This window comes from Siniperca chuatsi, linkage group LG9, assembly GCF_020085105.1.
Source record: "Siniperca chuatsi isolate FFG_IHB_CAS linkage group LG9, ASM2008510v1, whole genome shotgun sequence".
NCBI lineage: Eukaryota > Metazoa > Chordata > Actinopteri > Centrarchiformes > Sinipercidae > Siniperca > Siniperca chuatsi.
The window spans coordinates 18,747,415-18,819,503 of record NC_058050.1 but is presented as its reverse complement, the minus strand read 5'-3'; the positions used below and the strand labels follow the sequence as shown (position 1 = coordinate 18,819,503).

At 39.4% G+C, this 72,089-nt stretch overlaps 1 protein-coding gene across 1 annotated transcript; it reads right to left on the bottom strand.

Annotated features, from left to right (window-relative positions):
* Positions 1–33,553: 33,553 nt before the first annotated feature.
* Positions 33,554–38,020, bottom strand: sox4b (SRY-box transcription factor 4b). Its single transcript, XM_044206939.1, has 2 exons — positions 36,158–38,020; positions 33,554–36,124 (listed from the first exon to the last, which is right to left on the bottom strand). Exon 1 carries the CDS (start codon positions 37,408–37,410, stop codon positions 36,169–36,171), a length of 1,242 nt encoding a protein of 413 aa, XP_044062874.1. The 5' UTR covers positions 37,411–38,020; the 3' UTR covers positions 33,554–36,124; positions 36,158–36,168.
* Between the last annotated feature and the right edge of the window lie 34,069 nt (positions 38,021–72,089).

Sequence of the window (72,089 nt, the reverse complement as noted above, 5' to 3'; positions counted from 1 at the left end):
TGAGGGTGCTTCACACGATGTGAAAATCTACCTGATTAGCAGGTTGTTCAGGCTTACAATCACATCAGGTCATACACATGTGCTGTGACATACTTGAAACACCAGTTGTTTTTTTTAACTGTTAATGGAGATGCAAAATCCTTGTCAGCTGGTGCCACGTGTGTGTTTGTGTGTGTGTGGGGGGGGGGGAGTGTGCAGGTGTGAAACAGAATCCTGGAACAAGATCAAGTGACAAGATAAACTGCATAACCTTAAATTGTGTATACATGTCCAGACTTGTCTGGAATGATGCAGAAATTGGTAAGGTTGATCGGTAATCTATTGACAAAATCTGTCCACTTCAGAAACTGCTAAGAAGGCACAAGCAGGTAGAAATGAAAGAGTTCAAATGTTCACTGTATCACTCATCTTCACAACAACCTTATTTCAGTGTAACATTTGGTAACACTTTACTTGGATATTCCACCTACAGTATTTGTAACATTTCAACTGTTGCACTGTTGTCTGTAGATGTTTAACAGATTATCAATAAAGTATATGTGACAATTCATGAACATACCCTACCTAAGATGTGTTTTGTGCCTAAACCTAAACCAAACCTTTATTTGTGAAACAGCTGAATCGTTGAATCTCAACTATTAGGCTGTTGAAATGTTACAAATACTGTATAAACAGTAGGCGGAATATCCAAGTAAAGTGTAACCAACATTTTAATTCTATGTTAAAACAAACCCTTCCTTCCTTCCCTTCCTCCACTAAAAGCAACACGTAGAATAGGTAATTTGCCAATGACTCCCAAAGCGACATATGGACGGTTGGAGAGTACCAGCGACAGGTATACCGGACCTTCATCATCATGGTATCAATAATAAACACGTGGTTAACGTGAAACGGTCGCAGTTTGGTTAGGTTTCCTGGGTAACATTCTCCTGGGTAAGTTAAGTTACGTCAAGTTACATCACATGACTTATTAACGTAACTTAACTTGCAAACATAAGTTTAAAAAAGTCAACGTTGACTTTTGGTTTCACAGGGGACACGAACAGCAGTCTCCTTGGTGAAAGTCCTGTGTTTGACACATCCATCCCCCCTGGACTCCTGCTTACGCAGACTTTGTCGCTCTTTTTACTACCTCACCTGACTTCCTCTTTTGCTCCCTTCATAATTACTACGGCCACTAGAGGTCGCCGCCTAACAATAAACGTAAATATAGGTCGTGATAAGCTGCTTGCACGGACGACCTTTACGGCCATATTTTTGATGAGGACAATCTGGGTAGATATGATGTGAGTATTTGTAATTGGAATACTGATGACCAATGAGGTGATATGGGTGTCCAGAATGTTTCCCATGAGCCACATAAAGCCTTTCATCCACACATATGGAGCTATTTACATAGAACAGGTGGTGGGGCAGTGAAGACTAAAGAGTCTGACACACATACACACACACACGTGCACATGGTCTCGTTATCTCTGCTCTCAGTTAATTTATGGTCTTAGATCAAACATTAGAAAATGATACACCTGACACTCAACCACACATCATAGAACGAAATGGATGAAGGCTGACTAACATCTGTCTTGTAATTTACAGTTCTCTCATCACTGCAGATTATACAAAACAATAAGGCACGAGGACCTGTCTAACGACCATATACCGCATGACGTTACCACAGTGCAGTCGTGGAAAAAGATGGAAGTCAGAGTTTCGCACAGCTGTTTATGACTTATAATTATTGTCATAACCTTAACTGACATTCAACACCGCATAGCCTCATTGGTGTACATGTTCTCACCACACTGTCAGAGAGCTTTTCTGTTTTGTTTTGTTGAGTTCATTTCCTGGCTCTCATTTGGTGAGTCATGATCCATCTTTGTCCTGACACCCCTGAAAAGAAATGAGCAAGCAAAAAAAATTAATGGATTTTGGATGGCTGGCTAGATGAATGCAAGGATGGACATCTTAATCTTTGTCATTTTTTATCACATTTAAAGCACAAATATTCAAGTTTTTTACATTCTTCCCCTCTTTCTTTCTTTCTTTCTTTCTTTCTTTCTTTCTTTCTCACTCTCTTTCTCTCTGTCTGCTTTTCATTTCAACACTTTTAAAATCAATAGAAATCCAGCCAAATGTAAAAATAACCATGCCATGAATGTAAATTTCAACAATGTCATTTCCCTCTTATTTACGCCACTCTGAAGCTGCTGCCGCCACAGGAATGACAACCCTTGTTGGGATTCTGTCGCATCAAGCCAGCAGATTTGAATGCTAAACCCATTAGCCAAGCATCACTCACAGTCAGAGCTGGCAATGATAAATAACCCAACCAGAGAAATCTGATTAGGAGAGATGGAGGCAGGGGATCTGAAGGAATGACTAACAGCAATGTCGCCGTTATCGGAGCTCAGTCAGATTGGAAATCACACACCGAGAAAACATGAAATGTTCATCTGCAATCGGTTGTGTCGGCTGTTTTCCTAAAACACGGGTTGGGATCCAAAATTGGGTCTTTGGTGGGTTGCAATTAAATGAAAGCTGAACTTTGAGTGTATGTTGCTAAGTTCTGACACGCCAAAGTCACTGATCTGCACAACAAACAGGCTGGTTAATAGGTATATTTTAACCTTGAAGAAACTGGGAGTTTTTGGGTGGTAATGTTGCCTTTAGGGTGAGGCTGTGGTTGAGTGAATCATTCACATTCACCTGGCAGTCAGGCAGGCACTCAAATACACTGTTTGCATACTGCCTTTAACTCTGGCTTTGTTTACTATTTTCATCTTGTTCTGGGTGATAATCAATAAAACTGGAGGAAGATGATGGATTATTCATCATATTTAGTTGATATCGACTTAAGAAAAGAAAAATGAAGGGCACAATGTATTTTTGAGATTAAACAGAGGGACAGATTTCATAATCAATTCTGTCATGACACATACTCTGCATGTTAATACAAAATTTGGTGAACACGTAAACACTTTTTGTCACCCTAGTGACCAAATTTACTGCAGCAAACACAGAAAGCACTCACACCACATTTAAGGATTTCCTTGACCTTTGAATTATTTACTCATTTTGGTGCAACTGGGCAACTGGGAATATTTCAAACTGCAAGCTGCAGTTTTAACTGATGCTTATTTGACACAATTTGTTATCATGTAACTTACTGTGCTCTTTGTTGTACCGCCTCTGGTTTTAATAGCAGACAGTCATGCTTCACTGGCTATACAAGGACTGGCATCAGGTGTGTTTTGACTCTGCACACTACCAAACTCTCAACAGGGGTGATGGTTACCAAAAAATAAGCCACACAAGATTAGCTTCTGAGATGTAGTTGAAATAGTTTGACATTTTGGTAAATATGCTCATTCATGTTTTTGCCAAGACTTAGATGAGAAGATACATACCACTATCATGTCTGTGCGTTAAGTACCCGGCGATCAGCTTAATTTAGCATTAAGACTAGAAGAAGACTATCTTTGTCCAAGATTAAAAAAAACACCTATCAGCACCTCTGCACCTCGCTAACTAACATGTTGTATTTCCTATGTTTATTCTCTACACAAACAGAAATGTAAAAAGGATAATTTTGTGATTTCACAGGGTATATGTGCTGTATATACTGCTGTATACTGTGTTTCTTTCTTGCAACTTCTTTACATTCTTGAGCCTGGCAACCTCACGGTGACAAAACTCCAAGAAGTCACTGTTCGACCAAGTAATAGGACAAGCATATATATGACTAGAATACTAAGAATATTACAGCTGGGCTAGTCTCATTAGGGTGCATAACATTTAATCAACTTGTTATTTGAATCCAGGTTGTAGCCATCATCTCATTATTTTGTACTGTCTTTTTTTCTTATGCCTCTCTGCTGCACAATAGAAAGTAGTTATATCTTAACTATGAAAAGTGCTATTAGTTTGTCTTTGGTCTGTTTTTTAGAGCCCCACTTCCAAGCACTGTCACACTAAAAAGGTCAACCTGGACTCAACATGCAGCATTTCAATGAGACAATCGATTCAAACCCCTTAACCTGGTCACTCGGGTCAGATATACATTTACATTCATTATAATAACCCTTAAGGTCAAACTGAATTCAATTACATAATTTATCACTATATAGCAATTAAATCCATGGCCAAGGTGATTCTGTTCAAATGAAGGTGTTGTAATCTTTTTAATATCGTAAGTGAATTTCAGGTTAAAATAAAATCTATGTAATGAATGGCCACTGACTCTCAAATGGCAGAGCAGGGGTATTTTAATCTAGCAGTGACTGTACAGCATAGAGCAACAACACACATCATGATACACAATACATTTGATTGCATATCATCATTAGCAAGATTTTTCCCCTGCAGCCCAGGACACACAAGCACATCAAACCATCAGTCCTGGTTAATTATTGAGAGAAAATTCAATTTACCAGTTCACTGACAAGCCCATATACCTTCTATAGCCAGTTGCATAAGCGTTCCCTGTGACAAACAATTACACAGACACACACACACGCACACATACATCGATTGACCTTTCTCGCTGCGTGTTATTAATACATGCAGGTCGTATTAGGAAAGGTTAACGAGCAGTAAGGCCAGCACCGCTCACATGGAATACAAACAAATATAGTAGAAGCCTAACCCTACACAGGTGAGAGAGAGGGTCATGTGACATTTAGTTCTTTTGAAGGATATTTACATTCATGTAATTGCAATCACTGCACAGTACACACACCGAAAATAATAACCTTGATGGCATTAATAAGTGACAACAGAAGAGGTCAATGGTTTAGAGAAGACATGACCAGCATTTGTTGTGAGTTCAAACCATTAGCACGCCAAAGTGAATTTTATCTTTTTAAATAATCTCTGATAAAAAATTTTTTTTGCAGTTCTTGTTCTAGAGATTGTAGATATATTATTCTGTTGTGGCTTTTCATGGTTCTGCTTGGATGTTCAAAATGTCCAAAAACGTTAATTAAACTTAAAACGACTCATCATCTGCTCTTAGCAGTATAGTTGAGCTGCTCTATTCATATTTGAAACTCTGCATGTCCCAGAAAATAACAAGTTTCCTCTGAGGAAAATTTTCCACAGGATTCTAAAACTGTCAGTGCATCATGAGGTCCACCTTAGTAGCCTTCAGACCTTTCAACCACATCTCATGATCTTCATTCAGGGAATGGAGCTGGCACAGATGTCATCAAAAGAAGTGGTGATATATATACGTATATCTCTGTTCAAGGATGGTCTTTGGCGTCAGATGTAACCCTCTCTGGTTGAAAGTTTCAAGCCTGTTTCTTCTCTGTTTCACACCCAGTATCACTGATGGCTGTGTTGTGGTCAGAAATGTGCTTCCTTAGCCATGTAACTGTACCCAACAGTGATGTCATGGGGGTACTGGAGTATACCTGTACATCAGTGCAGCAAGTTGAGAAGTTAAACAACTGGAGGTCAGCAAGGTTACTCAAAACACCACAAAACCATTGGGGTGGATGGCTTGGCATACAGACTGTCTAACTGGCACAAAAGACTGTGATACACATTCTGTTTCCTACTAACAGTCAACTTTGGTTTCTTTCCCTAAACCTAAGCAAGTAGTTTTATTTGCCTTAACTTGACCAAACCTTAACCATAGAGGTGGCAGATAAGAAAACACTCATATGAATTGTTTTTGTAACAGTCATATGGGTGTGGGAGCGCCAAAAATCATATGGCAAATGACCAATACCTATTTTGTCATTTAGGTATGTGGACATGTTGGACTAGAGCAAAGTCAAGGGCTGACACTGTGGGCCCCCCTCAGTACAGCACAGGGAAAAACCTTGTGTGGTTGCACAGAAAATACACTATATACATCACCAATGATCTGAAGCTGCTCTCTTTCTTTCTTGCATGTCCAGAAAAATGTCCAGTCACACAGTACATACATCCCAAGTGACCTGAAATATATCTCTTTTTCCTTCCCACATCATAGAGCGGCCATGCATGGCTCGAAGCTTTAATAGTCTTGGAAACTACTTAAAAACATGTGGATCCACAAAAAATAAATGTAAGTCACAAATGACTCTCTCTCTCTCTCTCTCTCTCTCTCTCTCTCTCTCTCTCTCACACACACACACACTCTCTGTCTCTCTTTCTAACTGGGTCAGTGTGATGATGGTGTCAGTGTCTGGACTCACCAGCAGCATATTTGCATCAGTCATCCCAACTAGACCGTGAAGAGAAGGATTTCCCTGCTCAGCTGTGCCAGTGAGTCAGTGAAATATACCCTCATAAAACCCTGCTGGACTGAAAAGAGGCCTGGGGAAAACTTAGATCTATTTAATAGGCTGAACTTCAGGCTCTTTGCTTTTGGCAATGCAGACACATTGTAATGATGCTTATAAGACATGTAGACATCATTTTATAGATGTGTTTTTTGAAGTACAGATGAAGACATTAAGCCTCTGCTATGGTGAAAGATCACCGTGGTTACATTTCCAAATCTGCACTAGTTAAAAAATCTGACAACTCCAAATACTTGCAGCCTTATCTTATTACTGTGCTCTTGTTTCTGTATTTACAGTTAGATAAAGTGATGATGATTTATACACAATTTTCTACTAAAAAGAGGGAAACTACCTTCCAGGTTTCTCTTTAACATTTGCAACTTTTGCTTTTATTTTATTTTTGTCTCAAAATCATGAGAGCAAGGTTGCTATCCTCAAATGCATTATCAAATTTTCATAGCATGAAATGAAGAGTGGCAGGAAAATCATTCAGGGCTGTGAACTGCATCAACACTTGTGATGATATGCACTTAATTCTGCTGAGACACCAAAAGGTTTGAGGCTTTTAGGTTAGAGAAAAACTCAGTGGTGCAGCCAAAGCTATGCAACCAAATTCAACCTCTAATTAGGCCTGCTTATCCAAATTTAGAAGGCCGTGGTAAAAAGAAATTCCATGATATAAGCAGCCTCGGGACATCCTTGAAAATTTTACTGGGATGGCAACTTTGGGGCTTAATTAATTGAACAGTCAGGCTTGTTGGGTCACATCAAAATAGCTTGGGTTAGCATTACAAAATTGTGATGAGGCTGAAAGGTGGTTAATTAAAGTCACAGTGAGACCTGAGCATAACTCCAAGCTGCATATCCAGTTACAGGGGGCCACCTTGGTTCATTGTCTCACCGCTCTGACAGTGAGGTCATGCAACATCTTGAAGAAAACACAAGTGTGGTCATTCTTCCAGTTTGCTTGATGGAAATTTTTTAGAGAAAAACATGAGACAAGGGATTGGTACAAACATTAAGGTTGAGATAAAAGTCACTCTGACTCATCACCTCACTGAGACTCCCTTCCCACCCCCTTCTTTCTCACTGAAACCTCTCTCTCTTTCTCTCTCTCTCTCTCTCTCTCTCTCTCTCTCTCTCTCTCTCTCTCTCTCTCTCTCTCTCTCTCTCTCTCTCTCTCTCTCTCTCTCTCTCTCCCTCGCTCTCTCTCTCTCGCTCTCTCTCTCGCTCTCTCTCTCTCCTGCTCTCTCTCTCTGAAGTTTCTGATTATAACTTCCCCAAGTTTAAAACTGATGTTTTGTCTATCTTTTTTTTCACTGGACTTGGGTCAGATGAGAGTCAGCCAGCTGGGCCTTGATCCTAAGCTCATTCTCAGGTAAACTTTCAACTAGAAAAGACCCCTATTGCTACTTTCAACTGTTCAGCTCCCTACTCTCCTCCTTCTCCTCCTCCTCCTAACTGCTGCAAAATGCTTTGTTGATAAACACTGGTCTGTCAGAGGATTTTGCTCACCTCCTCGCTCTATTTCAGTAATAGGGATAAGTGTTGTGGTGTGCATGAATTTGTGTGTTTGGTTTTGTGTGTATACAATGATGTCCACATACCTCTGTACCTGACAGATGAGTTTAAATGCCACACTGATATCAGATCTCAATCCAAACTCTCTCTAGAGCCTTTCTAATGTGGACGTTAAGTTGTTCAGCAGGGTGCAACACGCTCATGCTAAAATGCATGAATACACACACAAGCAGTGGTGATGACAAGAATACAGCACTTATTCTGTCATTATCAGCCACTCGCATCCTCAGACTTAACTTGGTGTTCAGAACAAACTGAGAAATCACTCACACACACACACACGCACACAGACACAGACTCACAAACACATTTGATCAGTGGTACCACTTGCTGTGCAAAAAGGACAGTTCTTTTGCCAAGGCAACATGCTGTTGGCGAACACTGTGAGAGGCTGTCGTAGAGTCTTCTGCTCACTTAGCACTTCACACACAGTCTGTCATACTCTGTGTTACTCACTCAGCAAAAGCATGAAGTGTGCGCAAGTGTTTTGTGTGACGGGCCATACAAAATAGATAACCTGAAAGAATGTAAGTAAAAGAAGAAGAAGAATTGATTCTAAGTTTTGAGGCTTAGTTGGTAAAAGCCCAGAGTTTTTGAACGAGCACAGACTGAAGCCAACAGGATGCTTGATAACTGATGAATGACCCCCGCAGGTAACACATTTAAGTTGCACATATTTTATTCTGGCTTGCCAAGTGAATATAATGTTGTGTAGCATTAACCACAAGGGGGCCACTAATACAGTATGAATGCCATTTTAGCCCCTTAATGTCTCTGTAGCACACAGTTAGCATAGTGTTAGAAAAAATTTTAAAACTATGTCGATATTAAAAAAGACACACACACTCACATATGCTCAGACATCATTCACTTCCTTTAGCTTCCATGTTGATTGTGCTGACACAAATACACCCCCCACTCACTATCACCCTCACATATGCGCGCACACATCAAACATCACTTGTACAACTGACATGATGCACTGTGTGTGTGCGCACATGAAAGTCAGTGAATTTGAGAAAAAGAGTGTGTATTTTTTTGCAAAATAGGTTGCACTCACTAAGGCTAATCTTTAACTTTAGTCTAATGATCCAGCGTCTCTCTCTCTCTCTCTCTCTCTCTCTCTCTCTCTCTCTCTCTCTCTTTCACACACACACTCACAAAAACACACTCACGCCATCAAAGCCCCTACCCATTTCCAAGCATGTAGGAGTGCCAACATTCAAGGGCAAAACACACACATGCACACACACACACATACAAAATACACACAGTGTGACATCACTTTCACTGCAGGCATTGTGATAGCACCTCACACTGTTTAGCACTGCTTTGCCAAAGCCTCTCTCAGGTATCTCTCTCAGGCTTCAGGTGGGTGATGACAACATGTGTTTGTATGTGCAGTCACTATTAACATGGCGTAAATGCTTTTACACCATACATATCTTTAATCAGATCATGCATAACCGGAAGCCTGCCTATGAATGATTTAGGGATATTGTAATGTAGATAAGCATGCCATTGTGTTACATCTGTATAGTTGTGGTGCCCAGATAACCATTGTCAAAGGTCAAACTTTGTTTTCATTACCTTTTTCATTTATTATGTGCTTAACAGATACTGAAGTAATTTGAAATATGATGATCGTAAACCTGATAAAAGTGGAATGGAGGCTCTGGTGTCATAGTTTGTCAAAACAAAAAAAGTCTAATCAAAGCAATTGTTGTTGTTTATAAATTGTACATATAAAATCATTTTCAAAAAATAAAATGCAAAGCGACAGAAAACACAAATCCCCCTGAGGGCAGCTTAGATTGGAGATTAAGTGCTTATGAGCTTTCATGGATATTTGCGTGCTGGGAAGTCAAAATATTTCACCAAAACTAGTTGCTGTTCAGGCATCAGTCTATCTGCTTTCCTGTTTTTCTCTGAATGACCAATGAAAGTCATCCTGCATATCAGTGAGGACTCACAGATCAACTGACTTGAAACAATTGAGACTGAGTCCTGTCACTTTCTGCCCCCAGCACAGTGTCAGCCAGGTGTACACACTCACATACACATAAACACAAACAGTATACTGTGACAAAAAGAACCAGTGATCTTCGTCATGATTATCAGATCAACAACCTGCTGCAATGTTATCACTTTTAATTACTCTGGTGGTGACAGCTGCTGCAATACCACATGCCACTGTGTTTATATATTTGTGTTTATGTCTGTGTGTTTGCATGCATGTTTTCATGTTCCTACATAGTGCTAGTCTCAGTTATGTCCATATACTGATTGATTCTGAGGGGTCTGCAGTTGCCAGGGATACCTAAAAAAAAGCTAAAAAGAGTAAAGTACTTGCAAGGAACTACTCTGTTTCTGAAGCTGTGACACTGTACCTTGTAAAAATAGAGACTGAAGAAGAACAGTGAAAAAAAGGCTTGTCATTAGTTGTGTTTAATTACAGCTAGACAAAAACAATTCCATATACAGTCTTGATTGATTCTGAATGAAATCTAAATGTAACTAATGTTACACTAAATCTCACTGAACACAGTCACATATCACGTAACAAATGTTCATACATATGTACTATTCTCTCAATTACATTAGTTCCTAAATCAAATTTAATAATTTACATCTTTAGGTCCACACGCTACCCTCAAGTCAAAGTTGAATAAAGGGTAAATACATATGAAAACATATACATAAAAAGCTGCTAGCTTCCCAGATGTGATTAATGAAGTGAGAGTCTCTGTCGACCCCTCTGACCTGCACCCAGGCCGTATAGGACAGGAGCCATAGAGCCCTGAGGCAGTGTGCATGTTTGTGTGTGTTAATGGGTGAATGAGAGAAAGAGATGTGCGTGTGCATGTGTGTTGCCTGTTTTCATGTGTGTGTTTATGCATATACATATGTTCATACTGTGTGAGCAAAATGTGTGTGTGTGTGCATTTGCAACATAACCTGAGGCTGTGACAGACGGACTCTAAACCACGTTACCCACACACCCCACTGCCTCGCTTAATAGTGCATGAGATAAGAACATTTGGACTTTAAAATGCCCCCCACCACCAACCCCTCCTCCATGGGAAATTGAGTTTTATGGCTCCCCACAATGGCTCCAATGATTTGGACTGTTTAAAGGAAATTCCATGTCAACAATTTGGAGATGTCCTGGATGAGTTGACTGGGAAACCTAATGTAAACACACACACACTCAGTAGCTCAACAGTACGGTATGGGTGAAACTGCATGCTTTGTACATACAAACATATGCAGCAAGCAGAGAAAAACATGTAAATAAACAGACGTGCACTGGCACAGATGCACAGGCAGATACATTACACACATGGACATGATAACATGGACACCAAGGGAAACAAACAAGCTGGCATACACACAGACAAAGCAAAAACACACTACATCACAATTCATCCATCCAGATCTACTGTGTACAAAATATAAGGTCCACCTGCTCCTTCCATCATATAAACTGTTCAGGTGCGGTCTATCTGAGAGGCAGATCATGAAAAAGGAGTTGAGTTAACAGTAGAAAAGTTGGCTACATGCTGAAAAGTAAGTCTAGTTTACTCTCAACAGTGTTGATATAACAGCAGGACAATTTCTTGTGTACAGAGCCAGATTAAAGTCAGCAAGCTCCGTGTTTAAAATTACAATCTGCTATGGACTACAAAACAATTAAAGTACCTTTCCCAACTCTGGAATTGTGGTTTAATCTTCCTTTGGCATTACTGGTGCAGTTAAACAAGTGTGGTAAGCAAAATAATCCAAAACTCACTCAAAAAGTAATAAATCATCATCCTTCCAATGCAAGTCTGAGGTAATCTCAGGAGTGAAACCTTCTGAAGCAGCAAATTCTCACAGAGATCAGATGAACACATGTGACTCTGCAAGACAGTGACTCAGTCAGGTGGAGACAGAAGCAGTGCACACCTGCAAAAAGAAAGGCTGAGCAACAAACCATTATGGACATGGAAAACTAGCATCTAGCAAAAGGAATCAGAATGAGAGAGAAACAGGCATTAAAAAAAATCCATCGTTGGTAAGAAGACACTTGAGCACATTTATGCTCAAATGCAGTAATTTAGACAGAGAGAGGTGGAGAGTGGGAGGAAGAGGCAGAGGCAGACAGAGAGACACAGACAGAAACATACAGAGAGAGAGAAATCGAAACAGACATGCTGCCAGGCAGGAAGGCAGCCAGATATCAAGAGAAACAGTGAGGAAGAGAGAAAAAGACAGATAGGCATCCCAACTGTGACAGGCGGACCTTATTGGTGCAAGGAAACTTAAAGTGCAAATACTGAAAGACAGCAATGCATACCAGCATGAAACAGAGAGACGGAGAAACACAAAGAGGCAAGAGGGATGAAAGTCAAAGTGTAACTAGAGGGGAGAGAAAAAGAAAAAGTGACAGAGGAGGTAGCGCAAGTAGGGTGTATGAGTGAGAGCTTGAGATGATGAGAGAGACATACACACAGGCTGATAGAGAGTGCATAACTCAGCAGGGATTCTTACATGCTTGTCCACAGTCCAACAGAAAAAAATACTCCACATGACAAGGACAACTTTTCTGTCCCTCCACACTCTCTTTAGCTTGAGACTGTGAAACAGGCTGTAAACCAGCCTGTCAGCCACCCAGATTACCAGCCGTCCACACTGTAAAAGATGACTGCAGCAAACCATCAGCTTTGATGGATTAATAGAGTTTTTACAAGGACATTACAAAGGGACTGCTCTAACTTCAGCTGAGCCTGTGTGTCCCAGAATGCACTCTTTTTTGAAAAAATAATGATGCCACTTAGACACAAATAAGATGCTTTTGTTTTCACAAGGTCTGACAATATTTTTAGATCCTTTGGAAGCTCCTGGGACAGATGAGTCAGCACAAAATGACAGCATGTTATCAGTCTACCAGACTAAGACACTGAGTTCCTCTGAGACAAGAATAATACAGACTAAAAGTCTGGAGTTACACTTTCAAGTGAATGCAAATTGGTACCTGAAGTTTTAAGGAGTAATGTTACAATTTGAGGCTGACACGGTCGCTGTCATTTTCAAATTTGCATTTCTGTCTAGCGTCATTTCTGTCAGTGTGGAGCCAAGTGAACTGCCGGTGAACTGAAGAGGAGGCTGGCTCAGTGTTCTCACTGTCTATTGTGGCACGACACCATCTCACTGTGCGTGTGTGTGATAGAGAAAATCAGACAGAAGAATTAAGTTGGAAAAAGAGATAAAGAGGCAGAGAGGAGGAGAGGAGGAGAAGGCCAGTGGAAAAGAAACATCGAATAAATTAGAGGGGGGACAAACAGATAGCAAGAAAGGGAGAAAAATGGAGGGAGAGAGTGTCTGAGAGAAAGTGTAAACACCTATTTGCGAGCGTCCTTGGGTCTGCGTGCTTTCATACTGAATATCTGTGTCTGAGTGGCCACAGTTCACTGTGTCAGCATTACCATACACAGCTGAGGACATCAGAGAGGTTACTAAGTAGCTGGTAAAGCAGCCTATGTCTATCTGCATACAAACAACAGCAGCACAGAGACTGACAGACACACACACACAACAAACACAAGCAGCAGGAAAAAGAGGGGCTCACAAATGAACAGAGATTCACTGATGCACAATGAACACTTGCACGCTCGCACGCATACTGTCAAGGCTGGAAGTGGATTATCTACCCAACCCAACTGAAAAGTAGTCTGACTGGTGCACAGGGATTAACTCTGTATGTGCAAGAATATTCATAGATTTTTTTTAGCCAGAACAAGGCCAGTCAGGTTCCTCTAGGCTGCCTGAGGTGGTGATGTGTAGGCAGGTAATTTGGAATAAAAGTAAATGAGTCATTTTAATGGACAATTAAGTTGCATGTGAACATTCTGAATTCCCTCTAGGCCAATTAAGGTGTTTGCATGTGGCCACTTTAATTTGGAAAGAGAGCAAATCAGTCCTGTGAAGAAGTTATTAGCCTGAATGTAACATTCTAGTTCTAGTACAGCAGTTACACTAGTTACATGAGGACTGTCCATTTACGAAGAAATAAATTAGTTTGATTAGTTATAATTTAGCCGACAGTACAGGTTTATATAATAGGGATTTTTTAATTTTTGGATGGTTAACTGACCATTTTGTGGTTTTCCAAATAAGGTTAACATGCCGACAGATTTCAGGGTCACTTGTAAATCTAGCCTCTGACAGCTATCTGAAAGATAACACTGCCTGTCTGTCAGGCTAACAGACTAATGCATAATTGAAAGCATGACTCATGCTTACTCTGCTCATTTCTTGGCTGAAGATGAAGCCTTGACCTTGTCTGAAAAGAAATTTGTGTCCACTGTGTTTCAGCGCAGGATGGTTAGTCTTAATAAGAGCAGTGAGCAGTGGCTTAATGTTGAGGTGTTGTGAACATTGCCACAGGCTACACCAAACACTGTGTGTGGTCTGGACATGTGTGTGTGTGTGTGTGTGTGTGTGTGTGTGTGTGTGTGTGTGTGTGTGTGTGTGTGTGTGTGAGATAATTTCAGAGTCTAAGATTGTCAGCAAGTCACACACACATACAGTACACACAGTTTGAGTCAGAATCTAATTTTATTCAGCAAGGACATTTACAAGTACCATGAATTTGACCTTGTGAACTGGCACTGGCAACACAACATAGTACAGAATAGCTAACAGCTGATGCATAGTAATTAGATGCATAATAATAAGAGCAGGGCATGACTTGGCCTTATTCAGCCACATTCCCACTAGAGATTATGCATTGACCTCATATGAAAAGACCTGAAAAGAAATATGTCAGCCTTTATTCTCCACTGGATCTTTTATATTGTCTTATAAAAGACAATTTTACATTAGTGGGGGATTACTGCAGGTGAAAATAACAATTTAGTTACCTTGTCACATGGTAATATATATATATATATATATATATATATATATATATATATATATATATATATATATATATATATATATATATATATAATAAGTATTATTTAATTTATTTATAAAGGCGCAGTGTGTAAGATTTAGTGGCATCTAGCCAGCCATTTGAATACCGCTCACCTCACCCTCCCATTCCAACCATGTAGGATAAACTATGGTGGCCATGAAAAACGTGAAAGGCCCTATCTAGAGCCAGTATTTGGTTTGTACGTTCTGGGCTACTGTAGAAACCTGGTGGTGCAACATGGCAACCTTTGTGGAAGGGGACCGTGCGTTATTTTTTTTCCCACCAGCTTTCCACCAGCACTCCCTCTGATTGGCTAGTACTCGTTGCTTCATTGGTTCGGGTGGGGTTAGGGTTAGGGACAGACAATCAGAGGCAGAGTAGGGACGGGACTTGGTGGAAAGCTGGTGGGGGAAAAAATAGCACACCCGCTCCCTCCGTAGACGTAAACGGCTTATTCTAAGGTAATGAAAACACAACGATTCTTATTTTCAGGTGATTATACACTAATGAAAACATACCTTTGAATATTATAGTCTATTTCTGTCAATAGCTCCTTCTAAATGTTACACACTGGACCTTTAACTGTTGTATGCTTTGTCATGCTTTATAAGAAATTGGGCGTGTATCCAGCAGTATTCAGCATACAGGCTGTATCCAGCATGGAACTACTACATTATTGAGAGCGGGGCATTTGCTTGGGCTTATTCAGCCCATTTCCAGGCACTCAGATTATGTCTCGCAATGGACTGGAAAATCGTGCCAATGCAGATACTCTTACGGGAAGGCTTTCATAATCTGCCTCCAGGAAACCCAACATATTATATTAACCATCACATGGCTATACTGTAAAAGGCACGCCCATACACAAAGATTCCCGGACATGACTGATCTCTGATTATTTAAAAAAAAGTTAGGCAATCACTAATACATTTTGAGTCATTTTACTGTATACTATTACACCATCATGCATCATTATAATTAACATGGTATCAGCAAAATGTGCTTCTGAGAAGAGAATAAGATTTAGATGGCTAAATCAGGGGATATAAAGATAGGAATAGACATGTTTGTGGGCACATGCATATATAAATTGTTTTTATGTGACTTAGTTGAGCCTGAGTTAATTTTCTCATATTTGTTTAACCTCTTTAAGGTTTGTTTTGAAGCCACCTATATTAAACTTCCTACGCTTGTCACAACAAAAGCATGCGTCTATATATGCTAAAGTATGTGTAAAAATATTTTACCACATACAGTATAAAACCTGCCTAAACAGCAGTTGCCAGATATTGTTAGTGTCCGTATCAAGAGCTCAGAAAATTTATTTGATAGGGAAGACAAAAAAACTACAAAACTATAGTTGCAGACTGGGGTTTTAAAACAGCACAGCTGTCTACATGTGATCTGTTATTTCTCCATGGGACAGATACAGCAATGAGCCAGAGGATGGAGAGATATTCATCCCACACTGAAAAAAAAAATAAAAAAATCTCATATTCCTGAATGCAGAGTTGGTTGTATGCATACACAAAGGGGTGTGTTATACCCACAAAAAGGCAGAGACTGGGACAGTTTAAAGTCTGATATCTTAGCTAGTGTTACAGGACATTATCTGACTTATCACACCATATCCAGCTAAGTTCAAAGATATCTCCATCAAAACAGATCTGATTCAGCACTAGTCAACCATATTACACAGTCCTGACAAAAAAAGATATGAGACAAGATAATATTTTGGATTAGCCTGCTCGGCTATCACTGCCCCAACCGTGGCAAGCATATAGCACACAGCATCACATAAATACGCACAAAGATATTATTTTAGGTATTCAAGTCAAAATGCTTCCTGTTTAATGGTTGCCTCACTATAATCTGACAGCTATATCTGAAGATTACAGCTCCTCGCAGTACCTCCATGAAAATAGCTCTAAGCTCTCAAATAGCCACATTACCGTGGATTAGCATTATTATAATTGGAAAGTACAATAACAACTTTAAACACCTGTTTTATATTTGGTCTTACAGCTGAAGTTCCCAAGTAGAGCACAAGCTGTTAGAGGGAATTCACTATGCTTGATATCATTAAATAAGTAAGGACAAAAATATGGGATTGTATTGTATCATCTAAAAAAGGAGGGAAAGACAGAAACAAATTCTAAAGTGACACTTCCAGGGCAACGGGACTGGAGTTTGTGCTCATTTATTGCATTCCCTGTAGATTTTCGGTCATGCTCCTGTGGTATTATCTCCTAATGAAATATTTCTTATTTTGCTGTGATCTTTTTTTGTTTTGCAAAGTAAATATTGACTGTCAAAATATTACACATTCTCAGGAAATCAGGGGATGCCAGTTTCAAACAGAACATTTTCCTTACAGTTAACAGACTGTAGCTGGAGAAACGTTAGTTTGTGCTTAACTGGGTTGTGACTGACAGTTAAGGCAGGTTACTATCTAATGTAGAGAAACATACTTTCTGGCTGACGGAATGATTTTGAGGAAGCAAATGTGGAAAGGTGACAAAACATTACTATAGATTTGTTTGCAATTAGAAAGCGGGTTTAGTGATAACTTTGAGTTTGTTAAGCCTGAGATGAAGGAAACTCTGGGTTTTCAGTTCCAGAAAAAGAGGTAACTTAAATTCTGGGTCAGTTACCATGGTAACTTAAACTCTGTGACCCTAACCCTTCAACAAACCCTGAGTTTCTCTCTGTCTCTTCTCTGTTACAGAGCCAGACACGCCATTTCATTTCCTCTTTGATTTAGTCGGTATCAACGCGTGTATCGAAGCGTACAAATTAGTGGAGGTTTACTGTCAGAATCTAAATCCTGGTTGGATATTAGTTTGTTACTAAGGACTATCTAAAGTTACTGCTTTTATACGCTGTCAGTCATTTCTTTGAACAGCGGTTTTTGCCCTCACATTTAAATATTACCCAGCATCAAGTCAGCTCAGAATAAAACCTCTTCATGTCCTTCTGTTTTTATAATACTGTGACTCTGAGCACACAAGACAGCTGTCAGTTTGTAACAGCAGTTTTACTAAAATGTTTATTGCACATAATGTGTAATCTCAGTTTAAATTGAAAAAATCGGTATGAGGCTTTAGAAACGTAGGATCAATGAATAATTCTATCACTCATGATGTGATTGGTCGCACTGATGGAACATAATTCCTATAATATGGGAGATTATATGTTAATATTTCTGAATGCCACACAGAGCGAACAGGTCGTGTGTCTGCAGGGTGAGCTGCCGCCGGGCGGCCCCTCCATGCACACCGAGCTTGGAAAAATGATTGACTCAGCCAGGACTACTTGGTTTTGGCGGCTCTGCATAGCCCAAAGACACTCCAGCAGCAAAGAGTGGCTCCGGAAGAGGAGTGACACTGAACAGCAGCAGTGTGCTTACCAGGGAAAATACAGCTCACAACCCGCTGCCTATCAGCACCGCTGTTTGTTTTACAAACCAACTGCAAGAAAAACACAGACACAACCAGAGCTATACATAATGCAGCCTCTATACTTGACTCAAACTGTTAAGTCATAGTCCTTCAGAATTAATGTTTCCCTTTACTCAACACTCTGATAAACAGTAAATTCATCAAATTTAGTGCCCCATGTTGCTATTTTCCAAGCTATACAGAAGTGGGTGTGGTTTCATCGAAACAGGGTTGGAAAAACGATAGACGGACAGGCACCCAAACAAGCTCCTTTGATTGGCCAAAACGGTTCTGTGATCTCTGAACAGTGCCCGCCCCTCGCTCTACAGGTTCACAAATCAGTTTTGCTCCACATTTCACTGAGATATGTGGTGCAAAAGTGAGAGCATGCAGAAGTTTGTGAGTTTGTGAGTGAAAAAAACAGCATTTGAGACTCGTAGCAGCAGATTCAAGCAGTTGTAGTTATTGTCTTGTGTTTGTGCTAAAAATATATCCAAGGAGAAAATATTCTCAAGTATTTTTCTGTGACTTCAAATTTACTGATACACATGTGTGACTATTTTCTGCAACTACAGATTCCACTGTCACAGGTGCTCAGTTGTTTTGCTCCAATAATACCTTCATAAGAACCCTCCTGTCTTCTCATCTCAGCTCTTGCTTTCCCAAAATTACACATAACCTGGAAAAATGAACATCACTGCTTTGAGTTAGAATGGAAACATTGCACAAGTATAAGGTATAAAAGTCTGGTTGCAAAGGTAAGCTTTAGCTGCCCACTGCCCAAAGTCAAGGACAGTTCCTATTATGAAACTGCTACGCCACTTCCCAAACTCATAGCAAAGGAGATGCAACAGCCATATCAGTGACAAGTCACAACTATTAGCAGTGGTGTAATGTAACTAAGTACATTTTCTCAAGCACTGTACTTAAGTACAATTTTGAGGTACTTGTACTTTACTCATTTTATGTTACTTTATACTTCCACTCCACTAAATTTTGGAGGCAAATATTTTACTCTTTACGCCACTACATTTATTTGATAGCTTTAGCTATCAATTATTACTTACCAAGCAGTATATAAAGTAAATTGCATAATGTGTACTTTTACTTTTGGTACTTTAAGTATATTTTGATGCTAATACTTTTGTACTATAACTTAAGATTTTGATATTAGGAATTTTACTTGAAACAGAGTGTTTTTGCACTGTAGTATTGCCACTTTTACTTAAGTAAAAGATCTGAATACTTCTTCTACCACTAACTATTAGCAACAACACAGAATATTTACATGTTTTTTCACCATAGTAGTCAAACCTGGAAATGTTTCTTATATACAAATCTCTGTTTTGTTTAACTTTTTTGTTAGGGTTGACACTGGCTGCTTACCGTACTATACAAGAATGCCAATTTTATCTAGCTGAATGCTACTGTGTATCGCACTGAGCTTTTTAGATTCAGATTTCAACTGAAGGGAAAAGATTACTGGGAAAAGTCAATACTGTACAATACTGTAGTACACAGAAAAAGGATATGCACATTTGTATGTATACAGTAAATTTATTTATTTGGTCACAGATTTGAACTTGTTTTAAAAATAATTCTCATTCAAGAATTGAGCTAAAGCAAATGGGAAAAACTGTAAAATATGACAGTCAAGGTGCCATCATCAGCTAACTCCCACACACCTATGTCATGTCCTGCGCCAGTGGAGAAGAAAGAAGTGGAGCCACAAGCTTTTGTGTGGGGCAGGGGAATTTCAACCAAGAACAAAAAACCAAGGGCCATGGGCAGCTATCCTAATCCTCCCACTCTGGGAGGCTTGACATAGCGTAGAGTGTGCACAAACAAGTTTGTACTTGGTACAAAAGGGTCAGAGGGATAACTGTGTATGGAGAAAAGGAGTGATATAGCCAGGTCATGTACTCCCACATAAGAGTGAGCACCCAGCACAGAGGACAGTCAAACCATTCACTAATGGTGGGTCTTACTCCTCCAAGTTGATGGTCAAGCCGGGTCTCCATCATTGGCAATTTTGCTTTCCATAGCCCAGTGCCGAAGGCTAGCTTCTCTTCACTCACTGTGCTCTGACACCGCTAAGGATCAATTAGCTTGAGATAGATGTCATTTCAGTTAGGCTGTACAATACAGTACATGACTGAACGTTCTTTCCTTCACTCAAACACAACATGATCCTTTTCTACACCTAACTGGATCAATGCACCACTCACTGAGTCTTGTTTCTGGTTTTCAAACTGCCAAACATGGCAACATCTGTACAAACAATTTCAGATTTCTACAAAACTATCCACTAAAGAAATAGAAATAGGCCTTGCAGGTGAAATGTTATGTGATTAGTCTTGTACATATCTGATACTTTTAGGCCTATTGTAAATCTCGTGAAAATGACAGCTTGTGATGTGTAGTCTGCAAGGCCAGCAAAAGGCTGCCAGGGCGTGCATAGGCACGGGCACAGGCATGACTATGCTCAAAGTTGATGTTATGGACCGTTGGCCACACATGACCAAATTGCTATTTGGCAAAAGGATTTATAAATATGTTTTACATAGGCTGGTAATCAGGATTCAGAAATCACTGATGGAAAGTGATGGTAACTGGAGGAGGGGGGGTGTGGCAGATAGTTTGGTGCTAGTGGTTTCTGGCATAAAAAGCAGCGGGAGCAGTTAGGTTCAATCTTTAAAAACAACAGCTTGCACCTCTAAAAAAAGTAAAAAATTGTCTAAAAATAGTTAGATAACTAGCTTGGACAAAGGTAGCCATTATGGGCGAACAAATCAAAGAGGTGAGTGTCACCTATATGATAACAGGAAAAGCTGGGGGTGGGAACAAACAGCAATGGGTGAATGAAAGGAGATGTATTAAAAGTGTTAAAAGTTAAAAGTGTGATGCAAAAACAGAAATAAGTGTATACAATAAAAGCTGTCACCAGAATGATTTACTGAGTCTTTATCTTAGTATTAAACCACAGTAAATCACAGTATTAAAGCTCACCAGTACTGATATCACTTAGCTGCACTGAGCCTCCTGTATGCAAGCCAGTGTTCATCCTCTAATGGCACATGGGTGTGTGTGTTTGTGTCTATAAAATCACTGCTTCTTAATCTCCTAACTACCAGACAATAACAGATTTGTCTGTGATAAAATCCTAGTCTTTACACATGTGTCTGTCTGCCTAGCAGGCTAGCAAGTCTATCTTCACGTGTGTGTCTGTGTGTAGTTGCTCTGTGTGACTGTGTTCCCATGTGGGTATTACTGATGCATGCATGTCCGTGTGTATGTGTGGGGGGGTGTTTGTGTGAGGAGCAGATTTAGCTTTGATAAAGCCCCAGTCTTTAGAGGGATTATCAGTCCATCCCCAGACAGCAACATGCTGTGCATGTATGGAGGTAATAAGTGAGATATTGTGTCCCGATATCTATACCTGGACTAGGACGAAAAAGGAGTGGAAAGCAATATCTTCAGGGGCAGTTAGACCTGCTGCGCAACACACCATGTGAGATCTCATTCAGTGAATTTTGATTTGGCGCTTACCTTTGTTTTTTTCTGACTGATTTGTCATGCTATTGTCTGCAATTCAGTTCTGACTTCACGAAAATCGCAGAGGGCAAATGTGCAGCGAGCACACAATGTGCACAAAACAAGACATTAACATTTAAACCCAAACATAAAATAACTAAATAGGAATCTACATCACAAAGCCGTGCCCTCATTTTTTTTCAAAAATCTAAATCATTGCTTTTAAGCAGTAAAAGCAATAACGTTTTTAGTTTGAATTCAGTGATTTCACCATTATTTAACATTATACAGCAACTATTTCTCTTTGCATGATTTGGATATTTCAAACTAGGACAAAATCCCTCAAAAGGTCATACGCTGTTGGATGCAGGCTGAATGGTTTTCAGGTCAAAGCAGTAAACTAAATCTGTACAGCTAATATTTGTCAAAGCAAACCTTGTGTTTCTGAGCTCATAGCTCATTCAGATGTTACCTATCTGGGAAAAGACTACTGGCTGTAAAGAATAAAGAAGCACTGCAGGACTATATTTTCCATAAACTCAGTCACTGTCAGAAATAAAATGACTACCCCACTCTGTCATTCTGAGAGAATTACTATAAACTGAAGAGAGACAGATATAAAGAGCACTGTAAAGCTTACTATTTGTCTTATTCCTGTCCTTTTAATCTCTCTTTTTTGCTTTTCCCCTTCCCTCTCAATCCGTCTTACTTCCCCTCTCTTGCTTTCTCTCTCTCCCTCCTTTCTTTCCATCCTGTCATCTACCCCCATGTCTCTTTTCCTTGCTTCATCTCCCTATGTTCCCTCTCTATCTCTCCTCCCCTCCTTCAAACGCTCTGCCTTGTGCACAGTCATAAAGAAATAATTTATTTCTGTCCCCCAGTGCGAGTATGTATTAGCATGCCAGCAGAGCACGTTAACTTATCTCGCAGCTACAGGCACTGAGTGGTAAAACTAAGCTCTGATAGTTTGCAAGAGGATGACCACAGAATGCCTGTAGCTTGGAGAATTAGGACTGTCGTCACGATTAGTAACGGTGGGCCTAATGTTTTACTGCACTGTAATTTACTGTACTGTACCAACAGTGTAGTGTCCTGTATGACTCACTGATATGCACAAAGGGAATGTCAACCCAAATTCATCTGGTTGAGAATATTAAACAAAATTATTATTGAAGCCATTTTTGAGTACTTGCTCATCTTTGTCAATTTAGTCTCTTTTTTTGTCAAGGCACATAGTACATAAAACATACAAAATCTCTTTGAGCGGCTGTTCCACTTTGAAGATCCACCTCGAAAATGATTTGTCCATCTGTCACTGCTTGTATCAGAGCATCAAACATTACGTTTCACATACACAGTAGTGGGTCAGCAATGTTTTATGTGTAAGTATCGAATACTGCAAAAACATACCTTAACTGGTATTTGTTGTCATTTTGTCGTTTGATGAACCAGAAAATATACCTACTGTACACATACATGTATTATAGTGATTTATACAAGGGACCACAAGCTGAAATGACCACAGGCTACATGCAATGAATGGTAAAACTAAACCTGATAGCGTTCCTGAGAATGACCACAGGATGTCTGAGAGAATTAGTCTTATGGTAGTGATTTGTTATTCTAGGCCTAATGTTGTATTCTAGTCTAATGCACTTTGCATAACATCAGACCAGCTCACGAACATGCAATGCATTACAGAAATATAACTAGAAAAAAATATATAACGCAGACTAAAACACATTGATGTCTGTAGGATTAGTCTCAATATACTACTTTGCTCCAACACAGATTTAGATGTGCATATGCTGCAGAGAAAGAGATGTGTGAAACCATTGCCCATTTTAGTGAGCATTCCAGCTTAGAGGGATATTGAGACTTCAGAGCTAGAAGATGCCACAGATTGCTGTGCTAATGTTGTCCTATGTAACTCAATGGATTAGGTTTAGAAGCTCAACTCCCACTGGGACGTCTATACAAAAAAAAGCATGCTCTCATAAAGCGTCCACCAAATGGCAAATATTATGAAAACTGTACTGTACTTGATAATAGCATTACAGATAAGCAATGTAATTAAGCTACACACAGTGGAATATACTGTATTGAAGCAGAAACCATGCCTGTGCAACGCCTATTAACAGCTCAGTGCTGGGCCTGTCACAATGATTAGTTACACTAAACTGGATGTTTCTGTTTTACTCGCAAGTTCATGGGTACTGGATTGAATCTGCACACTTTCACATTAAATGAAAAAGCCAAAGTTGCACATTCTTATAGACCGTGCATGCAATTGAAATTAGTAAAGCATGTGCTTAACAATGCAGACATCAATTCCATATTTAATGTTACAAAAACAATTTTATGTACAACAATGGAGAAAAAAGTTGCTCAAGCATAAATTAAGGTAAAGATTCCTGCGTGTCTGGTGGATGGTCTCTCTCCACATTTTGACAACTGAACAGCCCTTTTCTCTCTCTCTCTCTCCCTCTCTTGCATCCTCTGTCCTGACTTACTGTAGACACATGACTCATCAGCACCCATACTCTACCACTGACCTACATCTGTCCCACCTGTGTGTCACAGTGTTGACTGACCCACATTCCCACTGATCCAGTCATTTACAGGCTGTGACCTGAGCCTGTTCAACAAGAGCAGCAGGAGGCAGGTAGGCCTGAGTCTTAAAGCGCAACGGTTAACAAATGCAGGTAAATTGTTGTTAGCTGACATAGATACTGTCAGGTACCTGTATGTTCTTTTCCCTATAAATTTGATGTTTTGAGCTGAATTAAGATAATCATTAAGGTAATCTTTTCTAATTTATTTTCTATAATTTAGTATAAAAGCATACATTAATTCACTGCCACATAAAAAAGAGAGCATCTCTATCAGTTGGCTGTGCTTACCACTTTGATAATTTCACATTCTCATTTAAATCTGATGTTTCAAGGGCTGATGTATTTTTGGCTAATCATTGATGTCAACAAAAAAAATGTCATCTCTCCTTACTCCTCAAGTTGTTCCTTGCATATGCTTACAGTGATGAACAAGCTATTTCTGAGCTGACATGGTAGATTATCATCAGCGCCCACAGCCAAGAGCAACATCTCTGTATTTTCTGCCTCCCTCTGCAGCAGAGTAAGGCATGGTGAAAATGTGATGCTGCAGGACCATGTGGACTGCCATGCACACAGGCTGGAGGTGGAGCTTGGATGCTGACAAGTGCCATTGCATGCTCTCATTGGCTCTCAATGACATCATTGATAAGGAGTGAGTCTTGCTCGCTCTCTCTCTCTCCCTCACACTCATATATAGTAGAAGCATAGGTTAAGACGGCTGCTTGCATCTTTTATTACTTTTTCCAAGATTTAACAGGCTGGCCTAAATTAACTGCTGCATAAAAACAGGCACAATACAAATCAGAATCAGGAGCTCCCTCTCTCTTGTTCTGCCCCCTCAGTGAACTAAAGGATTTGAGGAAACATTTCTCTGGCTGGTGTCCACTAAACAAGCTAGCGACTACACCACAGATCACATGGCAATTCACGCAAATGCGGTACATTTGTACATCGAACACTGACATCGCAGAACATCTCAAACCAAATGTAACACAGAAGAACTGATTGTGAACAAATGAATTAGGCCAAATGGACTGCACTGGATAAGTCAAGTCTGCTGAAAGTAAAACTTTGCATATGACACAGTGAGGTTGCATACAATATCTGATCAGCCAGGAAATGCATGCAATCTTGTCATTAATTAAAAGATAAAGTAGTGGTGTATACTGGTATAGATTATCAAGAAATATGCATTTGATCTATCATTAGCTGCCAACATTCAATTTATTGACAATTTAATTATACTATACATTTGCAGTAAATAGGCTAGTGGTCATGTAGCGCCTAAAAGTTTGAAAATTGTCCATGTTCATGAGGCACTTTAGGCACTTTATTGGCCAAATGTGTTTCTAACTGTGTGTTCAAGTATATGGCAAGTGTTTACAAAAAAAACCCAGGCTATGGCTATTCTGTATCTATAAAACTAAATATTTAATTCCCACTGGTCGTCCAAACTTCTTATATTTACTTCATTTCTGGGCAGCAATGACTAGTGACTGACAAAAGCTAGTGAATGACATATTCACATTATGGTTATCTCCAAAGTACCACAGGTTAGATGAAAAATTATTTGATGTTGATTTTTTAAAAACAAAAATAAACTTTTATCATATTTATCTTGATTTTTGCTTGTAATTAAATTAACTTTGATCCCACATAAGGTATGATAAGTGTACCAATAATAGCCATGCTCGAATAGTATAGGGGTAACACAGCCTCTGCCAAAATTTAACTGATATTGGGAAATAAATGGGGGTGGTGTGTGTGTGTGTTGGGGGGGGGGGGCATGTCTACTGGTCAGTTCTGCTTCCAAGCAAGCAACAAGACAGCCCTACAAACAAGGGGTTGAATAAGTGCCACATCCCAGTACAAAGTAATATCACCTACCCATGCAGAGGGCCGAGGAGGATCATAAATGCAATATCCTGCTATCCCAGTGACTTTGGGATGTGTGGGACGTGTCTTGTGGAGAGACATAGGCTACTAAACATTTTTTATAATCCTCAAAGTGTCTCCATGAGTATTAGATTTCCAAGTGTGCCTAAAACGCATCCCGCTTGGCACTGCTGCTGCTGAAGTTAAAATCCTTATGAGATGAGTCTTCACCTTCTCCAAAAGAAAACTGCACAGTCTCTTAATCCTCCTCTGCGTCTTAAAAGCCGCTTGATAGGTGCCTCTGTACATCTTCCATGTGATTTCCACATATTTTTATTTCCTTAACCTCCCACAGGAGAAAACGCTTTGCTGGTTAATCTGCTGTTAAAATCCACCTAAGGACAGATCCCAGAGGAATCAGGAAAAAAAGATTGAAAGCAGTGCAGTTAAAACTTTATGTCAATGCAACAAATTAGCTCATTGCTTAAAACTGGTAAAATAAAAGAAGAAAATGAAATTAAACATTATATGATCAATGATATATTTAACTAACTAACACTAATATGTTAATATGTTAGGCTGTATGAAAGTTGGTATGAGCTGTATGAGTTTGAAATAACTTGAAAAACTTGGAAAAACCAACTTAGCAAAAAAAACACATTATTTCACATAATATTTCAAAGAATGCAAAACTCCCTTTGTTTCATATAAGAAATCAACCCTGAAAGCACAAATTGTCTTCTTTGTTGCCAAATATAAAGTTTAAGGGTAGGGCTACTGTACAATGGAATGCAGCAAATTCAAACAAGTTGTTTGGCCACACCTTCACATGATGAAGAAAGTTTTTAAAAATCGTGTAAAATATATTTGCTATTTTTTAGACACCTAATAAAAATTAATGTGAAACTTTCTAATAAATCTCAAGTTAGTAACTGTTTATTTTGATATGATCCGGCGGGTTTTACATATTTAAAAGAAAAGGCGGAATAAAAGCTCATTCAACACTTTGGAGATAAAACAACTAAATTCAAAATATTTTTCATCCGGTGAAAACCATTTTAAGCGTTCAAAAAAAGTTGTTTGATTTTGAATTTGCGCTCCTTTCTGCTGGTTTTCTTTGTATGGACTGAGAACAAAGGAGCCTTTACTGTAACAAAGAAGCTGCAGCGACTTATACCTGTTGCTCTGTATCCAATAAACTATAACAAGTTTCTTAGTGATTTTCGAGACGAACTTGTTTTGTATACATCTTTTTGCCTCCAAACATTATTCCTTATTCGTGCAACAAGTTTAATTCGGTGTCACTGTTTTGTTTCTTAGAGACTTTACACCTGATTGTATTGTTCTGAATTCCCACAGTGCACTGGCAACTTCGCAAGACCACGAACACCACTGTCATAAAACTACTGCACGAGGAAAAAACTATTTGCAAACTATTTATGAACTAATACTTTTTACTTTGTCTTTTTTCCGGCGTGCGTAAAAGGTCCTTTTCTCCGCAAACTTCTGACAAGCAGTTGCTTTGCTTTGTCTTGTGCGTCGCAACATCCCCAAGAGACAAAAAAATGGGCAGCAGTACAACCTCCATCTCACCTCCACTAAAGCTTGCTGTCAATGAATTCTAAGTATCATATGTTGAGTATTATTGAGCGTTATGAAGATGCGTGCCTGAGCATCCCCTCAAGTTCTCTCCTCAAAGCGCCCCGCATCAGACAAAGGAAAAGGGGACCGCTCCTCTCGCTTTCTCTCTCCTCGCTGCCTCTGTTTCTCTATGTCTCTCTCCCTCTCCTGCTTTGTGCTCAAGTTTGAGCGCTGACGCACCAACTACAGCAGCAACTTTTAACTGGAAATAAATTCGAAAATCGCTCCAGGGGTGCAAGCAAATGCAGTAGACAACTCACCTGTGGGTGGTTTGCTCTGTGCGCGTCGCCGTGCGTCGTGGAAAAAGTTTGAGAGGGCACATCTAGCTTTGTGTTGTGGAGTCCCCCTTTGTCTACACGTGTGATAGATGGATGGGGCTCCTTTTGGCCGCGCCTAGTTCATTTCGCTCTCCAAAGAGTCCCGCCCTCTCAAAGTCAAACAACTATGCACACAACAGTAGATATGTGTGATTACTAAAAGGGATTGTTTGGTTTAAGATTTTATTTATTTATTTAAGCTCACCAACTTCACTTAATCAGTTTATTTAGTTTTCCCCAATCAATCAATTAAGTAATCTACCTGTCTAACTGTCATGAAATATTTATTTATCTTATTCTAATTAATTTTAATAAATTATTTTTGAACATTTTATTTGTCTGCCATCTATTTGTTTACTTACTTGCGCCTCTTTGTTTGCCACCCGCCAGCATCTTGCAGGTTTTCCCCTTTGAGAACTCTCTCTCTCTCTCTCTCTCTCTCTCTCTCTCTCTCTCTCTCTCTCTCTCTCCCTAAAAGCAACACTGAAAACTGTCACACTAAACACTCTTAGCTTCATAATTTCTCTCTTTTTCTTTCTTGTCTTTTTTCTCACTGTTTGTGTACACATAGCATGGCCTGGCTGACAAAAACTTTGCTGCATGCATGCCTGGAGACTACCATTGTGTCTGGACAGCAGCAGCAGGGGAACAAAGGCAGAGACAAAAGAAAAAAGGTCTCATTTTTTTGTAATGCAGATAAATATAAATAATGACAAGGAGCAGCTCTGCTGCTACAAGGTGAAACCTCTCAAACTGAAAAGCATTATTTGGAGTCAATGTAGGCCTGTGAAGTTAGAAAAATCAGCTTTTCACCTTTTTATGGTTTCACATGTAACAGGACTATATTGGTAATAAACACTACTATTGTTTAATTACTTAATTGTATTCCCTTAATTTGATTATATATATCTATCTATCATTGTTTAAATCCATATGCATGCAAATTTGGTAGTTTTATAAACTAGACTTGCATTGTTACTTGGTTTTAATTATCAGTCCAGTCTGTTATTAACACCTGCTGCTAATTACAAACATAAACGTGATTACATCCTAAAATTTGATTAAACTGAGGACAATAGGTAAGGTTCTTTAGGTTTTTGTATCAAAAAGTGAGACAGAACCCCTGTCAGAGTTCTGTATGTATGTGGTCAAACTACTTTCATACACAGCAGTGTTTTTTTCAGACAAACACTGTGCATTAGCTTTAAGCAAGATCATTTCCAGCTCTATAGTAACACAAGATGTGAAAGTAACACAAGATGCTTTTGGTGTTGGAGTCAGTGGTGGTGGCATTTAGCATTGGTTTGTTGGCAAGGGAGGGAGGGAGTAAAGTAGAGTAGACAAGGGAGAGAAGCAGAGACAGAGAAGAAGTCACAACTGACTGTAATATTTTCATGCCCCGGAGAAAGAAATTAACCAGACAGATAGAAATGTAGTCTGTGTGGCCCTGCCTGTTATATTGCACTTGCTTCCAACAGACAGACAGGTAGTTCTTCCATCTCTTGGCAGACACACAGGAAGTACCACTCTCACCCATGACTAGCTGGGTCCTGAAAACAAACCAGACAAACAAACAGGAACTTGTCTGTGCGTTGCAGTGTGCATGATGTTCCTGTTTGCGTCAATGCAAACCTATGGGAATATCTCACATGCATAGACAGAGCCAGTCAGGTAGAGACTAGAAAACTAAAGATAACAGACACCACCACCACTGCGTCCTCCATTGATATGCCAGACAGATAGAAATAAATAATGAAAAAGGAACACTACTGCTCACAGGGAAACCTGTGTGAATTGAAAACAACACAAATATGTGGTGTTAATGCAAAGAAAGAAATAGAAAATAACTTATTTTTTTTAAATGCCTATAACAGGGAGAGGGGTGAAACATTCATATCCCCACCATCATCACCACCACTACACCATCCACTCCCTCTGGGCTGAGCGTAGAACAGCTACATATACAGACAGGCAGACATCGAGATACAGTCATACCTCTCTCACCCACCCTCCGGCAGAGCTCTTATCCTCCCTGCTGTGGTTTTACTGGGCCACTGACTCCAGCAGTCAGCCTGTTCTGCTCCGCTCTGCTCTGCCCTGGCTGCTGCCTGCATATCTCCCACTGAGGAGTCAGCTGAGCCAGGCATGAGACTGCACACTAAACAGGCTACATACAGCTTAGAGGAGCTTAACACACACATACACATACAGAGAGAAGTGCTTTTCAAGAAATTGAAATTTTCAAGATTATACCACACATTGAAGATATTATCTCTTCGCATGATACATATTTGTCATCAGGGTGTTAAGTAATAAGTAATATACACTGGGTATTACAAAATGCATATGACTGCCAGCTGAAAAAAAGAGAGTGTTTGCATTCAGTGTAAAGTCAGTAGTTACATAGAGCCAATTAAGCTCTAATAAAATGCATATATCTGCATATTGGTGTGATGCTGCAAGGTCTTAATTATAGCAGCTTCATAAAATCAGTTATGGATTAATGCACTAGTGCACACTCACTGTATTCCCTTTACAGCTGCAAACATAGTAACAGTGCTGCTTTTTGCACGTAGCTACTGAATGTTGAACATACTATATAAAATACGGACAATTATATGTGCTGTCTGTTTTGTATCTTTATCTCCTCTCCTGCCATCCTATTACTGTGAATCCGAACTCATGACACCAAGGCTAATTCCTGTACATAATATACAATATACATAATGTGCATGGTAAATAAAGTGAACCTGATTTGGCATTACATTTTTATGAAATACATACTAAACGTCTTGTTACTTATACCTACTCATTACACACAGACAATTAAATTAATTCAACATGCACAAGAGTGTTCATTTAAATGATGCTGAAGAGGAATTTGGCTACATACTGTACTATAGGTGTGACAGATACACAGAATAATGAACGGCCTGAAATGGCTTGCTACATACATTATATAGTGTAGTAGAAATAATTAAAACTCTATAAAAGCACCTGCTTAAAATCTTGCTATCTTAAAGTCATTTTGCATCCAATTACAACATTAAAAAATGCATTGCACTATGAAGTGAAATAACCACTGTTTTTATACCACACATAATGGCTCACACAACTAATTAAGCTATTATGCAATAGACTAGAATAGTGCTATGGTATTGCTTCAAGGACAACAAATGCAAACTGCAGGGTTCATTCTGCATGCTGAAGATTCCTTGAAAATATCAAAATGAAGGATGTGACATTGTTACATAGTTTGTTCTTTTATACTACTGAGCCTGACGGAAGACAAGGAACAACAATTTAAAAAAAGAGATACGTTTGTTGATGTGTGAGGTAGACATACAGGGTCTGGTCCTACTGCAGGGATACCCATGTCATGTGGTTTAATTTTATGCATAGACCGCATGCACATTCACGCGCAGACAAGCACATATCGTAGACAGACAGACATGCTTGTCAGCTATGCTGGAGGGCCCTTGGCTGACTGCTGCTAAACCAGCCCTTCCCCCACAATAAGGGTCTGTCTGGGAGAGGGGGAAGGGAAATCATGACTGTCTGAACACCAGATAGCCAGCATACAGCACAACAGAATAAAGAAAAACAGAATAGGACATCAGTTTGCCTAGGGTGAAGCTCATGAAGATTTACCTTTTGAACTGATAACTGTGTATTCTCCAAGAAACAGCCTTTATTACAGCTATCCCTTATCATTCAGCCAATTAAGGTGACACTAGTATGTATGCGGCTTTTATTAATGATGTAAATGGGCAACATTTTATTCTTCAGGAAGCACATTAGTAATGACACAGTGCTGTTAGTCATGGGATGGTGGTAAAACAGCTCACCTCCATCACTTCATAGTCTGTGTAATAAGACGTCTAGGTGAATGGATACACTACATGTACAATGTAAAGATGTGTTAATAGTAGCCCCCTGCTGTGAAGCCTCATCTGGTCAGCATAGGTCAGCTTTTCATGTTGGATTCTTGGCTTTAGATGAGTCCATGAGTATTGACTATCCAGGTGGGGATGTGACAAAAGATGCAGGCAGTACATATTTATTTTATCAGCAGACATTCTCTAGTGCATCATCTTTTTTAACAGTGATTGTTTTGTAAAATATCTGGGGTGAAACATTTATCTGTCCATGCAACCATTGTTATTCATTATGATGTTTTATGCTTGTTAAGATTTGTGTGGATTTATAAACTAATAATTTGGTCATTTGTTTTGTTGATTTCTGAAGATACTTCAAACCAAAAGATCTGAGGTATAGGTTAATTAATGTGCTTCAGTGTTGTTGGGATTGTATTCTGTTGACTGCAAGTGACACTGAACTATTTGCTTTCATACAGTAAAATGTTTTTACGTTATGCATAATGCATTTGATTCTTAACCCTTTAAGCCACTAATCAATGTTGCATGGCTGTTTCTATCTATCTTTCATCTATTTTGGCTGTGTACATTCAGTCATTTTTAAGCTATGTCATGTCATATGGCCATATAATCATCAGTGTGGGACATCCAGGTCTCAGATTAACACTACCCTACTAAGATACATTTTGAAATATGTGTCACAATAGGGTTAAAATAATCCTATAGATTTGCTCTGTCTGAGTCAATATAAGTATATATTTATATAGACTCATATTTCTGTCTGCACAGTGGCATTGTAAGCTTCCCAAAGGCTTTACAGAATCAAGACCATCCCAAGTCGGGGGGAACCTGCTATACGACTGTTTCAGTCAAGTCAGTCCTGTCTACTGTACTGGTACTGGGAATAAAAGTGTGCTTTTTCATAGCTCAGTGATGAGCTTTCCAAAAGCTCGGTAGACCATCTGTGGGCATTTACACTCAGTGTAGAAGACATTGTTGTGTTGTGTACAAAAACATCTTAAGACCAATGTGCAGACATGGACAATACTCACTTAATGGGAAACTTTGAGAGACAAAAAAGTCCTTTTCTGTATAAATAACTTATTAGTGATGTTTGCTATTGTCATTGTCATTGTTGCCATAAAAAAATGGAACAGCTACTAAAAAGCAGGTGAAGTGGTAAGCTGAGTGAATAGCTTTGATGGTCCTGTGTGTTCTTGCTTTGAATTCTTATTCTCCTTTTGTATCTTTTTGGAAGGCAATGACATGCTAAACAATGCACAAAGTTGGTAATGATAATTTGGAGCTGATATTAGCCATTTCTTTCTTATTTATGGAATCTAACATTGTGTACACCAAGGTATCACTTTTTGCCTACTGTTGACAGTCACAGACAGATAGAAAGTTCAAGAATCAAGAAAAGAGTTGTAGAATTTCAGTTCCAGCTGATATTTATTTCCTTCCTTGAAAAAGTTCTGTACACAAGTTTATATCAACAATCTGACAGGCAGTGAATGGACACAATTTAGCTGGCATGAGTTTCCCCCCTTTCTCTGAGTCTCAAAAAAAGGGTGGTTCCTTTGTTTATGGCATGATTAGAGACAATAAATGATAATTCTACACAGCATATTGCACAGGATGGATGAAAAATAAAGTCAATATATTTAAAAATGCTTTCATATATATATAAAAAAGTCCTGAACTGACCACCTTAAATGTAAGTAAGGATGTGTAAAAGATAGCAGTTCTAGACAGTGCCTGTGCTCAATAGCAACAACGTACATAAACACACAATCTTTTTGCTTTATGATACAGTCAAATATACAAAGATCGAGTTCACGTTTCATCATTTTTCCTCATTTTTTCATTTTTTCTGAAAAACACAACAGCTAATAACCTGAATCTGAAATACAAATGCTATTCACCATGCCATAAAGATACTAAAACAATTATTAGCTAATAGTTAGCCGACAAGTAGAAAAGATTATATATTCAAATACAATGAGAAACGCAGTACAAGTAGGTGTTGCGGAACTCAAGTCAGAAATTTGAATATGCTTGATGTTATCATCCTTGTTGTTTGCTTGCTGTATTGATAGCCTGTTCAATCCAGTGGTTGATTGGCAAATTTGACATCAATTAATGAAAACATCAAGAAATAAGTCAAATTTAAAGCTACAATCTCCTTATTTGTTGTCATAGGCAAGATATCTGACGGGAAATGCAAAAGCAAGTGGGTGCTTAAGATAGTGACGCTGTTAAACCCACATGGTCCACAGGAAAAGCCTCTAGAAATAATGCATTCCTGTGTCTTTAAGGAGCCTGCAGACTGGCACTGTAAACGTAGAAGGTAGGCTGATACAAAGACTGGTGCTGCTTTCAAGTGCTGTCGGAAAAATCGTATTTGCATCATTGTAAGTGGGTGGTTAAGTATCTCATGCCTGTACTGACAATAGGGGATGTTCTGGGATTGGACATTAAAGACGTTTTGTAAGTATTTGCTGGTAAAGTGTTAAAATTAATCAATTAAAACACCAATTACACACCTGATTCATATTATCTCCTCTGCTCTGTCACTTAAGTAAAAAGTAGCTTGGTGCCTTTAATTTCTAAAATCAAACAATAGGCACCACAGTGATATAAGGTCTGTTTTGCTAGCTGTCTTAGAAATGCTTTTGAACAGGCAACCAAAAAATAAGTACGAGTTTACCATGAGCACTTGAAGGCAGCGTAAAAGCCAGCCTGCCGGGGTACTAAAAATTAGGAAATCCAACACAGCTGTAGTAGGCTACACACACCGATTGTTGACTCCCCCATTTTTATATAGATTTGTACAAAAATACACTGAGAAAATAATCAAACTGTTTCCTCTCTTTTAAGTGTCCAAAAAAGTGTGTACATTTAAATATAAAATGAAATCAAAAGTTGTGTGTTTTTAAAACTCTAGCCCTTCGCCTGAGAAGGAAATGTGACAGACACAGACATACTGACAAACAACCGTGTAGGAAAAAAAACAGGACTAGATCATGTATACAAGAAATAAAAAAATGATCAAGTCAAAAATGCTTGGCCCAGTATATAAATACAACATCCCATATAAAATGGCATCTGAATACATGTACAAAACAAAGCTCAGAGGATGAAAAAAATCGGTGAGGATTTCTCTATATCTATCATCTGAAATGAAAGAATTTTGGTCCTGAATCGAAGAGAACACGTGTATAAAGTTCAGCACAGATTTGAAGTTGCGTTTGAATCCTGAAGTCTGAAAATTTACAACAGCTGGTGATTATTTCAATGTCCTTTTTTTTTAAAGAGAAGAACCGAAAGCGAGCGCCACCTATCCATTTAAATAACCCTAATACTAAATTTCAAACTGCTCGACAGTCTCACAGAAAATCTCAGCACAAGATAGGAACAAAGTAGGCTATCATGCTTAACATGTTTTTTGCTTTTGAGAAAATATTCGACTTTTAAAAAACATCAACCCACCTCGGTTTCATTAAAAATCCCTCTCGGTGTCACACCACAATAAAAATGTCGCACGACAGTCCTATTTCTGTACCTTTTTAGTGGTGAAGTTCACTTGGCGATTGGTAAAAAGTTGTGAAATGTCCCTTTTTTTTAAATCAGCAACAACATTGATTAAGTGAACGGCGGACCGCATAACGTGCAAAATCAATCACAGTTAAGTTGTTCAGTTCAAAAAACAGTTCAGGACTGAGCGTTTCACTGTCAGGAAACCCAGTCAGTCTCTCCTTCTCTTGTTTGCACTCCCTCCACTACTGTGGTTGAAGCAAGTCCCCAGTCCTCGCATCCAAAGAAAAGTAGGCTACAAAAAGCAAGTTATTCGCTTTAAAGTTTACCTTTCCAAGGATTTGTAGCTCTTGCCTATATGGACGAGGGCTAGTTTCAGTGGGTTTTTACTCTGGTGTAGTTATAACACAAACTTTTAAGCCCACTGCACCAGGAACTCCCGTTTCTGTTTGTGGTCATAGTTTTGCTTGCAGGACATTAGGCTACCTGTCGCGTTTTGCCTTTTGCTCGCTCAGTACGTGAACACCAGGTTGGAGATGGTGGACTCCAGCCAGTCCCCGGAGATCATCTCGCTGACTTCGGGCGTGCAGTAGTCGGGGAACTCGAAGTGCGAGCCCCCGGAGCCGGACTCAAAGTTCAAATCCAAGTCCCTGTCCAGCACCGAGGAGCCGAAGCTCCCCAACGACATGCTATCAAAGCTGGGGCTCGGGTTAATGTCGAGCAAGTCGTCCTCAAACTCTTCATCCTCCGAGGAAGAGGACGAGTGGGACGAGGCGGAGGAATGAGAGCCGGAGGGAGTAGGCGAGGAAGCACGCCGACTGCTGTATGTGTGCCCGCCGTGGCGCTCCGAAGACCCGCCCAGGCTGCCGCTGCTGCCGGGGGAGTCGGCTCCGTCCTCCCTGCCGCTGGCCGCGTCCTCATACAGGCTGAGAGGGTCGCTGGAGTCCGCCGAGCTGCTGAGCGTCGGGCTAGCCGGGACCACAACGGAGGATGCGGGGCTGACGCTCAAGCTGGCCCCGCTGCTCCCGAAGACGTACACCCGCTTGGGTTTCTTGCCATCCGGTATCTGCTTGGCTGCTGAGGAGACTGATTTCGACTTGTAGAGAGAGTTGTGATGGTGCTCTGATGGGTGCTCAGAGGCAAACGGTGATGCTTTGGTGCTACTGCTGCTGCTCCCGAAAAGTGATTTGTGGGGTTTGCTGCTGCTGGGTGATTTGGATCCATTCTTCCTCGAAGATGAGGATGTCTTAGTGCTGGTGTTGTTAGAGCTACTGTTGAGTTTCTCTCCCTTGTCTCCGTTACTGCCAGGCTTGGAGGCGCTTGATTTTACCTTCTTCCTCGGCCGGTACTTGTAGTCGGGATAGTCCGCCATGTGCTTGAGCCTGAGCCGCTCCGCCTCTCTGATGAAGGGGATCTTGTCGCTGTCTCTGAGCAGCTTCCACCGCTTCCCCAGCCTCTTGGAGATCTCAGCGTTGTGCATGTCCGGAGACTGCTCCATGATCTTCCTCCTCTCTATCTGTGACCACACCATGAACGCATTCATGGGTCTCTTGATGTGGCCGCTGGGAGTTTTACACCATGCCGGGTTGTCTCCCAGCTTGTCCCCGGCAGTCGATGAAGCTGTGGAGCCCGGGGAGAGAGGCGAGGCGGCCGGGTCCAGATCCATGCACGCCCCGGAGTCGGAGCTCGAATCCCCGGCGAAAAAGGACAGCGCCTCGGCGGTGCTCTCTGTGTGGCTCATTTTCTGTACCATGTTGCCCAGTTAGACACACAGAGGGAGAGCGGAGTACTTGCTCTTTCTCTCTCCCTCTCTCCTTGGTCCTCCGATTCACTTTAAAGCAAACTCAGCTCTTTTCTCCCCCTCTTCGCAGTTTGAGCCGAGAAAAAAAAGCGCAAGAAATAATTCACTCCTGAGATGTGCAATAGCCTAAACTCGACAACAGTTCAGTCCAGTGTAGCCTTAAAAAGGCTAGATGTGTGTTACCAAAAAAAAAGTTTAATTTCCAGGTTCTGTAGGTGTTAAAACAGCACGTACAGAACAGCCCACTCTCCACTGGATACCCAGTCTCTCTCAGTCTCTTCCTTCTGTTATAAAATTAATTCAGCCGTGGGGTGACTGAACATAGTCTATACAGCTGCAGAGCGCAGACTGAGTGCCACACTGAGCACCCGGGCGCTTACAAAGGGCTCCCAAGTACAGTGTGTAAGGTAAGTGCTTTTCTCTGCATCAGCTCTGTCCCCTCTCCTAGAAACAAAAGCCATGCATGCTGGGGAGGGAAAAAAAGAACGCTAGAGCGAGTTACACTGTCCGACTTCCATCGGCAGACCTGCAGTCGAGTTTCAAGCAGCCCTCCAGTCCCGGCCCCCTTGCTTGCATTTATCCCTTCCCGGAGATACAACGGCGATAAAAATCCACCAATCGTACGCTGTCGCTACCCTGCTTCTGTGCCAAACTCACGCCCCCCTCGGCGCTGATTGGTCGAAAATTGAATCTAATAATAATCAGCGCGTGCAATGAGGAGCCTCGTGTCTGACCTCATTCCAGAATACAACAAGAAACTTACATTTTTTTTAAAGAGACACTGGCTTGTGTTATGGAACCCCCTTTTCTACTCTCTACCACCAACCCATGTGTAATCCATTAACATATAGCTATATGGGAAGCTAAGTATGCTTTAGCATATGGAAACTTTATCACAGTATAATTTCTACCACTGTGTTGCCTGGGTAATAGCCTACTGAATAAAAGAAACATACCCTGTAATATTAATCTCCCTTTCCACTGGTACAGACTGTTTTGGTGTTATGAATGGCGCGCACCTATAACACTGAACTGGGAGAATCTGGAGCCATAACACTTGCCAGCGCAATGCAGCTGATGTAGTTATGCATTACCTAATGTTTACAATCTAGCCTAGGAAGATGTTGAATTGGAAAGTAAAACCTTAAAGGTCCGCCTTTTAAGGCTGACACAATATGATGTTTATGTGATGTGCTGTATATTTTAAAATGTGATCACTTATAGAAAAGAGACTGATATAATTGATCATTGTTTTTAATTAATGCTTGTTTGCCTACAGGTGGTCGCTGACCATTATTGACACGCTGTCAAACAAGACCACGTTCAATAGTTGAGCTTCTCTTACTGAGCTCTTCACAAACAGGGAAATGTCTCTTGGACACATTATGATCGTTAAGCTGGTGTGAGAAAAGACTCCAAGCCAAGCTGTATATGCTCTGCCCTCTCGTTCTCTCTGAGGCGGGGTTGGGCGGTCTTTTGTCACATAACACACATCGAACCAACCCTCTCCAGCACATCAGACAGAGAAAAGCAAGGGAGGCAAAGACTCAGGCGGCGGTGTGTGCAAACTGCCTGTGCGAGGACACATCCGCACACCTCTGACACAAACAAGACCGGGTGACAGAAAAAAAGCATGGCATTGCGCTTTTGTGCACGCGGTATCCCTTTTACGCACGGAGGAAATTATATCCAAATTCAGTACAAAATAAGATAGACGTTGTGTGTAAAATAAATGATGGTCAGAATTAACAATGAAAGCATGCGCTGTATTACCTATGGAACATTGTTTCCCTTTTTGTCAGTTTTATGATAGGCATATGTAAAATCGCAACCCTGTTAACCTGAAACGTCAACTTTACACTATCCGAGTAGCCATAATCATTGCCAATACAAATTATTATGTGTATTTTCTATACTTTTTGCTTTTGGTAATAATAACACACCTTTTTATAGTAGACAGCAGTTATTTGTTTCCTCTGGGCGCATCCAGTTTCCCCAGAAAAATAATGAGTAGACCTTTAAATCAGTAACGAGCCAAAAAAAAAACATGAAATGAGGAAGGATATAAGCAGACACACAGTAGGTATAGGCTATAGAACGGTGTTGGATGGTCGCTAGATGGCGTCGCAGAGCCGGAGAGGACTCGGCTGTGTTGCAGAGAATTTAGGGAGGGTGACAAAGAGTGGACCCAGCATCCAGAACAGTTACCAGGGGTGAATTACATAATGTCTCTGTGCGATATAGCGGCATCCTTGTGCAGTGTGTGTGTGTGTGTGTGTGTGTGTGTGCGTGTTAGAGTAAAGTATGAATGTTATGACTGTGGTATGGTAAAACAGGCAGTGAAATAAAGGGAAATTAAAGCACTTTGAAGTTGATAAAAATCAACTCAGTTTTAAATCAGTCACCACTGTAATGATTTCAGCTTCCAAGAGAGCACGTTTCTCCACAAGAATATTCCATCAAAATATGAAATTAAAGTAGGGTGTGTGTGTGTGTGTGTGTAAAAGAGAGAGAGAGAGAGAGAGAGAGAGAGAGAGAGAGAGAGAGAGATGGTCAGGTGTTGTGTATCTAAATAGAAGAAAAGTCAGAGGTGACTTGGATCACCACTGGGAAATTAGTATGAAAGTACAGTCACCAACATTACTGGATGCATTTCACTGGATACAATTATATTCAATATGGCCTCATATCTGCAGTGCATCCAAGTAAAGCAATGAGTAATTGGGCTCCAATTTGTGTGTTCATGGAGCAGAACTGCAATGGAAATAAGAATGTTAACTCATAAACTCACACTGCTCTTCATGGCCATTTTAATAAGGAACTGCGGGAAAATGTTATAGCATGTAAGCCTGTGCTATAGAAGCGGCTTTGCGTTGATAGAACTGGACTTCAGGAAAGCGTACTTTCAATCATACACTAAGGTTCAAAAAGTACTACTGTACAAATTTAAAGCAAAAACATCCAAATGTGTTAATGTCAGTATAAACTCAATAACAATGACCCCACACACACTGTAAATCCCTGTTGATTTAAATCACTCTAAAATTTTCAAATACAGTACAGTACATCTTTTTCTCTCCTCCAACAAACTCTTGGGAACTCAGTGCACCTGGAGTTACAGCTGGCGGCCTTTTTAAGCTAACACCTTATTCAGTACCTTGAGCAGGTGTCCTCTGTTCTATTCTATTCTACTTATTCTACAACCCAAAGATAAATAAGACCTTTCACCTAATTTTGGCTTCATAGTTAACTTGAATACACTTGAATTTTCTTGGCTGCTCACACTTCTGTCTCTCTTTCTTTCTCTCTGTCCCCCCCCCTCTCTCAGTGCACACATTAGTATGCCACACACACACACAGACACACACACACACGACCTGAAAGGATAAGTAGTGCATTCAAACTTTACTCTCGCTTTCTCTGTCTCTCTCTTTTACTGCCATTGTTCCAGTGAGGTGCAGCTGCCACGCGAGTTGGAGTGGGTCGCGTGCCAACCCTAATCTCAACAGGTGTTCTTTTGGGTGTCCCACCCCCACCCCCACCCCCCACCACCACCTTCTTGTCTGTCCTTGCTCTCTCTTTCTCACACTCTCTCTATTCTTTCCCCTCTCACCCGAACTTCACTTTACTAACTACTTCTCACAAATTCAAATTAGCTTTATTAGAATAACCATAATTAAGTTCACGTCTGCCAAAGTTGTACAAGGTTTACAATGTAAGTATCAACATGTAAGAAAACACAACACTATATATATTCTAAACACACACACATGCACTATACTACACTGTACAACTAAATTACTATGCTACGTACAAAGAGTTAGTTCAAACAAATCATTAAAGGTGCTATCGATAGCGTTGATAACATCCAGCCACTAGGTGACGCACTCCCCCTCCCCCCTTCCATTCTATTCCATTCCAGTGGTTGCCAGTTTGTTGCACAACCTGCATATTTCATGGTCGAGTGGAGTGAGACTCGGACAGACTTAGTCATATCAAGTGATGAATCTATCGTGATAAAGTAATGAATTCATTTAGCAACATACATTAGCTATAGATTTAGGTTATTTTGTGCGGTGGTGTTTCATGTAACATGATCTATGGTAATCTTAGGATATGACTAGCTAGCTTTAGGTAACCTTTTTTCCCCCATCATTTAATAATTATAGAGGCCTATATTGCAACACTTAGCGTAAAATGACATTTCAATCATCCTTACACTATAAGACATAAGGTAAATATTTACATTTGAATCCAATCAAAGAGTACAGTACAGTACATAGTAGGGATGCTATTAAAACTCACAGCGCTTGACATTGGACAGGCAGCTACAGTAAAAGTTGACATTAGCTAATGTTAGTGTTGACCTAACATTAGTCGAAGTCTTTTCTTGCTGAAAACAAATCTCATAGCCGATTATAAAAAACAGCTGTGCGCCACACAGCAACAATGACTACAGGGAGAAAGAACAACTATTTGATAATGCCAGTATTTTCTTGAAGAGGTTCAAAGGCGGAGTTAATGAGTGGCAGTGGATATTTATTTTTGACGGTGATCTGATTGAGTCCTCTGTAATCCATGCATCTATGAGGCGACAATTGTAGCCTGCTGAGACAGCAATTGTAGGTACACAGACATAACACTGTGAATAGCTTGATGCTAGAACACTAAGCTTTGCTGCTAAAGATGAGGGTTCAAGTCCCACATTGGGCACTTACTTCTTTGTACCTCAGTGAGGCTACAATGGACCCCTTGGCGAGGCTACAACTGTTGCCTTAGCAGGTGACATTTGTAGCCTGCCGAGGGGTTCATTGCACCCTCGGCAGGCGTTTTTGTAACGTGTCTGTTGGATGGTACACTACATTTCTCAGATGTTTATGGTACACTTGGCTTTCCATACACTCCTTCTCTGTTCTCTCTCACTATTTTCCCTCTTCTTTCTGTCTGTACACTCTCTTCTCACCCGTCTCTCATTCTGTCCTCTGTCTCTGCCTTTTCATTCTGTCTCTCACTGCTCTCTCTCCCTCTCTCTTCAGTTTAGCTCAGTTTGTTTTATTGGCATGAATGTTAAATGAACAGTGTTGCCAAAGCACCCCCATCTCTCTTTCTTTTCCCTACCCATCTCCTTCTCAAGATAAATCTGATCTGAGGTCATCTGTTATTCGGAACACTGACACCATATGGTCAGCCACCCACTCAGAGCACATCTAGTCAGTTTCATGAAAACTTAAAATCTTCCCATATTAAATATTGATGGAGCTATATATTGACCAGCTGACACAAACCCTGCTTCGAGTTTAGCCTGTGAGAACTTGCTGATCTATTACAAAAGATGTTGACCTGAACAAGTCAACTTATTAAAATGCATTACTAAAAACAAAGGGTTATATTCAGACATAAGTAAAATATAAGAACTAAAGACAGCAATGCAAGAAAGATTTTTTTAAACAGTTTAATGAAAAAAACTGCTTTCAAGATATGATAAGATATTATACGGCCTAAAGAAAAACCCAACACAGTTATTTTAACAATTATGTTTCTGCTCTATCGCATCATGCTGTTCATCATAGTCACAGGCTGACCTCTATTGCAATAGAAAACGCGATGCTTCAGACGCTACCTTGGTCAGACCCGTTACAAAGAAATAGACGCATGCAGTGGTTGCCCCTGCTAACCCATTGTTGTGGTACTGAGAATACAGAGAGTGTATTGGTGGGAAAGGCCCGTCTTAATGGGTGTCAGTGATGTAAAGAAAAGTTTTATTTGTTTCAGGATTTTTCATGGAACTGAATGAACTCTGTGTGCACATGCATTCCAAGCACGTTACCATCTCTGACACTCCTGAAAATTTTCACTCCATAAACTGGCAGACTGTGTAGAATACCAAGATATACAGTAACCTACCATTTTGATGTGCACATAAACAGAAATCTGTATGGTTACTTTGCAACAGCTTGATGTTGGTTGTGCCTTAATCAAGATGACCAGTGTATCTGGTGTGCATAATCACACTTTGACAATGCATGCCACTCAAATTATAGACTGCAGTTGAACCACATACCTGTTTCCTTCAGTGGCTGTAAAGGGATTTAATCAGCGGAAAGAGAGGGCATTCAAATATGAAGGCTGTGGTAGACTAGAGATACTGGTGAGAATCAAAAGTCTTTACTCTGCCTTCATGGCATGACTGCCATAATTGGAATTTTAAAAATTTGCTTCTGTGCAATTAGAGGTGTCTTCTGGTTGAGGACACTATATTGAAAGTGAAACATATGAGCAAAATAGGAATAAAAGGGGCTCATGTGATTGATTTTGGAGAGATGGATGTGGATGCAACTCCATCTAAAAAAAAAAAGCAGGTAGACTGTTGACCGGGTGGATGCAAAATACTGACACCAAAATTGCAATGGACCATTGGACAACCCCCTACTGTGCCTCTTCTCCCACTGTGGCAAGCAGTGAATCGCCAAAACTCCAAACAGGCACAGCCAATTAGAACCCTCTAATTCATGAAAACATTATGCCCCCACATGACAACAGGGCCCTCAGTATCACTAAACTACAGTAGGCCTACATAGAATGAAGCTCTTTGATTTATTATATTTTTACTGTCATTAAAGTCAGTGTTCACAAGACAGTCTTTACAACCCTGTAACGGACAGATGGCTGGTTACTGTATATATGAAATGTATTTATTCAGTCGTATTTCTAAAGCTTTGTTTGAACAGGTGTTTTCAGGCACAGATACAGACAAAGATGCAGACACAAGAACACACACACACACACTCAGTAGTCAAGTCAAGTCTTATCTTATCCAGAAAGAGCAGCTGCAAAGTATGACCCTAGCTTAGCTATTAATGATTGGTGGTGTGTGTTTAATAGTGTGTGTGTGTGTGTGTGTGTGTGTGTGTGTGTGTGTGTGTGTGTGTGTATACTTATTTTACCCCCACAATCTCCACTCTTTCTCAACTGGCAAGAGCTCATTATTAGTGGTCTAGCTTTGATTTGTCAAGTTCAGCAAGGTGAATTTGAACATCTGTCGCATTTCAAGGTTGTTTCTGTGGGGGAGAGCAAATACAGGCAGGGCTAAACTACCAAGGTACTAATAAAGTGGAATACACATATATACACACATACACACACATATATATTCAGCAGGTAAATGTGTGACAACCCAATACCACTGCATTTTAAAATATTTCTTATATTTGCACAATGGTATGAGGTCATATCATATCAGTTGAATTGATTCTTTACTTTGAGAGAATATGTGCAAAGGCACTGTGGAATATTTACTGTAATGACTATATTTTTCTAAAAGCCTGGAACATATTTTCAGCATCAATATGTCAGTACATTAATAGTGTTTAGTTAATTAGTTTTCATTTCTCGCAGCATAATTTTATTGCCCAAAAATGTACTGGTTGCATAGCAACATGAATAACTTTGTAGATATAATCTATATTTCTGTCTCTATATAAAGAGATGGAACCTGAGTGCCATAGCGATGTATTCAATACAGCTATGTACAGCACATATGCACACAATTACTAATATTTAGGATACTCAAATGTTCCAAAGAAAATGGTATGTTAAATTATCCATAATTACCTTCATTTTCTAAGACATACTTTCATAAAAAAAACAATATTAGCTTTATACAGATTTGCAACTTATTGCAAGTTTCGCAAATTGTGTTGCATTAGTTTGTATGAGTGTTAATGATATTGTGTCCAACTCCAGTATATGTGAGTCATATTGGATTGAAAAGTTATCAGCACAATTACCTGTAATTACACTTTTTTCTCAATTACAATGTCATGCAAGTTAATGTATGTAGAACTGAGAAATCTTTTATTTAAGTTTTGATCCTAAAAGAGTGACACAGGGACATAATGAACAGGCTGTAGCAGGGTGAAAAAGGCTCAGGCTGCTGACAAAGGAGTAATACTCTCGCTGTCATTCAGAGAGTTAACAGCACTACACACTTCATGTGGCACATGCATATTAAAGTAGGAGACATTTGGCACATGACCTTCATGTGGAAAGTGTCACAATGTGAGACACCACTTTCTCTGTCATTGCAATAGGTGAATGGTCACTGCAGGGACTATCTGCCAAGCAAGGTTGTAGAGTGGCTTAAATCAGAAATGAATGTGTGAACAGTGGGATTTGCGTGCCTGGATGTGTGGGCCTCTGTGTGCATATTCCTGCATTTATGTGTGCATATACCTGAGTTCATCTGCACATTTATGTGTTTGTATGTGTGTGGGTGGGCAGATGTGTAAAGTCTACATGTTTGTGCATGCTCTACTATGTGTATTTACATATATGTGATGTATGTCTGTGTGTGTGTGTGAGTGTGTGTGTGTGTGTGCGTGTGTGTCCACTCAGAGGTGACCAGTTGTCACCAAGCTCTGACAGAAACCAGGTATCAGAGAGACATGGTGTCACCTTGTCTCCTCCAACCATTACTCCTGGGAGCCCATATGTGTGTGTGTATGTCTGTGTGTGTGAGTGTGTGTGTGTGTGTGTGTGTGTGTGTGTGTGTGTGTGTGTGTGTGTGTGTGTGTGTGTCTGTCTGTCTGTGTGTTTGTATGTGTGTGTGTGTGTCATACCTCTCTTGAGACACCTCCTAACCCACCCCAGGCAGACTGCATGGATGACACACATGGAAGGGTCCCAGGAGTGAACCTTGGGTGATGAGGCGGCAGCATGTGTGTGTGGCTCACATCTCATGAGATTCATTACCTCCTCAGAGAATGTATGACGAACACACACAGTCACACACATACAGATGGTTTTGACATAACAAAAGTTGAGCTCTGCTGTTTCAGGGCCTTGATGGTGCAGTCAGTCAATATCAGGGTCAGGGTCAAAGGAAGAGATGGAGGGGGAAGTGGGGGCGGGGCATATCGAGAAGAGACAGAGGAAAGCAAGGATATGAAAGAGTGTTAGTTGAAAACAACATAGATTTTTGGCTAAAACCTCAGTCCTCAGTCACTCTTATGACCAGTAAGTGCAGTTTTGCTGAGGTTCTGACAGACACAGAACAAGACAACCATATTAGCATTTTGGTGATACTCAATACTCCATAAACAGGCTGTCCAGCTACTAGCAGGATGCAACAAACTACATAATATTGTTATAAATTGAATGAGTGTTGGTATTACAAAGCTACATAATAGCTACATAAGCAAACATAATTTTACCGTTGTTGACATTTCAGTCACATGGTACATAATGTACACACTGTCAAAGATACAAAATAGATGAAGGGCCATATTCACAAAACATCCTAAATCTAAAAGTAGCCCCTAACTTGCTGAGTTAGGAGAAATTCCTAAAAATAAGGGGCGTGTCAGTACTAACAGAACTCTTTTGGTCTAAGAGTAATTCACAAACCATTTTAGCGTTAGAAGTGGGTCCTAAGTCTGAGAAGTTGGAGGTAGTCCAGAAGACTCCTGTCAAATGCTGCAGGTAATGTGCCTCATTGTGTCAATCTATCTGTCTGTCTGTCTGTTTGTCTGTCTATCTATTTATCTATCTATTTTAATCTAATTTTAAATTTTTTACTTCATTTAAAATTGTCTGTATTGTTTTATTTTATTTTTTATAATTTTTGAGTTAAATTTAATTGTTAATTAAATTTTTTTTATTATTATTTTATTTTTATTTAATTTAATTTAAATGTACTTAATAACAAAACATTTTATTGATTTTTACTATTGTATTCAACATTTAATTTAATTTAATTCAACTTGTAATTTCATTTATTTTTAATTTAACATAATTTAATCTTGAATTTTTAAATAATCCTATTTAACTGATTTTGAAATATATTTTTTTTAATTTAATATGTATTTTTTAAATCTATCTTTAATTTAATTTAATTCATTTTAATAAATGAATAATCTAATCTGATTTAATCTAACCCAATTTTGTAATTTTTCACACACCTATGTATTGATAAAAAGTTTATTTCACATTCACTGGCAACAGACCAGTCACTTGTCAACCAATCGATAGGGCCAACCCTGCTCCTTCTCTTATCTTGGGATTTATCTCAGTCCCTCAGTAAAAGTTGCTCTCAGCAGCTTTGTAAAAAGCTCTTAAGAGGAAACTGTGCTAGGAACTTTTAGCGCCATTTAGGAGGACTCCTAATGGTAAAATAAGACACTTTGTGAATACAGCCTCAGGGCTGCAAATATGTGCAGTGTTTCCTGATGTTGTGTTTTTACTAATTAGCACTACCTGAACCTGTGAATCTCTTAATTATTATGCAATATGTATAAAAAGCAATGTCTCTAGCAGATCTCAGATGATTTCAATAGATTATAAAATTAATATCCTTCGTAATTTGTAGATGGGGTTGATTGGTATTTGATTGAAATTAGAGTACATTATATTAAAAATGCCAGTCACAAAAGGCATTGCATTTCGTTTTTCACTTTTGCCTTCAGGTTTCTGTAACAAGAATGGATATGATTTTTATTTTCTGTCTTCCAACATATTACAAACATATTGGATCCTCCATCCAGCAAAGTGACAAAGTGCTTTCTCACCAATTACTGACTGCCATCTCCCTCTTCACACCTGGCAGGCAGAGGATGTAGCTGACAACCTGTATGTGTGTGTGTGTGTGTGTGATAGTGAGAGGGCGGGTGGGCAATGAGAGCCACACAGACAGATTAAGTCAGAGAGAGGTTTTAAAGAGGTTGTCACTTGTGTTTACATTTCCTCAGTCTTCATCAGGTGAATGGCATATGTTCATCTCTGTGATATCACACTGCTGTAGTTAACCCTTTGTTTAGTTAACGGTAGAATCAGCAAGATTTGACTTGAAATGATTTTTTCATATTGGTGCCCCATATAAATGTCTACTTTGCTTTTCAGTACAATACTACAGTGTTTCAGCCTAATTTACAAAACTTGTCTAAACACTCCTTTAGGGCAGAGGAAGTGATGTGTTTTGAGTTCTGTAGTGTCCCGTAGTAACGGACAAATTTGGCTAGATTAAAGACATATTGGATTAAACAAATTAAACATAGTTGGAACACGGTAGTTAACGCGAGCAGTGACAGTGATCATGTGTGATCAGAGCACAATATTAAGGAACCCAACCTTCATCAAGCGGTATGTGAATACAATGGACCAACATCATGGCAGCGACTGTTTCACACTCAGCACTTAAGATGTTGCCACTATCACACAAAACAAGAATTGTTAGGACAAAGCCAAGACCCACTTCTGTACATTTGCAAATTTATTTTATGGCCACAAGTGGTTTTCACTAAATTATTCTGATAGCTGAAGGCCATGTGTTTCCAGTGGGTGGACTGAGCCTTAGTCTGTTGGCAATACAAGATCATGTAAGATGTGTAATGAGTGTTTGGACAAGGTTGTATTCTTAGCTAAACACTACATGCACATATGTGAATGTCTGGAGGAGTGCAGTTGGGTGATGTTGTCCCACAAATAAAGCCAAACTTCTGCCAAGCTGCAGAGGAGCCTCCCAGCTCAGGTGTGCACACACTTAGACAAGGCTTCCCTTTCAGTGAAGAAGACCTGAGGCTGGCCTCAGCAAATGCAGCCCAAAGGCGCAGAACAGCGCCCTTCCCAGATAGGGTCTCAGCAAGGAGGAGGACAGGAAAACTGGTTAATGAAAATGAGTTTACAGAGAAACAAGGATATGAGCAAGTTGGACAACACTTATAGAGAACAAACAAGAACAATGTGAATACAGGAAGAAAGTCAAAGAGAGAAGAAGAAATTATTTCCCCTTGTGAAACACTCTGTGTGCAGAAGGTAGAGAACAACAGGCTAAAAGCTGTTTTGAAAGATTCTGACACAGAGAACAAGAAGGCAGAAGAGGACATGAAAAAGAAGGAAAATCAGATCACCTGCCTTCCGAACAGAGTACGCATTTTGATGGAGGAAAACGACAAGCTCAGTGCTGCCTGGAAGGAGGACAACGATAGGATGAGAGCAGCACTTGAAAAAGACCTTAAAAATGTCAAGGTCAAGTGGGCCACCAAGCTAAAGGAAGTGGAAGACAGCTGGCAAAAGAAGGTGAGCCAGCTTGAACAGATAGTGAAAGAAAAGGAGACTGAGGTCAGCCAGGTCACTAAAAAGAGGGAAGCTCGCACAAAAGCACATCTGCAGACCTTGGCCCTCCTGAGTGTAAAGGAAGAAGAGCTGAATCAGAGCGAGAAGCAGTGGGAAAACAAATGTGACGGTCTTGAGGAAAGTTTCAGATAGGAGCTGGTTCTGAAGAGGGCTGGGAGAAAAGAGCCCAGGAGCTGGAAAAAGAAAATAGGGAGCTAGAGGAGATTTGGCTCATGAAACAGGAGAAATGGATACAGAGGGCAGGCAAGGCTGAGAGTATCAAATCTCCTGATAGTGCAGAAAAATCAGCTTCAGGTATGTTGCTTCACCTGGTCATTTTGTGTTAGAAAAATGGCTTGTTGAATTCTGACAGCATGTTTAAGATTGCTTCAGAATGAGCCTTTGGAAGTGAAATAAAAAAAATGCAGCCTATTGACACTATGACGGTGTAGTCCCTCATTCGTCCAGGAGTGTTCTATCGTAGAAAAGGTTTCAGTCGTAGTCATCTGGACACTGTGTCCAGATGACTACGACTGAAACCTTTTCTACGCTATTGACACTATCTTTTCAGGAGCCCACTTTAAAAAAGAGGAGAAGAGGAGGAAGAAGAAGAAGAAGAAGAAGAAGAAGAAGGGCTTCTGGTCTTGGAGCAGTTGTAGGAATAGAAATTGTGACAGGAAGATGGAGGAGGCTGCTGCCTGTCTAGCTCTGACTGGATAAAAGGAGGTTAGAGAAGAAGAAACTGAGCTTCTGGAGCTTTCACAGGGAGAAGAAAAACAATGAAAGCAACAGTAAGGTGTAGGAAGCAGCTGCTTTTATGGTTCAGACTGGACACAGCCGAAAGGACTTCCTGACCTACACTGCATCTTTTTAAGTACAATAACCCCACGTGCACTCTCAGTTTCACTCAGCAAACCACCAACCACTACTGCTCAGTTTTATTTTTGCCTTTAGGATGCTCTACTACTCAATAAACACTTTACTTCAAGCTTTTAGATTATTTGCTGATTTCTGGTGATGTTTCAATGCAAAGTTATTCCTGTTTACATTAAAAGTAATATGAAATATTGTGCCGTTTAACTATTGTCATTTTGCACAACGGGGGCTGAGTCAACTTATCCTGCATTCTCATGAGATGGGAAATGACACTTGCAACACTTGGTTGTACTAGCAATTTGTAACTATTAGCCTCTGACAACACATTTATGCCAAGATGGAGGTATAGTGGAGGAACATGGAGGTATAGTGGAGTTTGTTTGTTTTTTGTTTCTTTTGACACTGTTAGAAGTTATTGCTATACTTGTGTCTGGTACAGATACATTATAAGAAAAGTACAACGGTGCAACAAAAACAACTACGATAATTTTTTTTGTATTATTAAACAATTAGGTGATGTTAAGTGTTCTATAGCAAGCTAGTGTATACATGATATCATACATTGCTTTGCATTTCATTACTGTACACAAACATCAATGGACATTCTGTGGAGAGGTGAGTAATCTAATATTTGCCCTGCTCCTCAGTAACAGAACTCAGTGTTATGGACAGCATTTGAGCCAAATTACTGGAGGATTGTATGTTTGTAATAGACAACGATATTCTTTGGGAAAATCATGCAACCTTTATCATTAAATTATTTTATTTAATATTGTAAATTTTAGAATGAAATTGGTGATTTCTTTAGTTACTTGAACAGTTTCAAACTACTCAAATGAACTCATGTTGGTGCGAATGAGTGGCCATCTATCCAGTTAGTAAAAAGACTTCTACTTCTTCAGTCCTTACAGAGAACTCAGACTGTGCACAATAGATGGCGAAACTCACACAGGGAATAAAACTTGTGACTTTGTCCACAAAAACTCAGAGAAACACCTTTAAAAATCACGATGCCCTGAGGACGGGACTTAAAGTATTGGAGGACCAACGAGTCCCCCCGAAGAACAGTAGGTAATGGGGGATGTAAATATTGCTGAGGTGGGTAAAAATAACTCAGAGGTATTATAGTCACTGACCAGCCGTGCTGGAATGTAGCTAAATACATTATATTTACTCAAGTACTGTTCTTTAGTACAAATTTGAGGTACTTTACTTGAGTATTTTCTTTTCATGTCAACTTATACTTCTACATCACTAAATTTCAGAGGGAAATATTGTACTTTTTACTCCACTAAAATAATTTGACAGCTTCTCAAATGATTTGCTTTAATTGTTTTGACATTTTTAATTTATTCTTAATAATTCTGAGGTTTGGACTACTGGTTGGACAAAACAAGCATTGTAAAGGCATTTCCCACTGATTTCTGAATTTTTACAAGCTGATCAATCGAGAAAATAATCAGTAGATTAATCCACAATGAAAATAATTGTTAGTTGCAGTCCGATATAAAACAATGAAAAATTACAACCAGTTCTTACCTTAATGCATGAGTAATAATAATATAATATAGATTTAATATTTTAACTACATGCCCCAGATTATAATAGCCTATTTTTACTTAGTAACATTTTAATGCAGAACTTTTACTTAATAATTTATAATAATAATAATAATAATTTACTTTTAATGTAATGTGACTCATAGTGCTTTTACTTAAGTAAAGGATCTGAATACTTCCGCCACCACTGCTGACTAGCACCAATAAAGAAATAAAACTAATCCAAATGGAATCAAGTCTTGTTCTGTTACAGCCTATACTAGTCCTACACACAAGAAGAACTTTTCAGCACTCTTCCCTCAGAAAAGCTGAGGAACAGACTGGCTGAAGAGGTGAGAGAAAGAGAAATGAGATGAGAGGAAAATAATAGGCTTTGTCTCTATGGCAGGTGTGTGACTTCATCCTCACTGTCTGTCTTTCTTTCTGTCCGCCTTTCCAGGCTGGACACTTCAGAATCAAGGGCAAGGCAACTTCCTGTTATTTCACACAGACAACAGGCGAACAGTGTTCCTTAGAGAGAGTTTTTCAGAGGCTCTGTGTACTTCAAATATTCTGAGATACTGAGCATCACCATCATGTGCTTTCAATCCTTTAAAATAATGTTATTTTAAAATAGCAAAATTGCTACCAAGATGATGCAGTGTATCAAATCTTCCTCTTGGTTCTCTAATGGTTCAAATGTGTCATCTGTGATCTGTTTCTGTCGTCTTTTTCCACCTCTTAACCACAGCTGACAAAAGGAAGTTGCAGTGTGCTGTGGTGCAGTTATTTTGCACTCAGTGGGTCAAACAGTTCCATCACTGAGACTACATGTTTATGTCTTCATCTATATATGTGTTATGTGTGCCTCCCCCCTCCTGTCTCTCTCTCTCTCTAACCCAACACAGTCGTGGCACATGGCAGCCCACCTTGAGTCTACAGTTTCTGTTCAAGGTTTCTGCCTGTTAAAATGAAGTTTTGTCCTTACATTCGTCGCCAAGTGCTTGCTCATGGTGTTCTATATGAAAAGTGCAATGAGATAATTTCTGTTATGAATTTGTGCTATATAAATCAAAATAAAACTGAATATAGAATAATTAAGTAACTATCAGTGAATAGGAATAAAGACGCATCTACTGAAATAAAGCAATATCTGCTTCTAAGATGCTGTTGAACAAAGTAAACATGGGTCTGTAGGTTAAGGTGCACTACAAACACCTGATCGTTGCTATAGAAAAAACACTCCAGGTTGCCCTACTATAATTACTTCAATCATGAATTTGAACAATTAAGACACAGTAAGGTGAAAACTTCAGAGATTTCACATTTGGATGGTGTTCAACTGCAATAGAAAGAATGACAGCGAGAGATTCTTGATAATCGGGATTAGTAATTGTTTCTTTACTTTTGTTTGGCTGTGTGTGTATGTGTGTGTGTGTGGGGTTACATGTCCGTGTGGTCTCTGAGTTGATGACTGCTGTTGTGTCCCACTTATACACCCACTCACCCTGCCACAAATACACACAGCTATTTGTTACGACAAAAGACTGCGGGTGACAGAGATTAATAGTTGATTGATGGCCTCAGCTGATTGCTGTAGTACACCACTGCAGCCAGCCAGCTACACACACACAAACACTTTCTGCCAGTCTGCCACCACAGAGTTAGCAACAGTCTGCGTTTTGCCTCCCTCACTTCTCCAAGCCAGTCGCTCTGCACTGCGGCAGGCAGGGGAAGCAGACACACACTTGCACATGCACACCCTTCTCTGCTCCACTCCCATATTTTTTGGAAGGGAAGAGACGAGGAGCGAGCAAAAGCAAGACAGCACAGCCTTTTTCGTATTTTTCAATGCCGAGCATTTCAGGGATTTTGGTTTTCTTGCCATGTGCTGAAAGTTGTTTCAAAGAGATTCGGAGTATCATCATTACAAAAGGAATATGCACAACTCGATCTGCCAGCCAAAAAAGAGACACACAAAAAGTGGAAAGAAAGAAAAGGAAATTTGGACCTTTGTGGTGGATTTTGGAAGTGAGCTAACATGCAATGTTCCTGGGGTCTTTTTTTGATGGGAGTGAGAAGGCAGGAGCCTTCCTGCTCTTCTTTGAAAACACTCTTGCAGCAGCTGACCCCTTGGGCTCTGGCTATGCTCATTCTCCACCTGCGTGCTACTGGAAACTTCCCGCTCTCATTCCAGGATATAGATGCAGCCGGGCCTTGTGACTGTGCAGATTCTGCACTCTCCATATGCAATATAAATCATATCCAGTACAGTGGTATCCAGCAAGGCGAGCTGTCCAGCAATCTCAGTCCCAGTGGAGGAGAGGGAGAGGCAGAAAACAGTGGAAATGAATGAATAGGGAAAGACAGACAGAGACAGAGAGAGAGAGAGAGAGAGAGAGAGAGAGAAAGAGAGAGAGAGAGTGGAGCTTCCAGACAGGCTGACCTACATTCAACACTGTCTGGAGTCAAAGAGAGAGAAAGAGAGAAGGGGATGCAGAGAGCCAGCAGAAACAGAAAGCGAGAGGATGAGATAGCAGGAAAGAAAGATGAAAAAGAGAGGAGATACAGAAACAAAGAGAAACAGAAAAAGGTAGAGGTAGAAAGAGAAAGCTGATCCTCAGCTGAGATTATCTATTTCTTCTTCTCTTCTCTTATTATACATTCACTTATGCCCCTTTAGCTCCCTTTCTCTTCCCATATCCCCTTTCTCCTTCTACCTGCTGTTCTGGCGCTTTCGTTCCATCTCTTTCCATTAATCAACCATTGTCTGAGGTGTCTGGGGGAATACAGCTACCTATAGTGTAACCCCAGTCTGTGGCAGAGAAACAGTCATTTAGGAAAGTCACTTTTTACACTTTTGTTGTTTTTGCTCATGCTCCTCATTCTTTTCTACAAGCTCTGTTTTCCTTTGTCTCTTCCTCTCCTATTGCTTTCTCTCTCCTCCACTTGCCCCCCCCCCCCCTCTCTGCATCCCATTTTTTAACCCTCTTTACTCCATGTCCAACCACCCCAAAACGCCTCCCCATCCACATTTACCTCTCTCCTCCTCTGTCAGCATTTATCAATCTCTGGGTAGCTCCAACAGTATTTTTATGGTGGATTACTTTGTCTAGCTGCATGCTGTTATCTAGCGTCACTGGAGGGGAAGAACAGCAAAGCAGTAACAGCTCTATCTGTCTATCTGTCTGTGAGCCTGACTGGTGAGCTAGGCTTCATATCTATCTGATTGCCTTTTGGATGGAAAGCTGCCTGTCTGAAAGCTGGTGGCTTACAAGCTGGTTGTCAGAGCTTTTTGTAGCTGAATGTACGGTTAGTAAGGTGGTAAATTGAAGTTTGACTGCCTGCCTGTCTGAGCAGTTGTCCATCTGGCTGCATGGGTTTTATACTGTGTCCCACTGCAAGGTTACAGACTGGCTTTTTGACTTAGGGATGGATGATCTATAAATCTACTCATCTATCTTTGCATGCAAGCCCAAATATTGAGAATATTACTGCCCGCTGTAACCATTCTTTCTCCTTCACCTTGTCTTTTTCTAGTTTTCACCCCTCTTTCTCACGATTTCCTTCCTGCGCCATGCTTCCTTCCCACTCAATCCCTTCCCTCCACTTGCATGTCAGTCCTCAGGGATCGGTGTTAAGGACATGAGAGGGGATTGCAGTTGAAGGAGAGGAAATGACATGGGTAATGGAAGAGGACAAATGGGCACCTGTCAGGGAAAATCAAGGGTGAAGAGAGGGAGGAAATTAATTATTCATGAGAGAGAATTACACTGCTTTCACCTTCTTGAATAAGCTTGATCAGAATCCTATGTTTCCTTAAAATCTTAAAGAAAGATATTAAAGAGATATTATTGCTGGTTTAATTTTATAATTCTGTGCTTCTCTGGCTTCCCCAAAGAAATTTTCTTCTTATTTTTTTCAGAGGATGGCATAAAGTTATTATTAAATAGTTATTGGTACCTCCTTAAAATTCCTGGTGTCCCAATGTTATAGGTGGTTTATTATAAAAAAAGAACTAAAGGTATGTCTGTGAAAGACTTTTGTATTCGTCAGTACAGCTTTTACTATGTTCACAAGTATTCACCACTGCTCTCTGTGGTCAGGACACACTTGACACTGCCTCTATGACTCTGATCTCATATGTTTGTACAATAAATTATGTGAATTTTTAAATGGAGTGCTATTTCCCCTTTTTGTAGCACTGGGGTAGCCTAAATCATCACTAACTCTACCTCCGCTCAATGTAACCCTGACAGATACTTGCTTGCCTTGGAGATACTTGCTTGCCTTGGTTGACAAGCATGTTTAGACTACTGTGCTCTTTCTGAATCAACATAATAAGGTTGACCTTTACATAAACGTGCATCCAATGAACCAGTAGCATCACCCACTTTCCATACTGCTGTCTTCCCACATCATATAACAGGTCCATTATTTGTAAATGGCAACAAAACAGCACATCCCTTGCCACTTACAGCGAATCACGGCTATTTATGTCTAGTGTTTCTTCCTCCTCTGTTCTTCTCACTTTTATCTTGTGTCCCGTTGAAGCCTGGTTTGTAAATGTCTCTAAAATCACGGAGAAATTGAAGAAAACCTTCATGATAGTTACTTCAACATTATATAGTGCATTATCTGTGGTTGGACTTGTTCCCATTGTAAGGAGTACATGGCAGACAATGCCAGCTGTCAATTGCAGTCCAAAAAGTGTTGCAAAATTGGAGAATCTCTGCAGGACTTTGTAGATGGCAAATGCACACGGCTGTTCGCCTCTTAAAGTAAATGGCATCTATTTGTGGAATGGCGTGAGTGAGATTCTGTTTTGTTTTTTTCTTAGTATCCTCACCTTATAGCTCTACATGGTTCATTGCCAAGTCATTTTCTATATGACATTTCCTCCGTGATAAGTGGATGCAGTTTTTACTTTCCCTTTACAGCTTTTTCAAAATGCTCTATAATTTCAAAAAGCATGGCTGTCAGCTATTCCTGAAAAGCTGACATTTTCAAATGATAAGGTGTTGGCAGCAGTGCTTTGCTTCAGACATGCTCCATACAGTATGTTGGATTTTTTGTATCTTGGACAGCAGTGTATCTTTTGAGGGAATAATTAGAGAACCCAAAAGACAGAAAACAATCTTCCAGATCAAATAAAAAGTTATAGTAGAGGCATTTAAAGTGAAATCTCTTGTAGCTTTTGTATAGTATGTTACTAATCAAACTGTCTGCTGCCTGTTTCTTTTAAGTGTGGCCCTTTATTGGAGCCATCAAGCACATTCAAAAGGTAGAATCAGAGGTTGATACATTGGTAGACAAGTCCACAGCAAGATTTAAGCTGATTGAATCCTAAATGCATCAATGTTATGTGGTTTAACACATGCCATTTACCAGCTTAAAACAATATCAAAGTATGTTGCATGTGTTTTAGGTCAATTTCTATTTCAATAGACCTTTAAGAGGCACCATGTCATCACTGGAGCCAGTATAGATTGTGAAATTTGCATTTGATTTAACATTCTAGAATATAAAAGGTAAAACAAGCATTCTGAAAGTCCAGAGAGTCGTTAAATGATCTCAGTTTTGTCATCAGTGACAAAAACTGACATAAGGAGTCTTGTCTTCCTTATGTGTTATTCATAATGTTACATTTTGTCTGAGTTTATAGGAATAACAGGCACCCTGGGAAGGTAACTTTGGCACAGCGATGTTCATGAATCAAATCTATGATGAATTGACTCTTGAACATTATACCAATAAAGCAACAATTTTCTTCTCTTTCATAAGTCACGTCTTTCACATTAAGCTGCATTTCCTCCCTGTGTTTGATAAGGCTCTATTCTCAGTAGGTGGTCAAGTACTGTATTAAATCTTCATCATTTTCTATTCTGTCTCACTCGTCTGCTTGTAATATACCAAATTTCCCTCTTACTTAATTTTTCCTACTCAGACGTGTGAGAGGAGATTGTTTTATTATGTGAAATGTTAGACAGTGACGAGGCTCTTCACACTAAATAAGAGGAGTTATTCTTAAACTATTTAGAATGAAGACAAAGTGGGAAAAAATTGTTTTATCAGTTGTTCACAGATCTCCTTCTGCTGTCTTCTAATTCTTCCCAGTTATATTTGTGAAAGACCTACATCTGCTGTTTGAAAGGAGGGGGACTGTTATATTAAAATGTTGTGATGGATTATTATTACAATGTCACTTTGGTCCTTAGCTGAAGTGACATCTGAAATATTAAACTGGTGAACAAAAATAATAATCATTTCAGTTTGTTACTAAGGTCTTGTTATTTAATTTCCTCCTTTGTTCAGTGACTTCAACAGAGCACAAGAAGAAAATCTCTCAGGTTGTTATGTTTAGTCATTTAGATTTTAATATAATTTGTCTTCAGTTAACAGTCAATACTTCCAATGAGGCAAGCACTGAATCACAATGTACCAGGTAAGTGGTTGTTTGCTCTATTTTGCAGACAACCAAGCATATCCAATCTTAATCTTCTCTTTTAAGAAATTTGATCAATTTGCAAATTTTTTTGACAGATAAATGAATAAATAAATAAAAGAATTGTACCAAGTATTTGTCTCCAGATCTATGAAAATGTAATCAATTAAAAATGATTTGACAACTTGCTGATTGTGTCAGTGATGTTTTTGTGCTTCCTTCTTCTGCTGCACAAGAAGAAAATAATGAAAGCAGTATGACAAAAGCATTTACCATATACTGACAAGATAAAACAACTCTTTACAATTGTGTATCATGAACACTCCATAACAAGTGTAATCATGAAATTGCTGAAAGCATCACACTTCCTTGACTGAATTTCTTTTTTCACACATTGATTTATTCTTTTTTATGTCATTGTTGCTACTCCAAATAAAACATCTTTAGTAGGCTACAATAAGCAATTGTATGAAACTAAGTTTTGACATTACACAGATACATCAAAATGTTTACTGAAGATGCTCTGTGCCATACGTAATTAAAATTGAAACTTGAATGTTTTGATATGCTACAGACATAAAGCCCTCTTTGCTATTGTTTCTGCAGCTGTCTTTCTATTCCAGAAGGTGAGAAGCGGGTTTCATGTAACAGGTCAAACCAGTTTTAAACCACTGAGTCAACTCAGTGACTCACACACATAATGTTGTGTCAACAGATAAAGAGATAGCACATTTGAACTCAAATGGAAAATTGTGCATGCAGACACACACACCTCATGTTTTTAGTGGAGTGTACACATTATCAACTGTGTAAAACACATAACAGATCCGTTTGTTCAGTTTAACTGATCTAAATGCTGCACTTATGCGTAGAGGGACATTTAAACTGCATTTTGCTTTGAAACTCAATTTTCTTTTTTTGGTTTTATATATTTTGGTTGCTTGTATTTATTTTTTAATATTTAAAGGAATGGGTAACAATTAAAAGAAAGTTCAGGTGAGAATGTAATTTTTCAAATACCACTTGCAGGACAATGACTATTTAATCAAACCATTCATTGTTTTATTGAAGCATTTTGGCCCAATACAGACACATACAGGATTTTAAAAATATTTGTAGTCTATTCTATTAAATTATGAGTAATTTTCTTTGGCAACGCAGGTAGGTTAAAGTTGTACCTAACAGTTTCATAATGCAGACCACTATGAAGCTGTAACTGGACAGTACTGGTTACAGAATCCGTGTTTTGATCCTTTTGGAATTGCACAACTGGTGAGTGTATGCTAGTATGTGTGTGGGTGTGTGTGCATGTGTGTCTATGCTAAGTATGTGAGCATACATTTAGGTTAAATGTTGATGAATCTACTTCTTTTTTCTCTTAGGGGATGTGTGTCTGTGTTTGCCAGTAAACATGCCAAGTCTGAGTCTGTGTTCTTTTAACGCTTCTTATTAGCAGAATGAGCTACACACTGACATGTTGTGTACTGGGGCCACTGGCAGAGACTCAGCACACAAACAGCATGCACACCATTCAGTATAACATGCCTTAATGATATGGAATCTGACTTAAAGACACATATGCACACAGAGGGAGGGCATACAGTCAGGTAAGAATGCCTATGGCACATTCCTGTGAGGAGACTATGTAGACATGTTGACAGGTGGGATGGGATACAAATCTGCATGCTTGTGAGTACACTGCAGCAAAATACAAACACAGATTAAAACCACACAAACAGCCTGGAAAAACAACATGATTGTGTACATGAGTGGTTGGCAGGATCACTGAGTTCACCCTCTGAGGCACATTTAATCTTAACCACACTGACAAGGTGGGTTGTTCTTTCTCACATACAGCAGGGTTTTACCCCTAAACACACATGCACACAATGAGAACATCAATATATACAGTACACACTGACTTCCATGGGCAAACACACACTTACACACACACACACACATACAGTCGTGTTTCCATCCCTTTTGGGGACATTACATTGACTTACATTCATTGCCTGGAGATTTACCCTAAACCTAACCCTAACCTAAACCGAACCTTACCCTAACCTTAAACCAAGTCTTCACCATACAATTTAATGATTTACATTATGGGGACTTGCATTTTGTCCCCATAAGGAAGGCAAGTACCCACAATGTGACTGTGTAAACAGATTTATGTCCCCTCAACAGTAGTAATACCCGCCCACAGACAAAGAAACACACACAAGCACACACCTCTTCCAGACAGTCCCATATGGACTCATTAGGGGCCAGTCTATCGCCACCTGTGCACTGAAAGGCCCAACAGACCGGCTTTGACACTGACAACGAACAGGAGCTGTGCAGGGAATACACACACACACACACAGATGTAGGCTATCATGCACACATATGAACACACACAAGACAGATACACACCCATTCTTGGAGGCAGGCAGGGACATTATGTGCACTAACTAACAATATAGAGTAGACTTCACCTACTGACTTTATACTTGTGTGTTTGAATTTTTATGAAGACACACCGCCTTATAGACACTGAAATTTGTGCAAAGATCATCATAATAGCACAGTTAGAGTAAAAAAAAATATTGATTAATACTTTTACAATACTTAATATTACAACATGAAAACTAACGTTTCGGCCTGTGTCCCAGTCACTTACATTTTGATGGAGGTACCTTCAAATTGCTCTGCTACCAGCAGAGGTGGTTGAGGTACTGCCTGTTTCAGGACTTCGGCATTGCCTTTCAAAGTTTTGATTCCTTAGAACATGCAGTCCCAAATATACACACCCTAACTTCACTTCGACTTTGGATTTTAATCTCTTCAAACACCAACGTCTGGTTGCTGTTCATCATATGCAGGGCCAACGCATACTGTAGGGAGAGAGAAACAGATAGATGGACAAATTACCTCACATGATTTATTATGACTGAACCTAAACATGCGCTGACTCATTAAAGAACTTTATCAGAAGGCACCTGAGCAGTACCTATACTTAGCAGTCAGTTTTATATCTAATGAGCTAAATGTCTAGATATACAATATAGAATACACCAAAACCTCTGTTTGGATCATAGACTGTATATAAAGATGGATGACGTTTCTCCAATTCCTCCCACTGTACAAAAATGAAGCCAAAATATCCTAGATATGTGCGCTGCCATCTTTTGCGCTGGTGATGTCATTCGGAGCCAGAGTCTGCGCAGTAGTGATGAGGGTTGGCGCTGCGGTATCGAGTTCCCGCCCATACACTCAACTCAATCGCGAGCAGGCCTCAGCTGTCAATCATGATGTGAACCCCCCCTTTTTATAGTATCAAATAACTAATTAGAACCAAACTTATGAGAAAAATTAACATTTGAACATACATCAACGTGATAAGAACTACCTAAAATTGAAGAAACCATGTTTAGGAAAAATGTTTTTGACATGTACTTTGAGTTTTTAGTTTGGCTCATGTCCCATCCGCTAACATTGAGGGGGCGGGGTTTATGACCTATACTGCAGCCAGCCACCAGGGGGCAATCGAGATGTTTTTGCTTCACTTTTGGGGATCATGTTGGGTCATGTTGTCCATCTTTATATACAATCAATAGTGTGGATATACAGAATTTGAGTTCTTCATCTTGAATAATAATAATAATAATAATAATAATAATAATAATAAACTTGATTTGTTTAGCACCTTTCAAGAAATGCAGCTCAAAGTGCATTACATCAAAGAAAATACATGCACCAAGTGCTTCACATAAAAAATAACAGAATGAACATAAAAACAGGGATAGAATGCCATAGTTAATGCAAAAATAAGATGAGGATAGAATACATGCATCTTAACATGAAAATAGACATAGAATGATAGAATGCCATACTTATTGTAAAATACAAACGATGAATGCATAACATAAAATGGGAAATAAAACCAACAAAATAATAATAATAATAATACAAATTTTAAAAATAAATAAAAAATAAAAAATTGATTTTCTTTTGGGTGTTGCTGGGAACTTCCAATAAACCAGCAGCAGATGATCGCAGTGTTCTTGAAAGCAAGCAGTGAAGAAGGGAGTTAGCAATGTAGCTTGGTCCTAGCCCATTAAGGGCTTTGTATATAAGGAGGAGGACCTTAAAATCAGTCTAAATGTTACATGCAGCCAGTACAGAGCAGCTAAAACTGGACTAGTGTGCTCTCTCCTCCTGGTTCTAGATATTAGCCAGGCTGCAGAGTTTTTTAATGAGCTGAAGTCTCTCAGTGTTTTATAAAGGCATGAAGGCAGTTTTTCAGCATCTTTTTGATTTATAAATGGTCGTACTTTAGCTATGTTTCAAAGGTGCAAAATTAATGTTTTTATCACCTTGTTAATGTGGGACTTAGATTCAGCTTAGATCTGAATCTAAGATAACGCCAAGATCTCAGATTTAATCCAGAGAGTCAGTTTCCCCAGATTATTATTATTCAGTTTTGTCCTCATTGAGCTTTAAGAAATTATCATCCATTTATTTATTGCCAAAAGACAGGTAATAATGGAGTTTATAACTGCAGTATAATTTGGTTCAGCAGAGATGTATAGTTGCGTGTCATCCCTATAACTATGGAAACATACATTGTTGAATAACCCCAAAAAATGTGAGAAATACAACACGTGCTAATGCAAAATCAATGATGAATTAAATTTTGCCCTGAGCTAAGTTTAGGTCACCTACTGGTGACAATGCCTCAAGTTAGTGGCTGGTACTAACCAGTGGCTGGCTCTTTTGTTTACTGTTTTTTGTTAATCTCGTTAACAAAAGGTTACATGTGAATATATATCTTTAAATCCTTTTCAACTTTTTTTCAAATGCAAATTAGACATTAGACAAAAGTACATAATACTTAAAATCCTGTCTATCTCTGTCTGGGACTACACCAACCATAAGACATAAGAGAGATGACAGTTGGGGAACAAAAAGGAAAAGAATAGAACAAAAGCAATGCAAGATGATAAAATGATAAAGAACAGCAGGATAGATACATACAGAATTTAACAAAGGCGAAGAGAGCAGATGCAAAAGAGAACATTCTGTGTCAGTTCTTCTTCTTTGGTTCACTGCTGTTCTTGTCATAACAGGAGGGATAGCAGGCAATCAGTTGTATCAGTGATCCCCCAGGATTCCTGGCTCTAGGAAAACCATAATCCTGACTATCATACATGTGAAACAAGTGGCTGGTGTGTGTGTGTGTGTGTGTGTGTGTGTGTGTGTGTGTGTGCGTATATACTCCCATCGGCACACTATCCAGCGTCAAAAGGAATTCCCAAGGTGCCTCTTGATCTACTTGCATTAAGGGGTGTGTGTGTGTGAGAGAGAGATGAGGTCGGGGGAATTAAGGTGTGTGGGGTGAGCATGTATGTATTGTATATCAGAAGAGACAGGCCCTCTCTGGAAACAGATGGTCTTGTTACCATAGTGTACTGCTTATCAGGCTGATTGCTGAATTATAGCAGAGGTTGAGGAAATTGGTCCTGTATTGGATTTGGATCTAAGAGTTTGTCTATTTTAACCACGATACATTGGTGTTTGTAGAGTATTTAGTATGCGAGTAGTAGCAGCATTTGTAAGCCTGCCATTATATCGTAGCTAATACATGTTTCTGTCACATTCAAAAGGTCTATTTCAGTGGTATTGGAGCTTTTGTTTCTTTTCTGCATTTTCCATCCCTGTAATGAAACTTCTAACCACCACAAATGCAGCATAGCATTAGTTCAGGCAAAGCATGTGTGCAGCAACCAGCAACAGGTGTAACAATAAACACGTGGTTAATGTTGTAAAACGGTCATAGTTTGGTTAGGTTTAGGCACCAAAACTACTTGGTTAGGTTTAGGAAAAGCTCACAGTTACGGTTAAAATAAGTATGTTACGTTAGCAACTCAAAGTAAGACATGTGACGCAAACACGTCTTAACTTACATTGGTTACGTTACTTACGTACACAACTTGACTTTCGAACGTAACTTGAAATAAGTCTACGTTGACTTTTGGTTTCACACAGGGCACGAACCAGAGTCTCCTGGGTGAAAGTCCTGTGATTGAGGTATAACTTCGAAAAGTGAAGTGAGACACATCCACAGCAATAGTCTGTGAAATGAAACTTTAAATTGTCACCTTCCTCTGTACTACAAGCAACTCATAATATTGAGCCAGCGCTTGTATCAACATACAGTATTTACTTTGAACACAACTAAGACAACAACTAAGAGACTGGAAAATAATTGACAGAGATGCCAAGGGTTATTACAGATGTAACGAGTGCTTTCAACTGAAAAGACACAAATAATAAACTATTTTGTTCTAGCAGAGCAACCAAGTCCTGAATGCCATCAGATGATGTTCAATGAATACAATGAGATGATCTTTATAACCTTTCACTGTGCCACTGCTTCTTTGCTCCTGCTCCTGCTGTGTAGACTGAACACCCCAGCTCCATCTGTTGTAGTTTATTACCATACTTGACAAGGCATATCTTGTTTTGTGCATTTTGTGCTTCCCATATCTTAGTAATTATGTGTCTGTGGGGGTCTGTTCTGTATAGCTCTAGGGGGGATTACTGGTCTTCCTGCTGAATCCTACACTGTTACATACTCATTGACATCCTAAGGAGCACAGCCTATTCCACCTAATACAAGTGCCATTCAAGCAATAATTGGTCCTACAGTATATTTTCTGATACGCAGTCACTCTACTGCCTGCAAAACAAGACAAAATTATTATTTAGGAAAGTGGAAACAAACAAGCTAAGGCTTATGTGATCAGGTTTAAGTTGTGTTGATGCATATATTGTCAACCATTGTCTTCTTTGCTACATGCCTTATCTGATTAAAGATGATAATCATCCTATAATGTATGATACCCACTGGCTCTGCAATGGGCTTATGAGGGTCATCTTGTTGACTCACACTGACTGTATAGACCTCATAAATCTAACAATTATTAAAATTGAAATGATATGACATTTCCACACTCTTACAATCTGGGATGCGTACACACAAAAAGGTACTTACGCTATTTTCCATGCAGGTTTCCGAAAGTGAAAAAATCCACGGGCAGTGAGAATGTGCGTACTGATACACATCTTTCACACCATGCATACCATGTACAAAGTCTTTTGAGTCCAATTAGTGTGATGTTGCAAGTTGGGAAAAAGGAAAATAAAGGTGTGAAATTGGGTGACATTTTATAGAGCTTTTTTTCTTCTTTCACTACATTGTGTTAGGATGTAATCTATAGTTTTAAAAAACCTTCACTATGATTACATGCCTTAATTTCATTCTATAATAATTATAATGATAATAATCTTTATACAAATAAACAAATAAATACATGATCTTTATATAAATAAAGATTATTATCCTGATTATTAAAAAATAATCTAAACCTTCAGGTGTGACCAATTAACAGGTCATTAAAACGCCACAATATAAAGGGTGTAGCTGTGCATAATGGCTGTGCCAAATGATATGATGGCTCAAACTAACAGCGTTCACTGCTTCGGTTGCTTTTAGCCATTCATCATGTTTCATTTTGTTAATAAGCTTACGCTTCCAAATAATACACATTTTCTTCTGTCAATTTGATCAACCATTACTTCCAGTTCACAATTCGTAAAATTGCGCTTCTTCTTGTGCTTCTTAGATGCTTCCACCATTTCTCCTCAAAATGTAACTAAATGCCGGCCTTTTGAAAACCAGGCAATTGGGTGGGTGTTTGAAGCCATTTACTATAGTAAATTGTGGGAATGGTCAGATGGCTCCTGCAGGTGCGCACAATGTCAGGATGATTGGATAGATGTGTGAGAAAAAAACACGTGGGAACAGACGTGCGTGGGGGATTTTATAATTCTGACGAAAAGACTGCGTATGCATGTTTCTTGTTTTGTGTGTACACAGATTTATACACCTAAATATCCACAGAGTTTTATACATTTGCCCCCAGGAGTTGGTGGACAGCCAGAGATGGATCATCATGGAGGACATTCACATCTAACACCAGAGACCACCTTTGTCTGAGACAGAGGTTACTGTAGAAGGCTGTAAATGGGGTTGAAAGATCCAAAAAAAAGCTAGTACATGGAACTTTGAAATATTTTATCACACAGATAATAGGTGTTCATCAAATCACTGCAATACAAACAAAATATACTGCAAATGCTACCAGGTATCAATTAATTTGGTGCTTGAATCTGAAAGCTTGGCAAATGTGTGGACAAAGTAATGAGCCTGTCAGATGACTAAAGTCTCCCATGGACGAACTGTTCGCTGTCATCAGCCGTTGGTACTGTTGGAATTTAAACTTTCCTTTTTTCTTAAATAATTTCACTTTTATTTCTCATGAATAGTTCTGCATGGCAACAGCAACATGGAAGAGACGCTGATTACAACTATTTTAAGCTTCCCAGATCTCTACAACCTATTTGAAAGACTAAATTAACACATAAAAAGAGTTACATCCATTAGTTGAGTAAGCTTAGAAATACAGTATATATTTTTAGATTTTATTTCCAGTTTGGTTCAAATTAATGCTACCTGATTACCAGTTGTTATCTAGCCTATTAAAACACGACAGCAGTAAAATATACATTCTCAGACCTCGACTACAATATGCAGGCCCTCTGGCACTGCACACCACCAATCAGAATAGAGTGACCCTTCAACCAAGTTGCTCACAGCGTGAACACAGAGTTATATGTTGTTAATGACCTGTCAAGGTCATGTTCTACTTTGAGCTGTTTCTCCATGTTTCCACACTTCTCAGGGGGCATAGCATTCATACTTCATCACAGTAGGTCACAGCCACACTGCTCCCCTTTGTATTGCACAGGGTTACACCTTGCTATCCCTGTCAAGGTAAAAAACTTTAACCATTCGCATATGCATGCTGATATGTGTTTACACACACACACACACACACACACACACAGCCTAATAATAGCCTAACCTTTATGCTGGATAAGTTACTTGGGATATTTCATCATGTTGAAGCAAGGTGAAAGATTCGAGACTCGTTCTCTCGTTACTGACTTTTCTCCCTATTTTGCTTCTTTCTCCCTCCCCTGTCTCCCCCTCCACTCCCCACTCCCCCACACTGGCCTTTTTCTGTGCTTGACACTCTCCCGCTCATCTGCCATGCTCTAGGGAAGCCAGCGTCAAAATGCAGAGCTTTAATAGAGTCTTGGAGCTAAGGGCTAAAGTAACACAGAGCATAAAGGGAATAAGAGATGGCTGCTCATGGCATGGCTAATGCCAGGCTCTGTGAAATGCTCTGAAAGGGCTCCGCCATCTTTCATCAACTTGTCTTGAGGTGAAAGAGACCTTGTCATTTTCATCGCAAGTGGACAATTAAATCGATTTCACCCGTACGCTATTTTGTATTACAGCTGTCATTCATTGTATTTTTCAGTGCTGATCATTACTTTGCTCTGGTTTGTTACTTTCTCCTCATATCTGTTTCTCTCCTTGTGTCTATCTTTCCTTAATGCAGAGCTATGTAGAATTTGTTAAAATAGTAAAATGCAAAAACCAATATATTTACCATGGTTGGCAACTTGTCCATACTCATGGGTTTTTGGGTTGCACCTGTGCCAATAAAGTCCACTCTAAACAGAGCCAGCAGACTGGAAGCGACGCAGTTCACACCATGTTTATATTTTCACGCATCAAAATCAATTTAAACCCAGTACTTTCACAGTTGGCACACACAGGTTTTGCAGTGGCTGTTTTAAATAATCAGCGGGGTTCCACTCAAACTTCCACAACTTTGCCACAGATGTCTTTCCACCTCAGAGGGCAAACACATGTGGAAGGTTACACATTTCAGCAGAAAAGTCTGTGATCTCTCCTCATTCTCACACACTTTATGCCACCTTCTTTCCATCGCTTGTTCCCTCTGAGCCACTCCTTTCATTAGACCCCGACTAAGAGAGTGAGAGGGAGAGACGGCTGAGATGGGTGAGAAAGAGAGAGAGAGGAGGGACAAATAGAGGCAATGGGAATGAAGGAGTGCTTTAAAGACATGGACTATTGCTACTCCCAATTTTTGTTGACTCAATTCAACTACATTGTAAAGACATGGAAACTCACTTCAGTCAAAAGCTTTTCAAAAGCTCTTTTTTCAATTGAAAAGCAAGTTTAGTGGAAGAAATATGTGATCATACATTTGGCAAAAGTCATGTTATTTTACAAGCGTTTCTCTCAAATCTATTGGCATGCTACCTTGACCTCAATCATTATATTCATCACGAAAAATTAATTAATTAATAACAAACACTGTAATTGCACTTATAGGTTTGGAAGGTTACCTTCTATTGAGTAAAATTTTTATTTCAGAATATTATAAGGAAGCAGAAGTCACTCAATATGAGAACTGGAACAAAATAAAGCAGTTTCCTCTTCATGGGCTGTTAAAAATGACTTTTTCTTCCTTACAAAAAAGTTTGTATCTGAGTTTCACCTTTTGACCTACAGCATATTTATCTGAAGAAAACAGATGCATGTCTCTTTGAGAGGTGTATCCATGTGAAAAACTACTACTACTATTTGTATGTTACCTCTAACATCATACAGTATTGTTGCTATGCTTGAACTCACAGTCTCCCTTCATTGGGTCCAGTTAAAAACATTAATTTGTAACATGTTATTGGTTTTCTATGTCTGTTTTGTTGCCAGCTTTTCAGTTACTGTTTTCGTCCTTCACTACTTCAGGGTCATTAACTGCTGTGCTTGTATTGTACTAAATGTGACAAAATGCTCAGCAGCAACAACTTACTAAAGACCTGCATGTCAAGTTCTGTGCTATTAATTCGAATTTTGTAAGACGTGTAGATCATTGGTGAGTCCACTTTTCTTTGCATATGTAGCTTGGTCATTGCTGCTTAGGAAACAATCTTGTCTTTAACTTTAAAGGGACAGTTCACCCCAAAATCAAATGTACATATTTTTCCTCTTACCTGTAGTGCTATTTATCCATCTAGATTGTTTTGGTTTGAGTTACCAAGTTTTGGCAAGAGGAAAAATATTTATTCTTGATTTGGGGGTGAACTGTCCTATTAAAGTTTCGGTTTCTTCCTGTGTGTGAGGCAGGTTTCACATCAGTCATTTCAATTAATCTGGGCAAAAAGGGCAAATTAATGCTGCTTAAATTCGGGATGATGGGATGCTACTCTTTCCAATTTAGGCTGCACACAGATGTATTTTTTTCATTAAAATAATTTTGAGCTTTGCAATATTATTTATCAAAAGGAGGCCTGAAGCAGAAAAGTTTTGCCATAATAAAAAATGACATGATAATGAATATGTACACAGAAGTACAGACCCTAGATATGACTCTGTAAGGTCATAAATCATCGGTTTACATGCAATTTGCAATTATAAACTGCACCACTGGACATGAGAAAGTCTAAATGTTAGTGTAATGCTGGTGCACTCCTTTAAACTTTCATGCAAATACAATGTGGAAAGCTTTGTTCAGTCCAATTTGCAGCTGAAAAGCTTTTAATTGTGCATATCAACAAGGTGCTTGTGTGCCCATGTGTACATGTGTATGTACATGTGTGTAATGTCCTGGTGCATTGCCAGTGACTCAGTCATTATCATCCTGCCTACACACACACACACACACACCAACAGCCAATACCAAACACACATCCAAATGCAGACACACACACACACACACACACACCAACAGCCAATACCAAACACACATCCAAATGCAGACACACACACATGCACCACCAGCCAACACCCCAACAAACACCCCTTATGCCCCCTCCACTGAACACACACATTGTTACTCCCATTTACACACATCCTGCAAATACACACACACACATAACATCCCATTCAATTTCACACATGTCAGGGGAGACTCCCAACCAGGCAGTCATATTAAACCAGCTCATTATTTATGCAAGGGGAGAGATTGCCAGTACCCGATTCACCTCATAAAATGTTAATATATTCATCGGGAAATTGTAGTCTTTTAATCTGCCCCACAAGAAAAACACTTATCTGCCACTACAGCACCATGTTTTACAGTAGCTCTCTCTCTCTCTCTCTCTCTCTCTCTCTCTCTCTCTCTCTCTCTCCTTAATTTTTCTTCTATATCTCTCTGTTTTTCCCTCTCTACCTCTTTTTCTCATTTCCTATCTTTCATTCTCCCTCCATCCAAGAAGTATCTGGTAGAGATCATATGTGACATTTGCAATGCTAATTCCTATTGTCTTCTTCTTGTTTTTAGTCACCAAAACTGATGGGGGAAAGGGGCTGTTTTTATTATTAGGATTGTAGAATTGGTAACATTGTGTCACTCTTCATGGGTCTTGGAGGAAAATAAAGGATACATGTTTAAATAAATTTGACTTTTTTAGTGTGAAGTGATTCTATCATTTATCGATACTAGCAATCACTTCAGAGTACATAGCTGCGCACACTGGACCCATGACAGGGAATATCTTTTACTTGTACTAATTCATTTCATCCACAGTAATGATCCTGTATGATATCTTAATATAATATTTTGAATATCTGTTTATCTTAATGAAGTATGTCAATTATTCTAAATAATTTAAGGTCAAGCTGAACCATTGTATAGCTTAACAAAATCAACATGCTATTGTGTTCTTTCTTTTTCCTTCCCCATGTCTTTCTCTCCACGGCTGGTAGACAAAAATATCTCCACTCCTGTTTTATTAAAAAAACATTTCTATCACCTAAAATGAAGCAGTGCTAGCTAGTTGAAAATTACCTCGGTTGCTATGCAACGGCAGCATCCATGCAAAGCCCTGTCATTTCCCAAGCCAAACTAATATCCCATAATAACCTCAAATAAGCCCTCTACTCGTGCATGTGTGTGTGTCTGTATGTGGGTGGGTGGGTGTGTGTTTGTCTGTGTGTGTGAGAGACAGAGAGAATGAGAGATAGTATCCGTTTGTCTGTCTGCATGAATATTGTACTTGTGTGTACAGTTGTGCCTGCATATGTGTGTGCATTTGTGCATAATGCAGGTCTGTGGATATAGCTGCCTGTCTGTCTAAATGTAATCCACAAGTCAGACATACAGGCAGTCATTTCCAAGAGGAAATCAAAAGAGAGAAGCCCAAGAAGAACTGAAGAACTGATGTTTTTTGAATTATATACGATTGTCTATGGATTTATCATTATTAAAGTATTGATGTGACCATTTTCACATAAATATGAATGTTTTAATACACTCAGAAGCAAAGTCATTATTAGTTGAAAAAGTGTTTCACAAGCAATCTGGGATGTGCAGTGCAAAAACACTACAATGAGGCTTGGCACCAAAAAAATCATCTCATTGATGTTGCTTATTGGTAGAACATAACTGAATTGCAATCTTGCTTATGTCCAAGTTATGTGTTAGTTTGCAACATGATGTCTTACTGTGAGGAAAAGAGCAATGCAGGACAGACAGAAACAAATACACCAATTAACAATAACAATAGCACTTTGACTTTTGTGTCAACTGATCTGGGAGATGCTAATATGTCACTGAGCATGAAGACATCCTGACACCAGTGTGGGCGTCCCATTAGTATCTGCAGCCCTGTAGCCTCACTGAGATTTATCACAAAGTGTTGAGTGCGGTGACAAGTTGTTGCATGTGTGCCAT

Excerpts from the sequence above, each read along its gene's own strand:
- sox4b (XM_044206939.1), bottom strand. The coding sequence starts at position 37,410 with ATGGTACAGAAAATGAGCCACACAGAGAGCACCGCCGAGGCGCTGTCC.